The sequence below is a fragment of the Diceros bicornis genome, chromosome 21 (assembly GCF_020826845.1).
Source record: "Diceros bicornis minor isolate mBicDic1 chromosome 21, mDicBic1.mat.cur, whole genome shotgun sequence".
Taxonomy (NCBI): domain Eukaryota; kingdom Metazoa; phylum Chordata; class Mammalia; order Perissodactyla; family Rhinocerotidae; genus Diceros; species Diceros bicornis.
The window spans coordinates 29042014-29114102 of NC_080760.1; the positions used below are offsets into that span (position 1 = coordinate 29042014).

Here is a 72089-nt window from a genome sequence, read left to right on the forward strand (position 1 = left end):
GCTCTCCTTCAGAATTGAGAGATAAAATTTTCCAGACAAGCAAAAGCTGAAGGAGTTCATGACTAGACCAGTCTTACAAGAAATGTTAGAGACTCCTGTAAGCTGAAACAAACAAGCCCTAATTAGTAACAGGAAAACCTATGAAAGTATAAATCTCACTGGAAAAGGTAAATATATGGTTAAATTCAAAATAATCTAATGTTGAAATGGTGGTGGGTTAATCACTTATAAATCTAGTATGAAGGTTAAATGACAAAAGTAGTAAAAATAACGATAACTAGAATAATTTATTAGTGGATACACAATGTAAAAAGATGTAAATTATAACACCAAAAATATAAAACAGGTGGGGGGGAGAGGAAAATGTACAGCTTTAGAAAGTGTTCAAACTTAAGTCATTATCAACTTAAAATAGACTGTTATAAATATAAGATGTTTTATGTATGTACCATGGCAACCGCAGGGCCAAAACCTATAGTAGATACACAAAAGATAAACAGAAAGACATGTTAGGCAAGTTGGAGTTAAACATTTACAAAACATTGCATCTAAAAACAGAATATATAATCTTCTCAAGCACACATGGAACATTTTCCAAGATGGATCATATGTTAGGCCATAAAACAAGTCTTAACAAATTTAAGAACAGTGAAATCATATCAAGCATCTTTTATGACCACAATGGTATGAAACTAGAAATTAATTACAAGAAAATTGGAAAATTCACAAAATGTGGAGATGAAATAACATGCTCCTGAACAACCAATAGGTCAAAGAAAAAAAATCAAGAGAAATAAAAAATATCCTGAGACAAATGAAAATGAAATACAACATACTAAAACTTATGAAACACAGCAAAAGCAGGTCTAAGAGGGAAGTTCATAGTGATAAACACCTACCTTGTTAGGAAACAAAAAAGATCAAATAAACAACCTAATTTTACACCTTAAGGAACAAGGAAAAGAAGAACAAACTAAGTGCACAGTCAGTAGAAGGAAGGAAATAAAGATCAGAATGGAAATACATAAAAGAGAGAATAAAAAAACAATTTAAAAAAAAATCAATGAAATTAACAGCTTGTTTTTTAAAAGATAAAAAAATTGGTAAACTTTTAGTTAGACTTACAGAGAAAAAGAGAAAGGATTCAATTAAATATAATCAAAAATGAAAGAGGACACATTACAACTGGTACCACAGAAATACAAAGGATCATAAGAGACTACTATGAACAATTATATGCCAAAAATTGGACAACCTAGAAGAAATGGATAAATTCCTAGAAACATACAACTTACCAAGAGTGAATCGTGAAGAAACAGAAAACCTGACCAGACCAATTACCAGTAAAGAGATTGAATCAGTAATCAAAAACCTCCTAACAAACAAAGTCCAGGACCAGACAGCTTCACTAGTGAATTCTATCAAACATTCAAAGAATTAATAACAATACTCAACCTCTCCCAAAAAATGGAAGAGGAGGGAACACTTCTAAATTCATTTTAAAGGCCAGGACTACCCTGATACCAAAAGTGACAAAAACATCATAAGAAAAGAAAATACAAGCCAATGTCTCTGATGAACATAGATGCAAAAATTCTCAACAAAATATTAGCATACAGAATTCAACAATACATTAAAAGATTCACACACCATGATCAAGTAGAATGTATCCAGGGATACAAGGATGGTTCAATATTCATAAAACAATCAATGTGATGCACTACATTAACAAAAGGAAGGATACAAATCATATGATCATCTCAACAGATGCAGAAAAAGCATTTGACAAAGTTTAACATCTATTTATGATAAAACCTCTCAATAAAGTAGTGGGAACATACCTCAACATAATAAAGGCCATAGATGACAAACCCACAGCTAACGTCATACTCAACAGTAAAGTGCTAAAAGCTTTCCCTCTAAGATCAGGAACAAGACAAGGATGCCAACTCTCGCCATTTTTATTCAACATTGTACCGGAAGTCCTAGCCAGAGAAATTAGTCAAGAAAAAGAAATAAAAGGCATGCAAATTGCAAAGGAAGAATTAAAACTATCTCTATTTGCAGATGACATGATATTACACATATAAAACCCTAACAACTCCACCAAAACAGTGTTAGAATAAGTTAATTCAGTAAAGGTGTGGGATACAAAAGTCAATATACAAAAATCAGTTGTATTTTTATACACTAGTAACAGAGTATCAGAAAGAGAATTTTTTTTTAAAGATCCCATTTACAATTGCGTCAAAAAGATTAAATACCTACAAACAAATTTAACCAAGGACATAAAATACCTATACACTGAAAACTATGACATTGCTGAAAGAAGTTGAAAAAGACTCAAATAAATGGAAAGATATTCTGTGCTCATAGATTGAAATATTAATGTTAAAATGTGCATACTACCCAAAGCAATCTACAGGTTCAATGCAATTCTCATCAAAATTCCAATGGCATTCTTCACAGAAATAGAAAAAACAATCCTAAAATTTGTATGGAACTACAAAAGATTCTGATTAGAAAAGCAATCTTGAGATGGAAGAACAAAGCTGGAGGCATCAAGCTTCTTGATTTCAAACTATATTACAAAACTACAGTAATCAAAATAGTATGGTATTGGCATAAAAACATATACATAAATCAATGAAACAGAATAGAGAGCCCAGACAAACCCATGCATATACCGTCAATTAATTTACAACAAAGGAGCCAAGAATATATAAGGGGGAAAGGATAGTCTCTTCAATAAATGGTGTTGGGAAAACTGGACAGCCACATGCAAAAGAATGAAACTGGAGGGGCCTGCCCTATAGTGTAGTGGTTAAGTACTCGCACTTCTCCATTGGTGGCCCGAGTTCGGATCCCGGGCGCGCACCGGGGCACCACTTGTCAGGCCATGCTGTGGTGGTGTCCCATATAAAATGGAGGAAGATAGGCACAGACGTTAGGCCGGGGCCAGTCGTCCTCAGCAAAAAGAGGAGGATTGGCATGGATGTTAGCTCAGGGCTGATCTTCCTCACAAAAAAAAAAAAAAAAAAAGAATGAAACTGGAGCACTATCTTACACTATACAAAAAAATCAACTCAAGATGAACTAAAGACTAAACTGTAAGACTTAAATCTATAAAATTCCTAGGAAGTTTTAGGAAACCATCAACAAAATGAAAAGGCAATATATTGAATGTGAATATTGAATATTGAATATATTGAAATATTTGCAAAGCATGTGTCTGGTAAAGGGTTAGTATCCAAAATATAAAAAGAACTCATACAACTCAATAGAAAATAAAACAATTCAACTAAAAAATGGGCACAGAATCTGAATAGATATTTTTCCAAAGAATAAATACAAATGGCCAACAAGTACACGAAAAGATGCTCAACATCACTAATCATCAGGGAAATGTAAATCAAAACCACAAAGAGAATATCTCATAACTGTTAGAATGGCTATTATCAAAAAGACAAGAAATAAGAAGTGTTGGAAAGGATGTGGAGAAATGAGAACCCTTGTACAATGTTGGTGGAAATATAAAGTGATGCAGACACTGTAGAAAATAGTATAGAGGTTCCTCAAAAAATTAAAATTAGGGGCTGGCCCCATGGTGTAGTGGTTAAGTGCCCGCGCTCCACTGCTGGCGGCCTGGGTTGATGCCAGGTGCACAGCAACGCACCACTATCAGGCCATACTGTGGCGGCATCCCACATAAAGTGGAGGAAGATAGGCATGGATGTTAGCTCAGGGCTGATCTTCCTCATAAAAAAAAAAATTAAAAATAGAAATACTATACAATCCAGCAATTCCACTTCTGGGTATTTATCCAAAGAAAATGAAATAACTATCTTGAAAAGATATCTGTACATACATATTCAGTGTAGCATTAGTTATAATAGCCAAAACATGGAAACAACCTGAATGTCCATCAGTGGATGAATGGATAAAGAAAACATGGTCCATATAAACAATGGAATATCATTCAGCCATAAAAAAAGAAAAAAATCCTGCCATTTGTGACACCATAGATGGACCTTGAAGGCATTATGCTAAATGAAATAGTATATACAAATACTATATCATCTCACTTACGTGTGTAATCTAACAAAACAAACAACAAAAAAACTGAACTCATAGATACAGAGCACAGATTGGCAGTTGCCAGAGGCAGGAGTGGGGGGATGTTAGGAGAAATGGGTGAAGGGGGTCAAAAGGTACAAACTTCGCATTAAAAGATAAATAAGTCCCAGGGATGTAGTGACTATAGTTAACAATATTATGTTGTATATGTTAAAGTTACTAAGAATAGTCTTAAAAGTTCTCATCCCAAGGAAAAAAATTATCTGTCACTATGTGTGGTGACGGATGTTAACGAAACATTTTTGTGGTAATCATTTTGCAATATATACATATGTCAAATCATTACATTGTATACCTAGCTAATACAATATTTCATGCCAATTATATCTTAATAAAAAGACATATATATGCAAAACAATAACAACAAGATACCACTATACACCTATTAGAATGGGCAAAATCTGGAACACTGACACCAATGCTGGCAAGGACATAGAGCAACAGGTTAGAGGCTGGTCAGCTCTCATTCATTGCTGTTGGGAATGCAAAATGGTACAGCCACTTTGGAAGACAATTTAGCAGTTTCTTACAAAACTAAATATACTCTTACTATACAATCTAGTAATCATGCTCCTTGACATTTACCCAAAAGAGTTAAAACTTATGTCCACATCAAGACCTTCCACACGATTGTTTATACCAGTTTTATTTATAACTGACAAAACTTGGAATCAACCAAGATGTCTTTCAGTAAGTGAATGGATAAACAAACTGTGGTACCTCCAGTCAACAGAATATTATGCAGAGCTAAAAAGAAATGAGATATCAAGCCATGGAAAAACATGGAAGAAACTTAAATGCATATTACTAAGTGAAAGAAGCCAGTTTGAAAAGGTTACGCACCATATGATTCCATCTATATGACATTCTAGAAAAGACAAAACTATTGAGACAGAAAATAGATCAATGCTTGCCAGGGGTTGGTGGGGATGGGGGGGTTGGGAGGGATGAATAGGCAGAGCATAGAGGATTTTTAGGGAAGTGAAAATACTCTGGATGGTACCATCATAATAGATTCACTATTATATATTTGTCCAAACCCATAAAATGTACAGCTCCAACAGTGAACTATAAGGTAAAATATGGATTTGGGGTGATTATGATGTGTCAATGTAAATTCATCAATTGTAACAAATGTACCGCTCTGGTGGGTGATGTTGACAATGGGGGTCGGCTATGCATGTGTCGGGGCAGGGGCGATAGCCCCTCATATATCAGAAATCTCTGTCCCTTTGCCTCAAAATTGCTGTGAACCTAAAACTTCTCTCTAAAAAAAGTCTTAATAAAAACTTAATAAATAAATACATATATACAGACAGACTAGGTATATTTCTTGTGAAAACACTGTTTACGGAATAAAAGGTATGTTATAGAATTTAAAGATTATTTTGATGGTGGGACACAACACACTGACAATTGGATACCTGGAAAGCAGAACTCTTGGTTATCGATCCAGACAAGAACATGCTGCCATGCAGGGCCACACAGAGGTTTGCATCCTGGGACAGGGCAACGGCAAGCTGGAGCATAAGGAACAGCTTATGTATGCCAAGCAGCGTCGGATTAGCTTGGTTTTGCAGGCTTCCTGTGGATTGTTTAATTATCCTGTGGATATTAATTGTTTGATTGATATCACAGGCTCAGGGGTTGGGGGCTGTCCCTAGATGTCTGGTACCTGGTCTTCATGTGATTAGAGCAGGTGCATATTGCATCTCACAGCAGAGTTTTAGAGCCCTGTAAGGAAAGATCAAGAAAGCATTTTTTAAAATATCAAACTATATTAAAAAATGCAAGCCAGATGTTCATAAAACACATATCTGGTAAAGGACCCCAGAACAGAATACGTAATACTTTTCAATTCAACAAGGAGAAGACCAAAAACTCAATTAAAAAGAAAAATTTGCAAAAATTTGAATATACACCTCCACAAACAAAATCTAAGATTGAGAAATAAGCATATTAAAGGATGCTCATTAGTCATCAGGGAAAGGCAAAGTAAAACCACAGTGAGATGCCACTAAATATCAAGCAGAATGGCTAAAACCAACATCAAATGTTGATGATGATACAATACAAGTAGCCTTCTCACATTTTGCTAGGGAGAATGCAAAATGGTTTAGAAACTTTACAGAATACTGTAGCAGTTTCTTATAAGATCCAGAAAATCATTTTCTAAGCAGTACTCAAGGTAAACAAAAAGACACGTTCACACAAAAGCTTGTGTCTAGATATTCATAACGGCTTTATTCAGAATATCCAGATGCTAGAAACAAACCTTATGTCTATCAACTTATGAACTGATGAAGAAATTGTTGTATCCTTACAATGGAAATCTACACAGCAGTAAAAGCAATTAACTACTGGACCCATCAACATAAATGAAACTCAAGAGGAGCCTGCTAAGCGAAAGCAGCCGGACACAAGACTGTATACTCTATGATTCATTTATATGATATTCTGGAAAAGGTAAAATTATTGTGTCAGAAAGCAGAGCAATAGCTACCAGGAGCCAGTGGTTGGTTTTAGAATAGGTTGACGGCAAAAGGGCATGAGGGAACATTGTGCAGTGGTGGAAGTCTTTTCTATCATGCTTTTCAAACTCAGAATTGTCTCCTTAAACTGCTGAATTTTTTATATGCAAGTTATACATTGAAAATACTGATTAAAAATATAAGCCCACTACAACTTGGTTATTTTAAATAACAGCATCCAATTCCTCTACTGAAAAGCAGAATTTACTATTTAATTTCTAGTCCTAATTCATAACATAATTCAGAGTTTTCATCTATAATTAAACCATTTAATAACTGTCCAGCCAAAATCACTGATTCCTGTCTCGTAACTTCTACAGTTTCCTTATACTCTTAAGAAAGTCAGTTTTACACGTGTACTCTTATACTTCAAACCAGATTTTAGCCTTTTAAAATAAAATAATACGTGAAATAATATTTTGTAGTTTACAAACCATTACAGAAATGATAGTTACTTTTATTTATTATTTTTTATTGTAGGAATTGTTCCTAATTCATCTTTGTATGGAAACAGTGCATACAACATGATTTTTGCTCGATATGTGTTGAATGTGGTTGAATAGATGATTAGGATCCTTATTTTTACGTTTGGATTTTTCCAAGTTGCAACATTTAATTTAGGCACAACATGATAGCATTATCCTTGGGACAAAAGCTGAATAGTGACTGACTGTGACTATCTTGCTTTTCTGTCAGTTTTACTCATCATCACATTTCCTCCAAGTGAACTATTTATTGAGTTTCAGTAGCACTGAGTGCCAAAGGACAATTAAATTGATCCTCAACAAATTACTAAGAAACATTTCCTTGATTTTAGTGTTTCCCCTTAATTGTGAAACCATGGCAGCTCCACAAATAAATGTGTCGCTTAACAGACTCCACTGCTAAAAATGTGAAAAGCCCACATTACCTAATGTTGCTTACAGCATCTCTATTATCACTCTGGATGTAGCCAAAAATAGAGTGATGAAGACAAGAATAGTTGCTGTATTTTTCACCGTAAACTACACTCAATCCTTTACAAACACACACACTAAAATATTAAACCCATGCTTTTTAATGTTTTGCCCTTGTTCAATGGTTTTGACATGAAGAATTTGGTCCTTATAAGCAGTTTATAAAGTAGAGGAGAGTTTCACTTTATAGACACGAAAACTAAGGCTCAAAGAGTAAAATATGTTTTGGGGGGGAAGTGTCTACAATTCTGCTTTAATTTCAACACAAACTGTTTCATTACCTAGAACTAATTGACGGTTTTCAGAAATCTAAGTATGAGCTACATGGGAGTAGCTCCATGTATAAATTTTTCAGCATTTTATCAGCAATGCCTATCACATTGTTTAATTCATAACACCTGAAACGCGTAGAAAATAAATAATAACTACCAATTCGGAAAGCCTACGTTCCAGAAACTGTGTTAAGTGGTTTGTATATTCCATCTCATTAATTCTCACAACAGCTTTGTGAAATGGCCTACACTACTCTCATGTTGCCTCTACTTCACGCGCCCCTCCATTCCATGATAAATACATTCCCTTATGTATTAGTTTTCTATAGCTGTCGTGACGGAGTGCCACCAACTTAGCAGCTTAGAACAACACAAATTTGTTATCTTCCAGTTCTGAAGATTAGAAGTCCTAAAATCAAGCTATTGGCAAGGTCGTACTTCCTGGAAACGCCAAGGGTGAATCTGTTTCTTCATGTTTTCCAACTTTTAGAGGCCACCCACGTTCCTTGGCACACGGTTCCCCTTCTTCATTTTCTAAACCAGCAAAGTCAAATTTCTCTCTGACTCTTCTGTGGTCACATCTCCTGACCACGACCAGGAAAGGTTTTCTGCTTTTAATGACTCGTGACTAGACTAAGCCCACCTGCATAATCCAAGGTACTCTCCCCATCTCCAGGTCTTGAAGCTCAATCACATCTTCAAAGTCCCCTTTACTATGTAAGGCAACATATTCACAGGTTCTGAGATTTAAGTCCTGGACATCTTTCAGGGGCAGTTATTCTGCCTGTCACACCTATAGCGTCAACTTTTCAATGACCATTCTCTTATGCTTCTGGCTAAACTGAAACAGCTTCTTTCTGAAGGCGTTACTTTTCTTACTACTTTCACAAGAAAAAGTAAACGCTTCTTTCACTTCCCATGCTCCAAAAGGAACAGAAGCAGGACTTGTGTCATCTTGGTTCCACGCTGCTAATTCCAAACCATTATTTCCAAGTACCTATTCATATGAGTTTTTTACCATCCAGATATAAAATTTCTACCCCACCTTGTAATTTTCTGTTATTAGACTTAGTCATCCACAATAAACTTCCTTCTTGCCGCTTATTCACACGGCCTCATCCTCAACCTTGCCTGTCATTCTCTGTTGGACTACTAACATATTGACCACTTACTTTTCCTTCTTCCTGCTTATTTTTGCCTTTTTGCCTGTATTAAAGAGAGAGGAACGCGTTTCCTCTTTATGGGCACCAGTGAGCAGAAAGAATTAGGAGAACATTTTCCCCAATTGTTAATCTGTCTCTTCAGATTCCCCAAGACTACAGCCAGAAAATACTTCATTTAATTACCAATTGGCACATTTTAAAAGGCCAGTACAACAAAATAGAGAAAAGGATAAACTCTTGATAAAATGTTTCCACCAGAGTTCAAGGAAAAGATCTTTGAAGTCAGTCTTCTCTTCCAAGTATTTCCAGGGTGAGTGCCACCACTACCCCACCCAGGACCTAATGGATCTTTGCCCTGAGGCTGTGTTCCTATTTTCTAAATGAATCTTTCATTAAATCTTGATATAGAAATCTCCACCTACCTCTGAGGAAAATCCACTCACATACAAAGGATCTGATTGCCTGAATCCATTTCCTCCTCTCCAGTTCATTTGCCACAATTTGAGTGTGAATATCTTTGCCTTAGTTTCCCAAAGAGCCATGCCCTTTGTTACTAATGTCCCGTCAATTAGGGTCAGGTGGAGTGAGGAGTTTGGAGAAGTAGTGGAGGGGAACGTGGTGATGGTGGTCGAATGAATTCTGGGACGCTACCATTGGATTTGACCAGGAATCCATCTTTATTGTTATCCTCACCTGTAAGAGCTTAAAACATGATCATTTCTTTAATTAGTGAACCTGTTAGCTCAAGCACACATACATACCAAGGACAGAAACTCAGGTGAAGATATTGTCTAATCTAAACCCACATAGAAGAAGGAAAAATGTCCTAGTTTAGCAAGATATCTATTTCCTATGAAGAGAGTAATTCCCATTTCTGTGTAAAATATTGCTTGGTTTGTTTTCATTCGTATGAAGTGCCTTATCAGAGTAACAAATGTAATAAATTACCTCTTAGATTTCTCATTGGTTATCACAGGAAAGGGCCTAGTTTGTTCATTCTAGTAAAGACGAAAGGAAATTATTACACTCAGTTTTCCTTTGGATGTGGAGGAAAGGAAGGAGAAAGGATAGTCACATTTTCCATATATACTTTGGAACCTAATTTTTCTACCTGATATTTGCATTCCATAACATTGCCAGTTCTTAGAGATTTTCGATTGTTTAGTGCTTCTTTCACCTGTGACTTCAACATCTTCACTAATAAGTTTTCCACTAGTGTGTAATTTGCTTAATATCTTTTATGTAAAAATAATTTAAGAAAATAAATAAAAAGAATCATGGGGGCTGGCCTGGTGGGGTAGAGGTTAGGTTCGCGCACTCTGCTTTGGAGGCCCGGGGTTCGCAGGTTTGGATCCTAGGCCCGGACCTACTCACTACTTATCAAGCCATGCTGTGGTAGGCGTCCCACATATAAAGTAGGGGAATATGTGCATGGATGTTAGCCCAGGGCCAATCTTCCTTAGCAAAAAGAGGAGGATTGGCAACAGATGTTAGCTCAGGGCTAATCTTCCTCACACACACACAAAAAAGAATCACAGACAACCTTCCACTACTTCACCTCCTCCACCAGCTATGTTTTTGGTTTCTGACCTACATTTATAGCCAAAATCATTTACACAGTTTTCTAAACTTTCCACTCTGATTTGCTCACTGATCACTTACTCCTTATCACACTGAAACTGGGCTGCTGTGCCCATTATGCACCAAAATATTCTTTCCCTGGTCACAACTGGTCTCCATGATATAAAATCAGTAGACATCTCAGCAGCTTTTAACTTTCTTTTAAAAATTTATTTTCTTAGCCTCTCTTACCCCTTACTCTTCATTGAGTTATCCCCTAGTGATTTCCTCTCAGTATCCCTTAAGATCTACTCCTCCCCTATCAGTCCTTTAAATGTCAGTGTTGTTCAACTCCGGGCTCTCCTCAGTCTACAGCTCTTGCAGTTTGACCTTACCATGAAGGTGGGTCCAGTTGTCACCACTCTTTCTTGATTCCCAATTCAGTATCTGCTATTCAGACTTCTTTTCTGACTCCTTCTGGCTAACGTTTGCATAGGAACCTCTTAAAAATCTCAACTATAGCATGTCAAAAACAGAACTTTTTATTCCTGCTTCACACCTAAAGCCTACCATTAAAAAAACGGTGTATCCTATGCAAATGTGACCAAGCTAACAGCAGACATTAAGATTTTTTGGACATATTTAAAACTTTAAAAGTTGCTAATTATTTTATTCCTCATAAAAATATGTCCTTGAAATTATTATCAGTTTGTTAGGGAAAACTGCAACAAGATGTGTATTTATAATGTAAATATAATTCAAGAAAATTTACAATTCTTGGAGAAAACTGAAGAAGTTGAAAAATCCTGAATGCAGATATTTCCATTAAGACATTGAGTGTAACTTAGTTGTGTAAATTAGGTATATGCATTACCAAAACTATTACTTGGCAGAATTTGTGACTTCCTTTGGGAAATATTTATTTTTATGTACATAGATTAATTCCACAGTATGCATTTTATTGCAATCCATGAGAAAATATGGAGGAGTGTGGTAAAAATGTCACGGCCTTTGGAAACAGCCCTGAGTTCAAATCCTATCTCTATTACCTGCTAACCTATAATCATTGGAAATTTACTTAATCTTTCTCAGTCAGTTTCCTTGTCCATAAAATAAGGGCACTGATGTCTAACCTATAAGCTTGATACAACGATCATGTCACCTTACTAATCCTGCATGTATGCATGTAAGTGCATGTATCTGCCAATCGAAAAAATGAAAACTGTTATAAATATTATTATTAACAATATTGTTTTACTTGGTTTCTCATGCACATGTTGCTGTTAAGGAAAGAATGAATAAATAGGAAATATAAATGTCTGATTCCTAAGTTTTGTTATTTATAGTTTTGATTCTATGCAAATATATTTGCAATCATTTGTTCTTTTGCTTAGTATCTTTTGAGCTTGTACAGTTTTGTAAATGCTCCCAGACTGCTCAACACAGGAGATACTGAAAAAATCAAGTATAAGAACTTAAAGAAATGAGTCCCAGACCAAACCAGTATATTATCTTTGAAAAATAGAGTGACCCCATCAAGTTATTATCCTAACTGAACTTGACCAAGCAACATGAACTTTTCTTCTGGTGGTAGTACCTCTTCTCTTAAATTGTAACTACCCTTTGTGAAACTTGTATTGAATCTAATATGATCCTCACACAATGACTGCCTAGAACCACTTGTAGCATATATTTTAGGTCACTTTTATTTCTTTAATTTTTGTTTTGTTTTTACTTTACCCTAATTAAGAAAAAGTAAAAACATGTCTGATATTTTATCTAAAATAGCAATGGAGAAAGCTGTATAAACAGTAAGAATCATATTCTGAAAATAGCATTTTAAAGTTTTCTATTATAATAAATGTTTAATTTTCTTTAATTACTATAAATATTATTTTAGAGACCTATCTTTGAATATATTTATCAATGTAACACCATGCTATAGAGGTGATTTCTCAGAGGGAATTTTTTTATATAACTAAATTATACCAAATAGAATGTGTACTAAATATTTAGAATCATCTAAAAAATAATTCTTAGTTATTATTAATTTCATTAACCTTTCCAGCTGAATAATTTGGAATCTTTGATGCTTATAAAATGCAATTTTCATGCATCAATTCACTTTAAGTAATAATTAAGCTAATTATTTTAGTTAACAAGATTTGTTGACTATCTATTCAGTTTTATTGGAATTCATTTACAGATTATTTTATCTTCACATTATCCTGCCTGGAGATAAGATTCTATAATTGTTAGTAATAAAATATTTTAAAATATTACACACCATTCATTTCATACAACTTAAAATTGTGAGAACATATCCAATTATCTGGACAGTATCATCATAACAGTTACAATAATTAGCATTTTATGTTCAGCTTTGCCATACTCAAAGCTAATTTAAACCATACTCAATTTTCTCAGTTTCCTTACTTATCAAAAATGAAGCTGATTAAGGGGCCGGCCCGGTGGCACAGGCGGTTGGGTGCGCGCGCTCCGCTGCGGCGGCCTGGGGTTGGCTGGTTCGGATCCTGGGTGCGCACTGACGCACTGCTTTGGCAAGCCATGCTGTGGCGGCGTCCCATATAAAGTGGAGGAGGATGGGCACGGATGTTAGCCCAGGGCCATCTTCCTTGGCAAAAAAAGAGGAGGATTGGCGGATGTTAGCACAGGGCTGATCTCCTCACAAAAAAAAAAAATGAAGCTGATTAAGTCACATTAACATTTATAGGACTAGAAATTGTTTAACAATGTAATTTATCATTTTGCTCTTCTCTATTTTTTTCTTAAACCATTTGTCAGGACAATTTGTTAATACTTAGAAGTATAACATAGTAGCATTTTTCCATAAAATATGAGAAGTTACACTAAAAGAAAAAAATCAATATAATTTTTATTACAATGGAATAGAAATTGTATTCAAAACGTTTTCAATAATAAAAATAATCTTGCTAAATACTTAAAATGTAAAATTCTAAAGAAAGATAACAATTCTGAATGCAAAATAGTTCCAAAAATAATTACAAAATAGCCTTTCATGCTTTCACTAATGTATTCCACAAATATTTTAAATTCTATTTGTCAGGCATCATGCTAGACTCTGATATCCCAAGAGTGACTGGGAAAGCCAAGTCCCCTCCTCTCAAGGAGCTAACAACTCCTTTTATTACCAAAGATAGATTTTTCATCAGAGAGACTGATTAGATTTCATGTAAGTCAAATATTTTTTTCTATTTTGATGTTCATGCTATCCTTTATATTTACATAATTGTTATCTCAAATTGTAATATGATCCATGGTAAAATATATACAATAGTCAAAACAAATGTTTAGTTTATTAATATTTTCTATTAACTCAACCAAACATTCAGAATAAATCCAAAATAAGATTGTTAAATAAAGTGATACTGATTTTGAGCATACGTTGTAGTCAAACATCTTAGTTCAGCTGAATTTTTTCAGACCTACATATAACGATACTCACTGGAGGTTAAGCCAAAAAAAAAGTCTTGTCAGAGTTTCAGTCTCAAAAGCTGACCCATTGTTGCTCATGGCTTCAGGATTTGTGCCTAACCTCTCCACTTCCAGTTTGAGATTCCAGTCTGAAGAGAGAGAAGGGGATGTCTTTCTAAGTGAGGCATGCTAGAATTCCAAAGACTATTCCCTCACCTTAAAGGGATGTGCACTTATATACTTGTTTAAAAATCTTGAAAGCTCTTTTTCTTATATATTTCCCTGCTAAGAAAAGGGGCTCAGAAAGTTTGATAACCCTTTGAAATAGCATTCCTTAGATGATTCTTCATTTATTAATATGTGTTGTTTTATTTGAGCTGTAAGGTAAAATATCCTGACTGTTTTTTTCTATGTTGAAAGTGCTCTTTTATAACTCTATACTATCCCTACTTGGTAATGCGCCTTGTCAGGCCCAAGTCTCTCATCTTCTGACAGATCCTTATTCCAGTTGCTGTTTCTGATTTGCATAAGGACACACCACCCTGTCTATCATGATTTCAGTTTATCACTCCTAGTACTAAGCAGAAGCTGAAAACCAGAATTGGTGCAACAGGCTTCTCACTGTATTTGCAATGCTCTTGAGTGAGGATCATCCCATGTCTGCTTAGACTTCAACTAATAGAGACCCAACTACTCTATGAGGGGTAGTCCATTTCATCATTGGGCGGTTCTAAGATGAAGAACATCTTTCTTATACAGATCCAAAGCCTACTTCCTTATGATACCAATGATTCGCTCATTTATTCGTCCAGTTCATAGTGAGCACCTTATTATGTACTAGCCTCTATGAATAAAACAAAAACAAGACACAATATCTGCCTTGAAGGCAATTCATTGTCTAATGGGAAAAGACTACAATGGAATAAGGTTCTTGTTCTAATGAGGTAGTTGTGTAACCACACCTTCCTATCTCAGTGGATGGTTCTTTCCAACTAATCCTTCCAATCTCTCATTAAACATCATTACATGACCCTTGAACCTGAGAGGGGTCCTTTGTTATGTGCTGTGAGAAAAATCTTACTCTATTACTTTAGAGCCCATAGCTCAGTTTTTATAATTGTGACTATATAACTCATCTCTCTCCTCTGTTACATTCTAAGCCTCATGAGAGTAAGAACTAGACTGTGTACTTTCTTGCTCATCTCATTTCTAATACAATGCCTGGCACATAACAGATAGTAACTAACAAATGAGTGAATAAATGAATTAATGAATGAATCGGCAATTTTAGTATCGGTCCTAATTTTCACCACACTATAGCTGTATTAGTTATCTATTGCTGCATTACAAACTACCACAAAATTAGAAGCTCAAAATATCGTATACTTATCTCACAGTTTCCATGGATCAGGAGTCCAGGTATGGCTTACCTGCGTACAAGCACCTTGAAACTTGGCTGCAATCAAGGTATCAACCAGGTCTCAGATCTCATCTGAGGCTTGATGTCCTCTTCCAAGGTCACTGATTTTTTGATAGAATCCAGTTATTTGTAGTTTGTAGCTTCTAGAGCTGCCCACCATACTCTCTACTGTGTGGCAGTTTGCTTCTTCAAGGCCAACAGGAAAGTGTCACTGGTGCTTCTTTTGTCTCTGACCTCCAGATTCTCTTTTAAAAGGTTATCCAGAGTTTAGCTAAGCTACTCCATAGTATTGCTGCCTTGGCATCCATTTTGTTTGGCCAAGTAGCCTGCCGTGACCTCAAACTGACACTAGCCCCCTCATGCAAGCACATGCCCTAGATAGCAGTCTGCAGAGTCACAAGCAAATATAAGTTTCTGATATGACTTCCCAAACAGCTCTTGTGATCGACAGTCTTCTCTGCCTCCTACTGCCTTTCCCTTATGTGCCCCTTACATAAGACCCCCATGTGGCTTACCAAAATCCAACTCTTTTGGTTTGAATTAACCAATCCAGTCTTAGTCCAGAAACCCCAAAGCACTCCACCTATGGACCCTAAAAAGGCATGTGCCCCTGTTTCTCTCTCTGTCTGTACTCTGCCTTGACCTCCCCAGGTGGCCCCTCAAGGCACGCCAGATACTTCCTCCAGGACCGGTGAGTAATAAACTTCTCTATTTCAGTTGCTCTGGTGGTCTGTTTTTGAACCAAGGCCCACCATCTGGCATCCTGTGTTCCACTGAATAAGTGTTAATTTGACAAATTCATAACAAGAGTTCACCTCATTAAGTCAGGCCCCTCCAATCCCCCTTTTGATTAACTTAAAGTCAACAGATTAGGAATCCTAATTATATCTATAAAATCCTTTCACTTTTGTGGTCAATCCCATACCAAAATATGGAAACTGTATTTCTATGTATAAAGCCAAATTTTATATTATTTTTAGAAGTTATGCCATAACATAGGTTTAGAGTAAACTAAGTTCTTGAATCCCTTTCCCAGAAACTCCCTCAAGCTAAGTTTTTCACATTTGTATTTCAGTAATTGGTATTTGGAAACTACATACAAGAAACATTATTCTTTGCTAATAAAACTCTTTTTGCATGTGTGTTATTTCATATTTTAAAAAATTGCAAAATAATTGACATATAATGTTAGTTTCAGGTCTACAACATAATAATTATATGTATATACACACATTTTTTTTCTTGTGATGAGAACTTTTAAGATTTACTCTCTTAATTTTCAAATATGCAATACGCTATTTTTAACTATAGTACCACACTGTACATTATGTACCCAGGACTTATTTATTTTATAACTGAAGTTTATACTTTTTTCCCACCTTCCCTCATTTTACCCACCCTCCACGCCCTGCCTCTGGCCACCACCAATCTGTATCTATGAGTTTGTTTTCTTTAGATTCCACATGTAAGTGAGATCATACAACATTTGTCTTTCACCGTCTAACTTATTTCACTTAGCATAATGCCCTTAAGTTCCATCTATGTTGTTGCAAATGGCAAATGGCAGGATTTCCTTCTTTTTTATGGCTGAATAATATTCCATTGTATATATAAACCACATTTTCTTCATCCGTGCGCCCATCAATGGACACTTAGGTTGTTTCTGTCTTGGATATTGCAAATAATGCTGCAATGAACATGAGGAACAGATATCTTTTTGAGTTAGTGTTTTCATTTTCTTCATATAAATACCCAGAAGTGGAATTGCTGGATCATATAGTAGTTCTATTTCTAATTTTTTGAGGACCCACCATGATGTTTTTATAGTGGCTGCACCAGTTTACATTCCCATCAACAGTGCACAAAGTTTCCCTTTTCTCCACTTGCTCCTCCACAGCACTTGCTATTTCATGTTTTTTTGATAATAGCCATCCTAACCAGGGTGAGGTGATAGCTCACTGTGGTTTTGATTTACATTTTCTTCATTAGTGATGTTGGTACCTTTTTGAGTACCTGTTGGCCGTTTGTATGTCTTTTTTTGAGAAATGCCTATTCAGAAACTTTGTCCATTTTTTAATCAGGTTATTTGTTTTTTGCAATTGAATTGTATGAATTTCTTTCGTATTTTGTATATTAACCCCTTTTATCAGATATATGGTTTGCAAATATTTTCTCCCATTTTGTAGGTTACTTTTCTAACCAAGTTTTAGAGAAAGTATACAGAATGTACATATCTTCAAACAAAAAATTAAATATATGAGGTTATAGAACACATGAAACTCTAAGACATTGCTGGTGGGAATAAGGAAAAATAGCATAGACACTTTGGAAAACCAGTGTCTAATTTTTGAAACATAAGTTTAACATATGACCCAGCAATCCTACTCCTAGATAGTCATCCAAGAAAAATATTGAGATAAACCTCTGTACACGAATGTTTATGGCAGCATTATTCACAATTACCTGAAATTATAAATATCTCAAATGTCCATCAACTGCTGAATAAATAAGCAAACTGTGGTATATTCATACAATAAGATACTATGCAGCAACAAAAAGGAACAAACTCCTGATAATTACAAGAATATGTATGAATTTTAAAAGCATTGGCCTAAATAAAAGAATCCAGACAAATGCTACCCTCTCTATGATTTGATTTATATGACATTCTAGAAAAGGCAAATCAGAGGAACAGAAATCAGATCAGTGGCTGTCAAAAAGTAGAGACAGGGGAGGAGATTGCATCCAAAACAATACTAAGGAACTTTTGAACATGATGGAAATATTTTATATCTCGATTTTGTTGGTGGTTACATGACTATATATGTTTGCCAAATTCTTAGAACCATATACATAATATTGGTGAATTTAATAAGTATTTGCTTAAATTATGAGTCAATGTAATCTAAATAATCCAATCAGATTATTATGCACAAAAACTATTTCCTTATGCCTGCTACTAAAGCTATGTAGAGTGACCACAGGGTATAAAAATGACAATTCATTCTTTTATAATCTAGTTGCAAAGAAAAAATGGAGAATGATAATAGGGTACTCTTTTGTCTTGCTCAATATTATCAAAGTTGATTAACATAATTGTATTACCTTGAGTCATATAAAATTGAGATATAAGTGCAAAAACTTTTTTGTAGCATATGAAAAACAATTTAAAATTAGAATTTGTGCACCTGAAAGTTTTGATGAGATTTTTGAAAAAATATCGCTAGTAAATGTCCTCTTTTTGAGAGTAGATGAAAATACAAGGAAGGATTGAAGTTTATTTAAAATGTTGTCATGAACCATATAATTTTTTGAAGAGGCAGTCTTATATTAAAAAAATGGAGTACAGGGGCCAGCCTGATGGCGCAAGCTGTTAAATGTGTTCGCTCCACTGCGGTGGCCTGGGGTTCGCCGGTTCGGATCCTGGGCGTGCACCGACGCACTGCTTGGCAAGCCATGCTGTGGCGGCGTCCCATATAAAGTGGAGGAAGGTGGGCATGGATGTTAGCCCAGGGCCAGTCTTCCTCAGCAAAAAGAGAAGGATTGGCAGATGTTAGCTCAGGGACAATCTTCCTCACACACACACACACACACACAAAATGGAGCACATATTTTGTTTTAATTTCTTTTGCTTGCAATCCAAAAATTTAATTTTAATAATCTTGTAATTAAGGAATCTGATAAGGAATCCTGAAATAATGATTTTATTTCTTGAGCAATAAATCAACTTGTTAAAGAAAATATAAAACTTGTTTAGTCATATCATTATAATTTGAAGAAGCAACTGAAAATATTAACAGATGACTAAAGTAGTTCATTTTTCTATAGTATTTGGGCTATATGTAAAACCTCATAGTATATATGATCTATATGTGGAAGATACCAGCTTCATTTGTGGGAAGCAGAACAGTGAATAATATTGTAAAGAGGAAGTAATGAATGCTTGATATAAAGAGAAGAGGATTTGGAGAAGAAATGATAGATTCGTCAAGTAGTGAAACATCCCTGAGCGCAGAGTTTGGCTCAATGAACATAGGAATAGTTTTCTACCTGACTGAAAATACACGGATCATTCTATCAATTGAAAATTCCCATTAGGGAATGGAAGATAATCATATGCATATTATAATGAGATGTCCTGGATTGCTGAGAGGTTAAACTAAGAAGACACCTTCCAATTATGAGGTTTTTTTCAGTTCTAATACTGTATGCATATATGATGCAATGTAAACAATACACAGATATTTTTCTTTCTACTGCAGGAAAACAAAGTAGAGAAAATCCTATTAAAATGATAGCTATTTCAAAGACTTGGTTACACTGATACTGAAATCATATTCCCTAATTTCACAGGAGAGTAAAAACTAGTCAAGTCCTGCTCGTGTTTATTCAGTTAAATTAATAACTAAGGACTTATTATCTCCAGCTCGAAGCCAAGTTTTACTTTTATTATTTCAAAGAAAGTGCAAAGATTCTTACTATATTATGACTTTCCTGTTGAATTTCAATAATAGTGAATTATTTGATTAAAAAGTAATGGCCAGCTGCCAGAGCATTCTGTTGACAATTTATAAAGAAAGACCAAATTTATCTAGAAAAAAAGTGTTGCCTGGAGTCTTTTCCAAATGAATATAACACATGAATGTGGCAGAACTCCTGGTAAATAACACTAAACAAAGGAAGCTTACATCAGCTCTTACTTCCAAATTGAACTGGGATGTTAAGTCCACATGAAACAAAGTAAACAAATAACACATATTCAGCATATTAAGCAGTGAAGACATCCACTCCTCACAATAGAGATCCTGAAGTCCACATGCACCATCTGCAGAGAACAAAGAAAGAATCTCATTTTTAAAGATACAAAGAAAAAGGATATAGCAGAGCAAAGGATTACAATGACTACTGTTATATTTTGAAAAGTTATGATACTAAAATAATACTTCTGGGACCCAAGAGCCATGATTAAAGATCCCAAGTTATGATTCAAATATCACCTCCCACCCCCAACTGTCAAGAATCAACTTCTTTTAGTATTTATTTTGAAAAGATGGAGTTTGATGTACTTTTTCATTTTTCCATCTGCAGTTTTGTTTCCCAGTGTGTTTCTTCTTACATGCTTCATTCATTTCTATTAAAAATCTCTTCTCACTTTGCCAAGGGTGATTGAAAGGAACTCTAGGATTCAGTCAATACAATGTTGTCACCACTTCATGGGCCCCAACAGGGACATATTGTCCTTTACTGTCTGTCTCAATCACAGTCCTGGCAGGAAACAGAGCGTATTCTGGGTGACATGAGGAAAGTTTCCACTTCCTCCATGAAAGCCTTAGGTAAACTCCTTCACAAGAGTTCCCTTTTGTCACTATCCTCAAATTCTTATTTTTTTTTTAATAAAAACCATATCTATGGTTTTCACTCTTATACCCAAGAATATATCTTTTTCAAACCCCACTCCTCGGACTCACAGGATTTGTTATCATCATAAGATTCACTCCCTGTTCTCACAAGTATATTCCTCAAAGTCAGAATTAATATTCCTAAAATAAAACACAGAACATTGCAACAGAAATGTGCATGGGGCATTCAGGCACTCAAAGTAGAGATCTCTTGGAGGTTTCCCCACCATATGTACTTTCATATTCACCCAATTGTAGCGTACATCACACGTACATATGCACAAACGTGCATGCTCACCCACAGTCTCACACACACACACACACACACAAATGAGGAAAATCATTATTTCTCTATGTCAGTACAGCCTAAACCACAATGAGAAAAATAAGCATTTTCCCAACTGTGACATATTCAGACCCCATAATTCTCAAGGTCCTCTCTCCCACAATGGAATTATTACTTTACGTTACCATTTAGAGCCATGTTTTTCTTTTGTTTATCTCCAAATGCCCTCTATATTCAAATCTTGCCCACTTGGGCCTAGAGAGAATATGAAATATATCCATTATTGAGTCATATACAGCAGAAATTGTTCATCTAGGAGTCAGAACACCAGAATCATCCAAATAACATAATCCATGATGACTTTCTGTGATCATCCATTTCAAACAAACAAATAAAACAAAAAAGTGATGTCACGATAATTGAAGAATTCTCTTCTCCACAGTACAGTGTATGGTAATACCATCTTCTGCTCAGCTATGAATGACCACTTAGAAATATCACAATCTTTCCTATGTGAGCTAAGAAGACAGATCATACAGATGAACGAAAGTGGTTTTTTTTGGAGTCAAATTGAAAATAACTGACATAAATAAGAAAATTACTAATCAGGATATATCTTAGTTGTACAAATTATATGTTACCACATTCTATGTACAGATCAATTAGAATTTTCCAGAAGCAAAATTTACATATATTATTTTATGGAAGGTTATTATATATCATTTTAAAGATATATGTTTGTGTTAAAATTTGAAATACCTGAGCAAGAAATAAAAAGTAAAACAATTATGTCTAGGCCACTAAATATTTTATAGAATATGTGAGGTTTTTCTTTTAACATTTTTAGGAAATAATATTTTTTATTTCATGGGAAATATTGCCATATTTAATACTTTCTTCAGATGACTTCTAGAATATGCATATTTATATTTAAGATTATTTATTACATATATATTTTTCAAATACAATTGTTTCTCACGGCATCTCATATCCCACATTATGTACCATCCTTTATGTACTAAAACTCTCTTTCTTTTTTTCTATTACTGTATGTTTTGGAGTTAAAAAAGATAGGTTTCAGGAAAAAAAGATCTGTAAAATTTCAGAATATTTTTAATGTGCTTTTTAATGACTGCTTTTGAACAGTCAGGCCTGTCTAAAATTTTGAAATAATTGCTTTGTACTTAGATTAATACTTACACAAGGATAGGCTGGCCCCGTGGCTTAGCAATTAGGTGCGTGCACTCCACTGCTGGCGGCCTGGGTTTGGATCCGGACGCGCACCGACGCACCACTTCTCCGGCCACGTTGAGGCCGCTTCCCACATACAGCAACTCGAGAAGGATGTGCAGCTATGACATACAACTATCTACTGAGGCTTTGGGGGGAAAAAAATAAATAAAATAAAAAAAAATACACAAGGAGCTGAACTCTTTGCTGGTCTCTGTGACGAGGGAAAAGTATTCCATTTTTCTTAAATAAAAAAGAAATACAAAGAAAGTATGGAACCCAAGCCTTATATGGAAGTTTATTTATTTATTTGTTGGAAAGGCTTAATCTACCTACATTGAAGTCTGAACCTATTATTCACTGTGAACCAAAAAAACCCCACCTACTTTGTAGAGCTAGCAAATAAACAACATCAATTATTGCTTTTCCTTCCTTCAGGTAATCAAAAAGGAGTAATGAAATGGTTCAGAAGAAAAAACACACAAACATGAGTGTTGCATCCAGACTCTGTCATCTGCTACTCAATTTTTCTGGAAAATGATTAACTTCTCTCAGTCTCCGTTTCAATCATTCATTCTAAAATCATTTACTGAGAAGCTACTAGGCATAGGCGATATAGCAAGATTCTTGAGAATTCACTTTTGTTGGAGTAGGAGACATTTTGCAATTAAGTATACTCTTAGTAATTTCATCAAAATTGTATTAAATACTATGAAAAGCAGACATTAGGAGCTAAGAGGGTATTATCAGACAAGTATCACTTTTAGGGAAGTCAGAGAAGGTGTCCGTGAAGAGGTGACTTTTAAGCTATCTTTGAAGGTAGAGAAAGAATAAACTTCACAAAAAGTTTCTTGTTGGAGAACATCTAAAATCATCTAAAAGACAGGTGATTTTATATGCATAAGACCTGAAGTGGGAGGGAAGATGATCTGCTAAATACATGAAAAGAAATCTAGAGGCAAAAGTTCAATGAGGATTAAATAAAATATTGCAGTTCTGTCTTATTCTTCCCCTGAAATCAGTCAGAAATAAAAAAAAAAAAGTACAAATAAATAGTTTCCCAAAGGTCAATGATTATTTTGGGGGTTCATCAAATGTAAAGTTTCATGATGACATCCCTCTTCTTTTGAGTTTAAATGCATTATTTAAAAAAATAATTAAAATGGAAAGTTTTTGTCTCAATTCTAAAACAAAATACTTCAGTCCCACTCTGTCATTCACTTAATATTTCTTATTTTTTTCTTATTTTACCATATGGGTAAAATATTCTAATTTTCTTATTTTTTTCTTATTCTACCATACGGGTATAACTATGACCATAATGTCAACTGGTTGAGATGGCTTCATAATTATTCAAAATCAGAGTAGGAGATAAAATACTTAATTAATAGACTCTATTGGCGTTTTAGGACCCAGCTTGTGTTTTTCACAAAAAAGCATAGATCAGAATGTGTTACAGAACCTCCATTTTTTAGTGGTATTTTATTATTCTATTTGATATTGAAAGAATTTTAATATTAAAATCTCCACAAAGGAAATCTTATATTAGATTTTCTTTATCATAACCAATTGACAAATGCTGGTCTGATTTTAAAAGGTCTAGAACTGACTGGTGCCTTTTTGCCTTCTTTATATTTAATTTGTTTTACATTTATTCTATTAAACATGCTTCTTGTTTAGCTTACTCTCCTTTCAAACTATTCAGTCTTCTTATATGACCCATGTTTTTTTCTTTCTCTCCTCATATCAGCCAGAGAGCACCAACTTAGCAGTTTATAGAATAAGAATTTGGGATGTCTTAAATCATGAATTGTCAGTGAGAAAATAATGCAAAGTAGAGGAGGATCTTCTTTTCCATTAGGCCAATGGTGGATGGATTAGCAATCTGGAACCTCATTTATTAAAGAAGAAAGTAGGTGGTGTGGGCATAATTTTTGAAAAAGAAAAGAAAAAAATAAGTTACTGCCAATAAAGTATTCTGCAACCAATCTACAATGAAAATAAATAAACAAGATAATGGACAAAAAAATATTAAGTTGTCTGGGTTGGGACTGCTGTTCTTCATTTAGATTTCAGAAGATACAAATTTCACGGACTGTTCTGAGACAATTTTCCCTCATCACTTTTATAAACAACATAGAATTTCAATATTAGCATTTTCAATGTGCCCTGTATTCCACAGGCTGACTAAATTTACTAAACAAGTGCGATGGGCATGATACTCAGTTCACAAAGTCACCTGTAAACAAACGGAATTTTTCATTTGTATATAACTCAAAATGAGTACTTCTGAGCTCTCATTCTTCTGAACAAGCAAAATAGTAAAAAACAAATTACAGCAAATAACTTAAGTATTTTCTAGTCATTCCTATCTACTCCCTTTTTAGAGTTATGCCACAATTCTATGCATTGCTGGGAAATGGCAGAGGGGATGATGGAGTTCTAATAGAGTCCCCAGTCCATCTTTCACTTGCAAAATGACCCTGAAGCTTCATTATCCCCACATATGTCACCCCTTCAAGTCGTCTGGGTTTCTTCTATTTCCCTGCCACTTATTTGATGCAGGAATCTTTTGAGAAGTTATATATGGATCTTTCTTTCTAGAAAACAGACTACCAGTGCCTTGCGCCTTTTGAACCAATGGACTTCTTTCTCTCTCCGTCTCCTCTCAGTCTGGGGTAATCTCTTACTATTATTAAAACACATGTCCCTTCATATATTTTCACTTGAGGGAAGCAATAACAGTGACTTAAACCTTGCCACAATTCACGCCTGAAATCAACTCGCAGTTGAATGTACTTGAACGACTCAGTACAACTTGAATTGGGGAAAAGAGAGGAAGGAGTAAAATTTTGAGTTCTGGACACTCTAACCTATCCTATAATTTTTCCTATAATCTTTTCTTTTCTATAATAGGGGATTCTAAGAAAGGAGTCTGTATATTATTGGGCCATAACACTTCATCTTAGGAAGTAAAATATGAAGATGCAAAGGAATTATAAGCTCCAAATGCATAACTACAGAATTACTGGGACTTCTTAGAAGGACATTTCAAATAATAAGAATAAGAGGGTTTGAGTTAAGTGAGTTTTGGTTTAGTCTATAACTATACAGATAATAAATATCTAAGAAATAAAGAAACAAGGAATTAGGTACAGAGTTGACATTATAATTAACATGCCCTTCTTCTCTCCACAGTATTCCAAGTATGAGGAAGTATCTTTAACCTCTTAAAACTTCTTCTCCTCTGCTGACATCCTTTCGAAACTTTATGCCCACTGCTACTAAAAGAATCTGTTGCTTTATAAGTTCTTTTAAAATGTTTTTTCTTATCTCTGATGGTTTCCCTTGCCACGTGATTTACAAATTTTACAGACTAACACCAAACATTTGATTTAAAATAATCTCACAAAATGATTGGCACATTGATTGATTAATAAATGTTATAGAAGGATTTTTTTACACCAGGAAAGTTTATTCCCAATCCCTATGTAGTTAGAAATTGGGATCAGAAAGAGACATGCTTCTCCAAGGGTAGGCAGAGATAATCTAGGCAGGAGACTCATAAATCAAACAACTGATAGTAAAAGAGCCTTCTTTCCTTCCTTCATTATGCCTTTTCTTCCTCTTTTAATTTTATGCTTTATTCATACATCTATTCAGTGTTCATGTAGCAGAGAACCAGATGTTATTTTTATTGTCCTATCCAGAGACACAATATAAGATTGTCTTTTTTTGTATATCTTAAAAATTGTGAAGAATAGGCAACTTTGCCAGAGGAGAAAACAAAATATTTTTTTGTTTCTATTTTTCCAATTCTTTTTAAAGAGAAAATATAGTGATTAGAACTATAAGAGTAAAAATTTTCCATATTTTTAAACATTTTAAAGCTGGAGGCTGAAATGGAAATACTAGATCTCTCAGGAGGTAACGCATTCTCACGTTTTCTAGCCTTATTTCTCCATCAAAGAAAGTTCAGATGAGGAAAAGGAACTCAACCTCCCATAGCTTTGTGATTCACCTATAACTAATTTAAAAGAGAATTACTCATTCTGTTTCATGGGCTACACCAAGGAGATGTTTTACTGCATGTCTTTTAATCAGTGAATGTGAGTTGAGGCCCTCCCAAGAGGTTAGAAGTGAGTGCAGAGAAAAAGAATATATAATTTTTAGATTCATGATTCCTCATATTCGTTAGAGAGGCTTAACTACTCATTACAAGGGATTGTCCCAAATTTAACTTCCTATGTTTGTTATTGGTCAATGTAACTCTTTGCAAATCCTAGACATATGTTTTATTACTACTCCTAGAAGCAAGTTATTTTTCATGCATGTGATTCATTCAAGTTGTAATATTTTAAGATAGATTTTTTTTCTAAATATTCTTGGGGCTTAATTTAGTTCAAGAAAAGTTTTTCATTGTTTGGAAAAGCATGAAAAAATGAGGGAGCTCTCTTAGATGAAGACAGTCCAGGCTAAGTTGAGAATTAGTTCAAAGTGTTCGAGGAAAGAGTAGGAATAAAGCATAGATTTATGGAAGGAACTTCTTCCTAGTTCTGGCTTATGCCAGCTGCACTATATTAATTTGTAATCTAAGTAAATTAAATACAATGATGTGTGCAACACAAACCCATAAACTTTGTTTTTCATACCTATATATTTTAATTAATTTTTTAGTAGCTCATTATTAGGTTACCTTAGTCTTTCAATTGACTTTACTATCTTAAATTCTCTATAATCATGAGTCAAAAATCCTTACAGTGTATTTTCTTGATCACCAGTTAGTCTCTTACTCTGACCTACTCTTTATTCTCTTCCTTTAGTTCTCAAGAACAAACTTGTTTTAAATCTCTTCACCTATGCTTATTCTTCTAACTGTTCCTTCACTTCTGTGCATCTACAATGAGTATAGCTATTGTTCTATCCTATTTTACCTCTTCCAACTGCAGAGGAAAGCCCAAAGGCTCTAAAGTCACACTAAATTAAATTCAAATATAGAAGTGAACAAGATCTTCAAACTTGATAAAATTTAGCTTTCTTATCTCAAAAAGGGGGATATAAATATCCACCTCAAACATTGTTGGAAGGCTAAAAAGAGAAATAAACATTTCTTAATAGTGTGTGCCATATATATCTTTTACTTGGGCATGGATTTTTGTGACACATGTTATTTACAATGAGAGAACTCAAGTTCAGATAGACTGATCACAGTTGTGGAGCTGGGATAAAGCCTAGGTCTTTGATATCAAGTTTAATCTCCTTTCTATTATATCACCATGATGCTATATCTCAAGTGATAACTTTATTTATTTATTTATTTGAAAAATTGATTTATAATGTAGAAATATTTGAATGTACAGAAAACCCTACAAAAATCCCATTTGTGCTAAAACCACATGCCCAGAGACTACTACATATAAAACATTTTGATATATATCCTTGGATAATCCTTTATATACTTACTTTTTAAAAATAAAACTCTATGAAATCACATAGATTGCCTTTTAATATTTTCATCATATATATGTGGAACATTTGCTTTCCCATCATTTATTAGATATATTTCTGCAAAATCAATTTTATTACACACGTAGAAATTTGTAATATGGGTAACACATTTCCAAAATCCCATAGTACTTTCAAAATTTTCTTAAAAGAGTGCTATAAGGTAAACATCCTTGTAACTACCAATCACAAATTTCTTAAGATAAGTTCCAGAAAAGAGTTCACGGGTAAATACATAGGGCATAACTTTTTTTTTTTTTTTGGGGGGGGTGGGGAAGATTGTCCCTGAGCTAACATCAGTGCCAATCTTCCTCTACTTTGTATGTGGGAAGCCGCCACAGCATGGCTTGATGAGTGTTGTGTAGGTCTGCGCCCAGATCTGAACCTTCGAACTCTGGGCTGCCAAAGGAGGGCACGTGAACTTAACCACTATGCCACTGGGCCAGCCCCATGGGCACAACTGTTTTTTCAGGCTTATTTTTTAAATTACATTTGAGAAAGACCACCTTATAAAAATATCTTTTAAAATATTTTTACACAGTTTGATTAAAGTATTTGAACTTTAAAATTTCATTAATATATAAATTCTGGATTTTTTTTTTCCTAGAAAGCAATACACATAGTAGAATAAAAATGCTATTTTATTTCATTTTATTTTAATTTTCGCATAGTCACATGAAATTCTCTCTTACCTCACCCCCCTGCTCAAGAGACTTTCCTGAGAAATATATGTTTAGGCAACTTTTTTCTTAATGTAAGAGCAAATTGATGAGCTTTTGATCTCTTTTATTCTCTGCAGCTTTTAACCTATAAGGATTTTAGTGTTTTGCAAGTGAGAGGATGAGTTGCCTGTGTTTTTTGTTTTTCATAAAGACACGTTATATCATAATTTCAATCATCCCCAAGCATAATTTCCTTTCTTTCAATTCTATCATAAACTAAAAAATAAAGGTAATGGTAGAATTAGTGTCTTATAGGGAAAACAATTTTTGACCATCAATAACAAAGCGTTTTTTACATGTTTTGTTAACAAACAGATTCTGTTTTATAAGGAGCTTGTGTAACAGAATATTTAATATGTAAGAAAATGTTCAGCTTCCTCGGATATTTATGTGAATATAAATGTGTCCACAACTAATCTCCTGCATTTTTCTTCAAACTTTCTCATTATCAGTGTTCATCTTCTCGGCATCTCCATTTATCTAGCTGCTGAGGAAAAAAATCTTGTGACATCCTTAAATTATATTTCTTTTGCAACCCTTATCCAATCCATCAGCAAATTCTGTTAGAATTGCCTTGGAAATATATCCTGATTTTGACTGTTACCCACCCCCCATCCAAGCACTACCATCGCCTACCTTGACGGCAGTCATCATTCCCCATCCACTCTCCCTGTGATGTCTGTTCTCTCTAGGTCAGTTCTCCACCCAAGTGATACTTTTAGAATTTAAAACAGGTCACTACACTGATCAAACCTTCAATGGCTTTTCACCCGACTTAGAATAAAATCCAGAATCCTTATATGTCAACAAGTCTTCATGTCATCCTTGGTTTCATCATTCTTAAAATGTGGAAAATAATAGTATTTACTTTCTAAGTCTACTGTGAGGATTGACTAAGATAATGATAATATAAAGATAATTGCAATAAACTGAGATAATATAAATAAAACTGAGATAATATAAAGAACTCAGTGCATGGCGATTCCTTCATAATTATTAGCTAACACTTTTACCTGCTCTTTATAAAACACACATAATGAGTGGTGATTTTCTTATCAAGGAAAAAAACAGATTTCTTCAACTTAAATCTATATATTAAGGTTATGATTTAAAATGTAAATTTAGAGTTTTTTAATCAAAAAGCAACTAAGCATAGAAATTAAAAGACCGTGGACTTAAGAATCAAAAGACCAAGGTTCAAATTCTGACTCTGACGCTTACCAGCTAGGTAGTCTTGAGCAGTTTACTTAATCTTCTTGGGACCTTTAATACTTTTACTCAGCCTTATCGCTAAAATCCAATAATACTATCTGGATTTATTTTAAAGGTTAAATACAATTATATATGTAATTATTTAGCTATAGTTTTTTTACAATGTTTAGAAATGTGTTTAAACTACACAGAGAGATGTTTCTACTATGTATAGAGCATATGTGTTTTTATTTCCTATGCCTTAAGCATAGTGGTTTCAGTATTATCACACTAATTAATCTCTATATCTCAAGTAAAAATGTGATTTCTCTTGGTTTTTGTCATATTATCTTCTTCATGACTTGATGGAAATAATTCAGAATGGGGAACAACTCTTCAGACCATCTACACAGCCCTGAGAACAAAAGCCTGCATTCTGAAATACCTGATGTGAAGCTTTGACAGTATTTGTAGTGACCTTTATCTAAGTCAGAATTTTCATACGGTTCTGTATTGTATGTTGTTTGTCATATAAGGAGAATGTTCTTTGAAAATGAGATTACTGAAAAGTAAATAGTAGGTGAAAAAGCATAAAATGTTTATTGCTGTATCCACTTAAAAATATGAGGCAGAAGAAAAATACTGAGATAACTTTACATTATACCTAACATGATTTAGAAGCATTTGAAAATATAAAATCATATTATAGCAATGAAAAATGTATATTCTTTACATAAATTGAGCAGTTGACCAGTTACCTTTTTTAAATATGAAGAGGAAATGCTCTCTACTACACAGGACACAAGACATCTATTTTTACATTTTATTTCTTCATTCTAACTTCTATAAAATATATCAATGAAAACATAGTCTCTAAAACTGATATTGAGAATAAATTATCTAAACTAAAGAATGATTATGTAACAGTAATTTTTTAAAAAGATAGCATCATGATCTTAATGGTGAATAATAATTATTATTAAAAACTTAAATTTGTATACTACTTAAGATATCCAAGCATTTGGATGTATAACTACATTTTGATCTCTTGACAATCCTGTAATGTTAATAATTATTATTCTGTTAAGGACAATACTATATATTTTATAGTAATCTATTAATATATTTTCATATATTATTTTGTTAATACTCATAATATTTTATTAATACTTTATTAATTAATTTGACAAATGTATAAATTGGGGATCAAAATATTCTAAGTGACTTGATCAAGGATTCACAACTTTAATAAACAGGGATAGAGTGAAGCCAAGATCTTCTGACATCAACGGTAAGATTCATTTCAATATGTTCAGCTTCCTCTGTAGTTCCAAAGTTTCTTTGATGTTAAACAAGGTTAAATTCAAGCTCTCTCTCGGTTTTTGGTTATAGCCTCCAAGACCAACAGGAATAAAATAGGTACCATGTACTTCACATTTCAAAGATAGGTGCCAGATCATCTATGGAAGCCTTGCTAAAGGGGCTTCTAAAAACCAAGACTGTGAGTTTTAACCCAGCACCCATTCATCTTAAGGAGGTTGAAGAGTTAAGCAGGAGAATTTGTTTGAAAAATATTTTAGACGTGTTTGGGAATTTCTAAGTTTTAAAGTTTGATAACTACATTAGTCACTAAAATGTTTCTATTCCTGTGAGTTAAAGAAAACGAGTCATTTTCTGAACTAAGAGTAATTAGGAAAGTTCTGAGATTTACCTGAGATTTCACCCTAAGTCAGGAAATAAAATAAGACACAAAACAAATGTGAAGGGACAATGTTCTTCTGCAACCCAGTGACATCCCAATATTTATTGTAATAGTTGAAGTAGAAAGCTATCCAAGACATATTTCGAATCACAGATGTGTTTCCCTCAACTACATAAAATGTTTCTGAATTTAGTTTTCACGTTATACAGCATTTATTCAGACCATGAACACTAATATTTAATATCAAATTGAAAGAAAAAAGTAGGACATCAGCATAGTTGCATCAATTAATTGATTCCTTTCCTCTAAGAAATATAAGTAACTTTTGATTTGTGTATTATTTATTTTAATTTACTACTTAATTTTATTGGCATAAGGTTAATGGTAAAATGAGCTACATCTGTAGTTTTACCTTTACGTGTGATTCAACACTAAGAAAAGAGTCATGGGCACAGTACTAATTTAGGAGTAATTTGACATTGAAACAAGCCAGTGGTGATCAAGAGGGAATGCTTTAGGAAAGAGTATTGTACAAGACATTTTAAGTCTTTCTGAGCACTTATGTAAAAAGGAGCTCACTTAACAGGGACATTATTTCTGTGATGTACATTTCCTTAAGGTGGGGTGAGGAGTAGGAGAGGGGATGGAGAGCAAAATAGCAACGTAAATTTCTTCTCTATGTAGGGATTCTCAAAATTCCTTGGAAAGAAGTATTTGGTATTTATTTATTTTTATTGAGATATAATTGCCATGTAACATTGTGCGAGTTTATCGTGTAAACGTGTTGATTTGATACATTTACATATTGTAATGTGATTACCACCATAGCATTAGTTAACACCTCTATCATGTAACATAATTATCATTTCTTGTTTGTGGTGAGAACATTTAAGATCTAATTTCCTAGCAACATTGAAGTATACAATACAGTATTGTTAATTATAATCACTATGCTGTGCATTAGATCTCCAGAAGTTATTCATCTTCTAGTTGCAAGCTCGCACCCTTTAACAAACATCTCCCCAATTCCCCCACCCCTAGCCCCTAGTGATCACCATTCTACTCTGTCTATGTATGAGTCCAGCTTTTTTAGATTCCACATACAAGTGATATCACACAGTATTTGTATTCCTCTCTCTGACCTATCTCACTTAGCATAATGCCCTCAGGGTCCATCTATGTTATTGCAAATGGCAGGATTTCCTTTTTTCTCATGATTGAATAATATTACATTGTACATTCCACATCTTCTTTATCCATTCCTCTGTTGACAGACACTAAAGTTGTTTCCGTATTCTGGCTATTATAAATAATGTTGCAATAAACATGGGAGTCTTCCTGCAATTACTCTCCTGGTTTAGGAGCTAAATTCATCAATTTGAAAAATGTGAATTATACCGTAGGTTACTGTGATGCTGTTGATAAGACTAAGCAATTATCACTGACTAACAGGGCCCTAGTACCCCACCTTAAAAACAGGACTTGCCTTTGAGAAAGATTCCCATGGGTGATGGTCTAGACTGGCAATCTTTCTTTTTTCTCCTGAATCTTCAGAACAGTTCCCAATACATACTAGAAACTCAGTGAGCATTTGTCAAATTAATTGATGAATGCAAGAAGGAAGAAAGGAGAAGTGGTTAGTCTCTGAAAGTTATTCTCCTAAATTTTTTACTACAATTTAAAAAAATCAAAGCAAGATCTAATCCAGAGAAAAGTGGCATCTTTAATTCTGGCAGATTTCAAAACGGCTTATTATACTTCTCATTGCCTACTCCAAAACTTTTCAAATGCTTTTCAGTAACAAAACATACTCATTGTTGAGCATATTTCCCTAAAAGTTGTCCCATATGACATGTTTATAAAATCCAGGTGTGTCTGCCTCCTCTTAGTAGGTGAGTAGGAACTTTAAACCCACTCATTTATTCCTGGAGACATGATATGAACCAAATGAGGGAATAATCCCACTTCAAAAGATTTTAATAGTTTAAATTCCAGTGATAGATTTACACTAGATTAGGATCTGAATGTTAACTGCACCTGCTGTTCAAAGACCCTCTCTAATTATATGTTTATATGTATAGGCTTCTTAATATTATCTGGAGTATATACTTACAGATTCATACAGCCATAAACAAAACCTTAAAAGCTGATTGGTCCTGTATGCAAATAATGCCATGACTTTTTATACTTCTTTAGACTTTATAAACGCTTTGATGAACACTGTCTATAATTTACACTCACAGGGACCCTGTGTTCATAACGACCCTCAGAGATAATTAGGGAAAGCATTTTATTCCCCACTTCTTGGATGTTAAATTGAGATTCAAAGTGGTTAAGTTTTTATGTGAGGTCACATAGTCAGGAATGGAGCCATTGGCCTTTCAACCCCATTCCTGACCTCAAATGTTGTTTATAACAGAGCAGTTATTCTCAAATATTGATGTGCATAAAAATCGCCCAAGAAGCTTATTAAAATGGAGATTACCGTTGTCGCTCAGAAGTTCTAACTCATAGTCTGGACACGGGGACATAAATGTTAATTTTCAATAAGAATTGGGCTACATTTTGAGAAGTGCTATATTACACCATGTGATTATCAACAAGCATGACACGCCATTCATGTTTTTGTTGTATCTCTTAAAACTGAGCCAAATATAATAGAGCTTGAGACTGCAAATGTCATGAGGCTATAGGCTAAGAACAATTGGTCTCATTATTTTATCTTAAGTATCTAGGCATCGGGAAAACGGTGTGACCGTCACCATTTATACAGTGAATGAGTATATCTAGAGTTATATACAGTATGCATAAGTTTATATCTAGATGATTGGTTTTTGTTTCACATAAATTAATTCTGCATTTTCTCTCCATATTAAGCATATTAAATATAAATTACTTTCAAACAGTTCAGTAGGTAGCTTCAAAATTGTCAGTTTGCTCTCATGTGCCTGTATGCACACTTCAGCCATGGGGACTTTCACTTCTATTTCTTCTCTCGGAAGGCTTTTTTTTCTGCAAATAGCCACATGGCATCACTCTCTTCATTCACTCAGTCCTGTTTTTTTTTTCTTTTGCCAACACTTTATTCTGAAAATTTTCAAACCTACAGAATGGTTAATTAATGTCAAATTAACATTTTATTTTACTGGCTTTAGCAAATATCTTCCTTCTCTCCATGCATCTATGCATTTATCAATCCATCTTATTCTTGATGCATTTGAAATTAAGTCCTAAATATTTTAGAAGGCATAAAATTAACTAGAATTCCATATTATTTTATGTTTACTTTTTCTTTTGAGATAAACTTTTCATACAATGAAATGCACAAATGATAAGTAGATCATTACAAGGGTTTGACCATCGCCTATAACTCCTGTATAAGTGAAACGTTTGTCAAGGTACAGTACATTACCATCATCCTAGAAATTTCACACATAAAGCTTCTCAGTCAATACTGCCTATACAATCCCCTTTGAAATAAACAGCACACTGATTTTCTTTTTACACCGCAGATTAGTTTTGCTTGTTTAGAACTCCATATCATTTGAATCATAGTATATTTTCTCTGTGTTGTTATTTTTTTCACTCAGCAAAATATTTTTGAGACCTATCTATGTAGTTGCATGTATTAGTAGTTTATTTATTTTTTATTGTTGAGTAGTATTCCGTGGAATGAATACATCACAGTTTTGTTTCTCTATTCTCCTGTTGATGAATATTTCTAGTTTTAGCTATAGTGAAAGAAAGCTGCTATGAATTTTCTTTTTGTGAATAAATCTTTTTGTGTAAATTATCAATTCTCATCAGTTGTAGCATTTCAACTGTACAATTTTACATGAGGATCAACAATTCTGAGCTCTAGTTGCTTCATATTATCAAAATATTTGATATGGTCAATCTTGTTAATTTTAGCCATTCTGTGGGTATAAAGTCATAACTCATTGAGGTAATAATGATATTAATCTCTTTTTCATCTCCTTATCAGTCATTTGTATATCTTCATTTGTGAAGTAGCTGTTCAAATCTTATGGTAGGGGCCAGCCTTGTGGCATAGTGGTTAATTTTGGCACACTCTGCTTCGGCAGCCCAGGTTTGCGGGTTCAGATCCCAGGCGTGGACCTATACTGCTCATCAGCCATGCTGTGGCAGCAACCCACATATAAAGTAGAGGAAGGTTGGCAACACATGTTAGCTCAGGGTGAATCTTCCTCAGCAAAAAAAAAATCTTATGGTATTCCAAATACTTGTATATCGGAACTTTTGTTATTACACAGATAGCTGAGGCTCTTCATTTAAAAAAATCTATTCTTTCTTTTTTTCAAACTGGATAACTTTTGTTTGTTTATAATCACATTCTTTTCTTTCATCATTTGTCACTATTCTGCTCTTAAGCTCATTGAGTGAATTTTGTATGTCAATGATTGTTTTACAATTCTTGAATTTTTAATGGTTCATTTTATAATTTTTATTTCTTAGCTGTAAATTTTCTATTTGTTTGCTCATTACAAGTATATTTTTATTTATGTCTCAGAACATTGTTTTGATTACTTCTTTTAAATCCTGGTCTGCTAATCCCAACATCTGGGTCATTCATCTCAAGTTTCTCTCTGTTGATTTTATTTTCTCTTATGAATAATTTTCCTGTTTCTTCACATATGAGTAATTTTGAATTGTGTCCTGGACATTGTAAGTGACATGTCTTAGAGACTCTGAGTTTTGTTATATCCCTCTGAAGAATACAGATTCTTTTTTGTTGTTATTCATTTAGTGGGAACTTCACTGACTCAAAATACAAATTCTTCTCTGTAATGTGTGGCAGCTTAATTTCCATTTACTTATTTTTGTCTTAGCTGTTCCCCTTGGGTTCTGTTCCATGTGCAACTCCTTTGGAAAATAACTTAGTATTATTTAAAGATATTGAGCATGTGTATATCTCGCAACTAACATACAAATATGTATATTCTTTAGAGTTTTGCATACAAATGAATCAAGGAGCAGTGCTACAAGAATATTCACAGGTCTTGTTCATGATAGGAGGAAAAAACTCTAGAAACTGTCAGATTCATTAAGAATAAATTATTGAATATTCATGTAATGAAATACCATACAGTTATGAGAGTGAATGTACTACTGTTACATGCATTAACATGATTAGATCTCAAAATATGACATCAAACAAAATAAGATGTTCATAGAAACACACATGCAATACCGTTCCATTTATAGAAAATTAAAAAACAAAGTAATACATTTTTTCCTCTTTAGGAGAATTCAGGACTATGGTTTCCTCTTTAGGGGAAAAAGGAGGATGGCTATAGGAAGAGCTATGTTGGAGGATTCTGTTAAACTATGAGCTTTTGGCCTAGGTAATGGGTATATGGGCTGGTTTTATTATTGTCCTTTGTACTATACATATAAATTTCCAAAATTTTGTTTGAGGCATGCTATGATTCAAAATAAAAGAATGACAATAGTAAAAACCAAAAGCAAAGGTAAAATAACAACTTCTATTACTATTTGTCAACTTTATCCCTCATGGTTTCTTCCCATAACCCTTATTAATAACTCACATATTTCATATTTATATATTTGTTTCTTGGTGTGTTTTTCTCTTCTCCCATTAAAATATAAGCTCTGTGGAAATAACTTTATTTTGTGTTTTGAAAATTGCTGTAATCTCAACCTCAATGCCTAGAATGGTCCTTGATGTCTAGTATATAGTAAGTGTTCAATAAAGGTGGTAAATGAATATGAAAATATTAAATATATAATTAAGTATAATATCTTTAACAGTTGCAGCAAAGTGTTGGGTAAATAGAAGGACTTCTTTACAACTTGCCCAGATTTCTAGTTATTATATATTTTTATATTTCCTTATCACATCTATATTTATGAAACTGGCATTAATGTGTACATCTAAACAAAGTAAATTTACATAAAATTATAAGCTTTTATGGGATTATATTTTTAAAATAGCAATACTGATGAGGGCATAGTACAAATTCAATTTGAAGTGTTATCCTGTGCAAAAACAAGAGGCTCAATTAAAATTGTAAGACATATAGCTTTTTAAAAACTTATTGACAAATATTCTGCTTAAAGTAGCAGACTATGATCTGATCTATTTCGATTTAGAAAGTTTGCTAAGCACATCCTTGTGATATCTGCTTAATGTATTTCATCACACATATAGTCAATAACATTTGGGTTGGAGAACCCTAAAGAAAACAGACAAGAACGAGAATACTTGTTATAACCTTTCAGTGAATCTGCTCTTATTCTAAAAAAGGAATATTATACAGCCACCTTAATATCATAACCATTTCCTGCCATCTTCACTGTTGGAAAAATAACACAAAACACTTCAAATATTTTCATGTAATTGTTGCAAAATCTGAGCATATTTTGGGAAGCATAATGGGAAAGTCCTGTTCAAGTACATAGTCTAGGTAAAATTTAAGACTAGCATGTCAGGTATTTTCTTCTTCATATAAATAAAGATCTACCTTCTGAGAATAACTAAATTGGAGGCATAATTCTTTTCAGTTTACCAAACTAAATGAAAAGACAGTTAGAATATTGTATAAGAAAAAAGAAATTCATCAAGCTCCTCTTAGATTATAGGAACACTCCAAATAGAATTGTCACAGCTAATTCACAAATGACATACACTTAGCTTATAGAATCTCAAAAGAAAAATATACAAGAATGACCTTTATATATAGGATTAGAGCTGATATTTAATGCACGTTACAGGCGTAGTTGTTTGCAACATTTAGTCTGTATAACATCATTGGTTGCCTACCCAACAGCCATATCCCCATATTCTTCCTTGCCAAGAGAACCCTAATTTTGAGTGCATGGTAGTGTGCCCAGAGAGCAACTAAATCAAGACTAAGTCAATCATGAAAGTACCTTTCCTCTTTCAGGTAATACATGTGGCCATTTATTTCAATTCTAAGCAATGAAATATAAATGACAGCCTGCTGGGAGCTTCTGAGAAAAATTTTCCGCTTGATAACAGAGTGGTCCTTTGTCCCCACCACGTTTTCCTTCTTGGGACCCTTCCATGTAAAGACGTAGTACTTGGAGCTTCTGATGGCTAATATTATGTGTCAATTTCACTGGGCTAAGAGATACCCAAATAGCTGATAAGACATTATTTCTTGGCTGTGTCTATGTGGGTGTTTCTGGAAGAGATTAGCACTTGAATCAGTAGATTGAGTAAAACAGATGACCCTCACAAATCTGGGTGGGCATCATCCAATCTATTGAGGGCCTGGATAAAACAAAAGGGCAATGCAAGGGTGAATTCATTCTCTCTGCTGGAGCTGAGACATCCATCTTCTCTTGTCTTTGGACATCAGTGCTCAGGCAAATACTTACACCAATGGCCATCCCTCCTCCCCACCAAGTCTCAGGCCTTTGGACTCCGACTGAATCATATCACTGGCTTTCCTGTTTCTCCAGCTTGATCATGGGACTCCTCAGCCTCCACCACTGTCTGAGACAATTTCTCTAATAAATCTCCTCTTATATACAGGCATACCTCGGAGATATTGCAGATTCGGTTTCAGACCAACGCAATAAAGTGAATATCGCAATAAAGCAAACCACGTGAAATTTTTGTTTCCCAGTACATGTAAAAGTTATATTTACACTATACTGTAGTCTATTAAGTACAATAGCATTATATCTATAAAAACAATGTACATACCTTAATTAAAAAATACTTCATTGCTAAAAAATGTTAACCATCTTCTGAGCTTTCAGCAAGTTATAATCTTTTGGCTGATGGAGGGTCTTGCCTCCATGTTGATAGCTGCTGCCCAATCAGGGTGGTGGTTGCTGAAGTCTGGGGTGGCTGTGGCAATTTCTTAAAATAAGACAACAATTGGGGCCGGCCCCGTGGCTTAGCAGTTAAGTGCGTGCACTCCGCTACTGGTGGCCCGGGGTTTGGGTCCCGGGCACACACCGATGCACTGCCTGTCCAGCCATGCTGAGGCCGCGTCCCACATACAGCAACTAGAGAGGGATGTGCAACTATGACGTATGACTATCTACTGGGGCTTTGGGGAGAAAAGTGGGGGAAAATAAAAAGAGGAGGATTGGCAATAGATGTTAGCTCAGGGCCAGTCTTCCTCAGCAAAAAGAGGAGGATTGTCATGGACGTTAGCTCAGGGCTGATCGTCCTCAAAAAAAAAAAAAAATAAGTTACGATAGCATTAAAAAAAAAAAGACAACAATTAAATTTGCCTCATGAATTGACTCTTCTTTTCGTGAATGATTTCTCTGTAGCATGCAATGCTGTTTGACAGCATTTTACCCATAGTAGAACTTCTTTCAAAATTGGAGTCAATCTTCTCAAGCCCTGCCACTACTTTACCAACCGAGTTTATGTAATATTCTATATCCTTTGCTGTCATTTCAACAACCTTCACAGCATCTCCACCAGGAATAGACTCCATCTCAAGAAACTACTTTCTTTTCTTGTCCATAGGAAGCAACTCCTCATTCATTAAAGTTTTATCATGAGACTGTAGCAATTCAGTCACATCTTCAGGTTCCACTTCTAATTCTAATTCTCTTGTTATTTCCACCACGGTCTGCGGTTTCTTCCTTCACTGAAGTCTTGAACCCCTCAAAGTCATCCATGAGATTTGGAATCAACTTCCTCCAAACTCCTGTTAACGTTGACATTTTGACCTCTTCTCATGAATCATGAATGTTCTTAATGTCATCTAGAATGGTGAATCCCTTCCAGAAGGTTTTCAATTTACTTTGCCCAGATTCATCAGAGGAATCACAATCTATGGCAGCTATAATAGCCTTACAAAATAGATTTCTTAAATAATAAGACTTGAAAGTTGAAATTACTCCTTGACCCTTGGCCTGCGGAATGGATGTTATGTGAGCAGGCATGAAAACAACATTAATCTCATTGTACCTCTCCATCAGAGCTCTTGGGTGACCAGGTACATTGTCAGTGAGCAGTACTATTTTGAAAGAAACCTTTTCTCTGAGCAGTAGGTCTCAACAGTGGGCTTAAAATATGCAGTAAACCATGCTGTAAACAGATGTGCTGTCATCCAGGCTTTGTTGTTCCATTTATAGAGCACAGGCAGAGTAGATTTAGCATAATTCTTAAGGGCCGTAGGATTTTTGGAATGCTAAAGGAGCACTGACTTCAACTGAAAGTCACCTGCTGCATTAGCCCCTAACAAGAGAGTCCGTCTGTCTTTTGAAGCTTTGAAACCAGGCATTCACTTCTCTCTAGCTATGGAAATCCTAGAGGGCATCTTCTTCCAATATAAGGCTATTTCGTCTACATGAAAACCCGTTGTTTATTGTAGCCACTTTCCTTAATTCTCTTAGCTAGATCTTCTGGATAACTTGCTGTATCTTCTACATTAATACTTGCATAAGCAGTACTTGCTGTTTCATCTTCCACTTTTATGTTGCAGAGATGGCTTCTTTCCTTAAACCTCATGAACCAACCTCTGCCCGCTTCAGGCTCTTCTTCTGCAGCTTCCTCGCCTGTCTCAGCCGTCATAGAATTGAAGAGTTAGGGCCTTATTCTGGATTGGTTTTGGCCTAATGGAATATTGTGACTGGTTTGATTTTCTATCCAGACCGCTAAAACTTGCTCCATGTCAGAGATAAGGCTGTTTTGCTTTCTTACTATTCATGTGTTCACTGGAGTAGCACTTTTTTTTGTGTGTGTGTGAGGAAGATCAGCCCTGAGCTAACATCCGATGCCAATCCTCCTCTTTATACTGAGGAAGACTGGCCCTGGGCTAACATCCGTGCCCATCTTCCTCTACTTTATATGGCGCACGGCCACAGCATGGCTTAATAAGCGGTGCGGCGGTGCGCGCCTGGGATCCGAGTCTGCCAACCCCAGGCCGCTGAAGCGCAGCGCGCGCACTTAACTGCTGCGCCACCGAGCTGGCCCCTGGAGTAGCACTTTTAATTTCCTTTAAGAACTTTTCCTTTACATTCACAACTTGGCCAACTGTTTGGCTCAAGAGGTCCAGCTTTTGGCCTATATTGGCTTTTGACATGCCCTCCTCACTAGGCGTGTTTATCTCTAGCTTTTGATTTAAAGTGAGAGATGTGCAACTCTTCCTTTCACTTGAACACTTAGAGGCCATTGTAGGGTTATTAACTGGCCTAATTTTAATATTGTTGTGTCTGAGGGAATAGGAAGGCCTGAGGAGAGGAAGTGAGATGGAGAACAGCCGGTCAGTGGAGCAATCAGAGCACACATGACATTTATCTATTAAGTCCGCCATCTTACATGAGTGCAGTTTGTGACACCTCAAAACAGTTACAATAGTAAAATCAAAGATCTCTGATCACAGATCACCGTAACAACTACAATAATAATGAAAAAGTTTGAAAGATTGTGAGAATTACCAAAATGTGACACAGAGACATGAAGTGAGCAAATGTTTTTGAAAAAATGGCACAGATAGATTGCTTGACACAGGGTTACCACAAACCTTCAACTTGTAAAAAATGTGGTATTTGCAACTCCCAATAGTGGCACTTGCTAGATGAAATAAGTTAATATCTTTATTGGTAAAACCATGTTTATAGGTAATTCTGATAACTCTCAACTGAATAAATTAATCCTGGTTCATCTTTAAGACAATTAGTGTTCATTTTGGACTCTTTCCCTGTCTGTAAAAGTAACTTAGAAAAGATAGCTGATTCCATTGACAGCTTTAATTCTTTATTTTTTCAATTCAATTGAATTCAGTTCTTCTATTCCTAAGTTGAAGAATTCTTTAATTCTTTTCCACTCTGCCCTGTATCATGCCTTTTGCCATATCACTTGCAATTTCTTGCAACTAAAAAGGCAGTTGAATATAGACTCAGTGATGTCACTTGCTCTGGTGAGTAGAAGGAGAGCAGAAGTGACCGTCTGTCACTTCGGAGCCTAGGTCTCAAGGGACTTTGTATGTTTCTGCTTGCTTGGCCTCTGCCATTGCAGTGAAAAGGATATGTCTACACTGGTCCACTGATCTCAGGAGGAAGATAAAGATAGCAGAAACAGTGGATAGACGATTGAACCCAACCGAAATGAACAAAACCCTCTCTAAATCAGCTGATTGCTGCAGACACATGAGGAGTACATGTTTATTATTGTATGCCACTGACTTTTGGGATGGTCACAACAAAAGCTAATTGATATGCTGGCTCTAAATACAATTGATTTGTTGCTCCTAATAAATAAGGCATGGTCTAAAGCAAGTTAAATGAAATTGATATAATTATAAATATATGTACACAAATTTTCTCTTAATGATTAAAAAGTAAATCATTTCTACATTTCAGTACTTAATTATTAATGAAGAATTAAATATGACGTAACTCAAAATTAAATCACTATATTAATATCGATAATTGGAAAAAGCACTCAGACTCACAAATTTATTTTTTTTTCTCTTGGAAATATTATTTGCCTATTTTCTAAAATGTAACTAAGTTTATGTTTTGCTTTTCATTTTAATGTCCATAGAGTTTATACTTAAGTTTATAATTTCTAGGAATATCTTTTAATCCATCTTCCTCCAACTCTACATCTGCTATACAATTTCATGTAAAATAAAAAGCAAGGCATAAAATGTTGGAAGAGACTGGATCTTATTTATCAAGAGCTACAATAATTACATTAAAATAACTAATATTGTCATGCTGTTAATGGGAACTTAAAATCATCTCTTGGGTATTCTAATGTTCTATGTCTTATGTCAATCTCTCTTACACTGAAACACTATAGGGAAGTTTGGATAATTTTTTTCTTTTTCACCTAAGTGGCAAGAGTCATGTCTCATTTCAGAATTTAATATGGCGCTGGGAACCTCTAAGATCTCCTTATCTATACTCCTACACACCTTGCACACTATTGCTTAGTTGAAATGGGATTTCAGAGCTTACAATGCAATTCTTTAACAACTACTTTAGTAACCAATATAGTTAAGTAAACGCATTCCTTTGGATCGCAAGACACTAAATAATAAGATCAGTGATAAATGGAGCAATCTGCGTTTATTGCAGGACTGGGAACTGAAATGTTAAATTGATACACACTCCTAGAAGATGTTTTTCTCTGTTAATGATATTTCAATTTCCTTTGATCTAAGAGACTTTCAATTCAAGTTACTGTGCAGCATATGTGTATCCCTGGAGACCTCTTTCAAATTTACGATTTTGTCACTCTCAATATGTGAGAAATAGAGGCAAGTTTTGAAATTACTGATTCATTACTTTTGGACCTGCCCTACCATGCCACTATTCCACCTGAAAATATATGTACTTATTTCTTTCTGAAAGAAGTTAATATAAAATTTTATAAAAGCATCATGTCATGTTGTAGAACATGCAGAGATTTTACATAACTGGTAATACAGGATAGCTCTCCTATAATAAGCACAATTTAACTCATATTAAGAATATTGAGATCTTTTCAGGTATTAATGGTTTAGAATACTTCACTATTTAATATAATACCTTAATATTTGCATTAAGTATATACTACTTTTTTTGACATACATTTAATTTTGTATTTTGGAAACAAATATATTCTTTACTCCCAAATGGAAGGATGGATCATATTCCAGATTTTTTTAAGAATTCTCTCCCACAAACACATAAATATATATAAATTTTATAAATTTCTGTTGATCATTGTTTTACCTATCAAAACTTGTCTTAAAATTCAAGAATCTTAAATTTACAAATGATATAATATGTCACACTTTAACTCTCTAGCTCAAAACTAGCTGATAGCTTTTAACCAGAGCCCACACACACACAGTCACACACACACACACACACACACACAAATAATGATGCCTTGCCCAATTTCAAGATACACATTTCCTATTGTAGTTATCATAGATTTGTGTAGTTAGCATGACAATTATCCTGCAGATGACAGTAATATGTTTTGAGGAAAGGGTGTTTTATCCAAATATGCACAAAGATTTTTGGGGGCTAGTGGAGTGATGTTTCTAATCTGTGATTTATGATGCTAATAATAATAATAATAATTTACATATAAACTGATTTATATTTATATGATAATTTATAATTTTATTTATCAATTCTTACTTTCATTCATTCATTCAATAAAAATGTACCATTCCAGATCCTGTACAAAGTGCTGGGGATACAATGCTGAATAAACCAGAAAAGACCTTGCCCTTGGGATTCAGAATTTTCATTATCAAAGGGAGAGAAAAGTGGACAATTAAAAAAACAATATATCATACACCTAATAGTAATAAGTGCTATGGAGAAAAATAAATCAAGGCAAATACGACAAATTGTGCTGAGTGTGGGGAGGGGTGCAGAGTATCATTAAAGGAGACCTCCCCGATAACATGACATATGGGCAGTGACCAATGAAGTGAGGAAACCAGGCATGAGGATCTGGAGAAGGAACACTGGGAGCAGAGACAACTACAAAGGAAACTGCAAATGCAGATTCCCTGGGATAGAAGTGAGCATGATGGGTCCAAGACCTTCAAGAAGGCCAGGGATAGAAATGAAGTTAGTGAGAGTAAGAGGGTTAGGAAGTGAAGTCAGAAAGATAGCAGGAGTTAGATCTTAGTGGGCTTGAAAGCCATTGTAGAGACTGTCTTTTATAAACAAATGTGATGAAGACAAGGAATGGGTATGGTTTCAGAGACTGACCTTTCAGAAAGAATGTTCTCTGAGGTCACAGAGCAAAGGTAACAAGTTGGGTTGATAAACTTCATCCAAAATCTTTTAGACTGGTTTCCAGCAAGGGGCCACTCTGTCTATCCAGCCCCAAAATTTCTCTTCCTCAAAAACTCCATTCTTCTTGAATATTAATCAGAATTAATTAGTTAAAATTAACCAGAAAGTAAAGTTCTTGAGTGAAACACAGAACTGAGAAAAGAGAAAGTGAGCAGCATATGGAATATAGGAAATGAATTGGAGCTGAAACCGTTATTAATCTCCCTTCATTATTTTATCATGAACTCTATGGTATAAAGCAAACTTAGACAAGTCAAAAGTTTATATAAATATCTGTTCAGCAGACACCCAGAGACACTTATTCTACTAAGAGCAAACATAAATGGTCACCTCAAGTAAGGCCCATGCTATAAACTAAGATGGAGAAGAGACATCCATTTCACCGAGTTCTTTCAATGACAATATAGAGGCTCTAAGATTAACTTTTCAGCTCTTATATAAATTTTACATGGTAAGTTCTACCATCTCTCCTACAATTGAAAGTGTTCAAGAAGGTAAGAAAGGAAGGCAACGTGGTGGAATGTTACTGTTTATCTTCCTTAGATTCTTCTACCAATTGAGGGCCTCAGTTACAGGCAAGTGAACTTGAGCACTTTGTCTGCTCTCTGGCACTTCAGCATGCCCCATCTATTGCTATACTGCAGGGGGGTAAATGCCATTGTGTGGATAGGAACTACTTGTTACCGTCCATTCACAATGGTGAAATCACAAGAGGCAATCCACAGAAACAATCCTTTCCCTATTTCATCTCACCTATAAACTTACAGACCCTTCTCTGCATCTTTTTTGGTTAATTCTGGAGAACTATCCATTTTTAATAGAAGGCCAAGTTCTTCTCTCTCTTCTCTTCATTTTATCCATCTTGTCTTCACTGAAAATTAACTCTGTCAATGATTCTGCATTTTTCTTTATCTTTTTCTGTCCCTTTTATATCATCTTCTGTGTAGCCTATAAATATGCTCAAACTCCCTACACACACATGATCAAAAAAATTAAAATATATATATATATTACAAACCAATGTTACTGCAATAAAAAATAAATTAATTTAAAAAATTAAAAAAAAAAAAGTCTGCCCTGTTGGTACAGTATCACTCTTTCACAACTACTGTATATTGTTCTTTACTTTTTAGTCTTAAAGACTTGACATTCTCTGTTTCTACTTCCCCTTCAGCCCTAGTTATCAGGTAAAATTTCTCTGGCAATGAACTTTATGATGCTAAATTCAATAGGCAGTTTTTGTTCTTATCTTTCTTGCTCTCTTAAAACATTTCAAACAGCATATAATTTTCTGCTACATATAGGGTTTTTATGAATCTAACTATTGTGTTAAAAATTAGTCACTTCTACCTGAAATTCCTCACATCTTTGGATCTCGTAAGAACTTTTTCTTGAGTTGCCTACTATCTATCTGAACATCCTGAAACCCGTTAGTGGAAATTTCTTTCTTCTCGCATCCCTTAAAAATTAGCATTCCTCATGCTCTGTAAAATGTCACTGCTCTTCTGACTTTCCAGATATGCTCTCCAGGTAATCTCATCCACTTTCAAAATTTTAACAATCACTTTATGATGATGTCTCCCTGATTTATCTCTAAAGCTGAATTAACTGTGTGTGGGTTTTAGACACAAAAACCCAGCAGACATCTTTATTTCATTAAAGAAAAAGATGAGGAGAAGGTTGAATAGAAGGAAGACTGAAGAACAATAGCTGAACTTTATTAACATATAGAGCTTTATTTAATGTTTAGTCTAATATGCATGACCATATTAAATCCTTACAAAACCCTTGATTCAAGTACAAATATAATTATATTAAATCTCACAAATGAGGACACTAAGGCTTAGAGAGGTTAAATAATATTCCCATGCTCCTAGAGCCAACAAAGGACGGGGAAAATAATTAGAACTCATGTATGTATAAAACCTAAGCCAGTGTTCTAGCCGCTATGCAATGGGTGCTTCTACGAGTATGTCATATTCAATATGTCCAAACCATTTCTACCTTCTATTCCTGTATTGTCTCTTCCTGTGTGTGTTAATTATATTGATGACATTTGCATCTACTCAAGCCATAAAACTTGTCCTTCTTCCAGAACTGTGATGACCAGGCTCTGTCAATCTCCTCCATTTTAGCTCCCACTGCTCCCTAGCATGTGTTTCAAGCTGTAATAATATGGAACAGCTTTTGTTTCCTCAGTGTCACCATGGTATTTTATTTCTCTGTAACCTTGCTCATTCTGTGGCCTCTGCTACAAAGCACTCCACTCCTTTTTTTAATCTAATTGCCACCTATCCCTCTTGATGCAGTTCAAGCATTCTACTCTCCATATATGGTTTCCTGAAATCAAAGCCACCACAAGTCCAAGACGTAATGTTCACTTGTCGTTAGAGTAGATTTGTTTAGTTATTACAACAAACTGCTAGCAGATGGTGGTAAAGTATAATTAAGTATAATTGAGAAAGATGATTTTTTTCCTAACTTGTACAAAGTCTTACAAATTGGCCTGCCTAAACTTTAAAATTTGAGTATCCTGTCTTGTTAATTATAGCCATTCTGACGGGCGTGAGGTGATATCTCATGGTAGTTTTGACTTGCATTTCCCTGATAGTTAGTGATTTTGAAAATCTTTTCATGTGTCTGTTGGCCATCTGTATATCTTCTTTGGAGAAATGTCTGTTCAGGTCTTTTGCCCATTTTTTAATCGGGTTGATAGTTTTTTTGTTGTTGAGATGCATGTGTTCTTTATATATTTTGGAGATTAAGCCCTTATCAGAAGTATGGTTTGCAAATATCTTCTCCCAATTGTTAGGTTGTCTTTTCGCTTTGTTGATGGTTTCCTTTGCTGTGCAGAGCTTTTTAGTTTGATGTAGTCCCATTTGTTTATTTTTTCTACTGTTTCTCTTGCCCAGTCAGACATGGTGTTTGAAAATATGTTGCTAAGACTGATGTCGAAGAGCGTACTGCCTATGTTTTCTTCTAGAAGTTTCACAGTTTCAGGTCTTACATTCAAGTCTTTAATCCATTTGGAGTTAATTTTTGTGTATGGTGTAAGGTAAGGGTCTACTTTCATTTTTTTGCATATGGCTATCCAGTTTTCCCAACACCATTTGTTGAAGAGACTTTCTTTTCCCCATTGTATATTCTTGGATCCTTCGTCAAAGATTAGCTGTCCGTAGATGTGTGGGTTTATTTCTGGGCTTTCGATTCTATTCCATTGATCTGTGTGTCTGTTTTTGTGCCAATACCATGCTGTTTTGGTTACTATAGCTTTGTAGTATATTTTGAAATCAGGGAGTGTGATACCTCCAGCTTTGTTCTTTTTTCTCAGGATTCCTTTAGCTATTCGGGGTCTTTTGTTGTTCCATATAAATTTTAGGATTCTTTGTTCTATTTCTGTGAAAAATGTTGTTGGAACTTTGATAGGGATTGCATTGAATCTATAGATGGCTTTAGGAAGTATGGATATCTTAACTATGTTAATTCTTCCAATCCAAGAGCATGGAATATCTTTCCATTTCTTTGTGTCTTCTTCAATTTCTTTCAGAAAAGTTTTATAGTTTTCAGTGTACAGATCTTTCACCTCTTTGGTTAAGTTTATTCCTAGGTATTTTATTCTTTTTGTTGCAATTGTAAATGAGATGGTATTCTTAATTTCTCTTTCTGCTACTTCGTTGTTAGTATACAGAAATGCAACTGATTTTTGTATGTTGATTTTGTATCCTGCAACTTGACCGTATTCGTTTATTACTTCTAAAAGTTTTCTGGTGGATTCTTTAGGGTTTTCTATATATATAATCATGTCATCTGCAAATAGTGACAGTTTCACTTCTTCCTTTCCAATTTGGATCCCTTTTATTTCTTTCTCTTGCCTGATTGCTCTGGTTAGGCCTTCCAGTACTATGTTAAATAGGAGTAGTGACAGTGGGCATCCTTGTCTGGTTCCTGTTCTTAGAGGGATGGCTTTCAGTTTTTCACCATTGAGGATGATGTTAGCTGTGGGTTTCTCACATATGGTCTTTATTATGTTGAGATACTTTCCTTCTATGCCCATTTTATTCAGAGTTTTTATCATAAATGGATGCTGTATCTTGTCAAATGCTTTCTCTGCATCTATTGAGATGATCATGTGATTTTTATTCTTCATTTTATTAATGTGGTGTATTACGTTGATTGATTTGCGAATGTTAAACCATCCCTGCATACCTGGAATAAATCCCACTTGATCATGGTGTATAATCTTTTTAACGTATTGTTGTATGCGATTTGCTAGTATTTTGTTGAGGATTTTTGCATCCATGTTCATCAGTGATATTGGCCTGTAATTTTCTTTTTTTGTGTTGTCCTTGTCCGGTTTTGGTATCAAGGTAATGTTGGCTTTGTAGAATGAGTTAGGGAGCTTCCCTCCCCCTCAATTTTTTGGAAGAGTTTGAGAAGGATAGGTATTAAGTCTTCTTTGAATGTTTGGTAGAATTCACCAGGGAAGCCGTCTGGTCCTGGACTTTTATTTTTGGGGAGGTTTGTGATTACTGTTTCGATCTCCTTACTGGTGATTGGTCTATTCAAATTCTCTACTTCTTCTTGATCCAGTTTTGGAAGGTTATATGATTCTATGAATTTATCCATTTCTTCCAGATTGTCGAATTGGTTGGCATATAGCTTTTCATAGTATTCTCTTATAATCTTTTGTATTTCTGAGGTGTCTGTTGTAACCTCTCCTCTTTCATTTCTGATTTTACTTATTTGTGCCTTCTCTCTTTTTTTCTTGATGAGTCTAGCTAAAGATTTGTCAATTTTGTTGATCTTTTCAAAGAACCAGCTCTTGGCTTTATTAATTTTTTCTATTGTTTTTTTGGTCTCTATTTCATTTATTTCTGCTCTGATTTTTATTATTTCCCTTCTTCTACTGATTTTGGGCTTGGTTTGTTCTTCTTTTTCCAGTTCCTTTAGGTGCATTGTTAGATTGTTTATTTGAGATTTTTCTTGTTTGTTGAGATAGGCCTCTATTGCTATAAACTTCCCTCTTAGAACCGCTTTTGCTGTATCCCATAAATTCTGGCATGTCGTATTTTCATTTTCATTTGTCTCCAGGTATTTTTTGATTTCTTCTTTGATTTCTTCGTTGACCCAGTTGTTGTTCAGTAGCATTTTGTTTAATCTCCACATATTTGTGGCTTTTCTTTTTTTCTTCCTATAGTTGATTTCTAGTTTCATACCGTTGTGGTCAGAAAAGATGCTTGGTATTATTTCAATCTTCTTAAATTTATGGAGACTTGTTTTGTGGCCTAATATGTGATCAATCCTGGAGAATGTTCCATGTGCATTTGAAAAGAACATGTATTCTTCGTTTTTTGGATGGAATGCTCTGTATATATCTACTAGGTCCATCTGTTCTAGTGTGTATAATTAACAAGACAGGAAACAACATGTGTTGGAGAGGATGTGGAGAGAAGAGAACTCTCATACACTGCTGGTGGGAGTGCAAACTGGTGCAGCCACTATGGAAAACAGTATGGAGATTCCTCAAAAAATCAAGGATAGAACTACCATATGATCCAGCTATTCCACTGTTGGGTATTTATCCAAAGAGCTTGAAAACACCAATTTGTAAAGGTACATGCACCCCTGTGTTCATTGCAGCGTTATTCACAATAGCCAAGACTTGGAAGCAACCTAAGTGCCCATCAAGGGATGAATGGATAAAGAAGCTGTGGTATATATACACAATGGAATACTACTCAGCCATAAGAAATGATGAAATCCAGGCATTTGTGACAACATGGATGGACATTGAGGGTATAATGCAAAGTGAAATAAGTCAGAGGAAGAAGGTCAAATACCGTATGATTTCCTTCATTAAGTAGTAGAAAATAACAACAATAAACAAACAGGGACAGAGATTGGATTGGTGGTTACCAGAGGGGAAGGGGGGAGGGAGGAGGGTGAAAGGGATAATTCAGTACATGTATGTGGTGATGGGTTGTAATTAGTATTTTGGTGGTGAACATGATGTAATCTATGCAGAAATAGAAGTACAATGATGTACACCTGAAATTTTTACAATGTCATAAACCAATGTTACTGCAATAAACAAAAAATTAAAAAAAAAAATTTATTAAAAAAAAAATTTGAGTAAATGTCCCTCTTGTACTCCTTGAGTCCTCGAACTTATATAAATGGTTAATTGCCTACCCAATTGTAATTTCTAGTCTTTTTCTTCTTTTCTGCCAAAAAACCCCACATCACTTGCTATGTGCTCAAATTCCAAACATTTACATATGCAGCCTTTTCTGCTACAGCTAGGCAATGGCCGTTTGACCCAGTCTTAGCTAGCCATCAGGACCTAAGAAAAAGTCTACTGAGAGTAACTGAGAAAGATTTTACTCCTCAACAGAAAGAGAGAGAAGCATGAGGAAGCCCACTCTCTCCAAACACTTCCTATATTAATTTGCTAGTACTGCCAGAACAAAATACCACAGCCTGCGTGGTTTAAACAACAGAAATTTATTTTCTCACAGTTCTGAGCTTTGAAGTCCAAGATCAAGGCACTGGGAGGCTTGGTTTCCTCTGAGGCCTCTCTCCTTGGTTTACAGATGGCCACCCTCCTGCTACCTCATCACATGATAGTCCCTCTGGGCATATGTGATTTGGTGTCTCTCTGTGTGTCCAAATTTCATCTTCTTATAAGAAGGCAAGTCAGAATGGATTAGGACCCACTCTAATGACCTTATTTTGACATAATCATTTCTTTAAAGGCCCTATCTCAAATACAGTCACATTTGACTTCAACGTATGAATTTGAGGGGAGGAAAATACAATTCAGCCCATAATACTTCTCAACCATTTATTATCTTGGACATTGCCATGTAATGTGATATTTTATACAGTAACAGACACCTGAAGGGAAAGACAAAAGAATCCCAGAGAATGGAATCCAGAGCCCTAACATCGCTGATCCACCTTATTCGCCAGTCTTAAAACCCCTTGGCCTCCAAACTTTTTCAGTTTAATAAATGCACTTAGATTTAAAAATAATTTTAGTTTGATACATTGCCACTTGTATTCTAAAACACTTAATTGATACACTAATATAGCCCTTATATAATATTGCGATAATCAATGAAATTGATTCTAATTCAAGAGTAATATTGTATTTGTCATTATCTCTCTGCTACCCATTACAGTGCCTAACACTCAATAAACATTTATTGAACTGAATGACTTCTAAGCTTCTACTCCCATATTTACCCCCAAGCACACATGCCCACAACCACATACTAAATTCCCTCTCCTGAACCTTGAATCTCTCTGGAAAAGTCTTCACTGAGTCACTTTTCCTCATAACCACTAGAAAAATTCCTCTTTTATATTTCTTCTCCAAATCCACCTGTATCTGTCTTTCCACATTTTGACTTTCCTTTGCTCTCTAATTGTTTGCATCTCCCAGCAGTCACGAATCAATGGCGATTTTATACTTTAAGAAATACTGTGTATTAGTTGTGACTTTATTACATAAAATAGATGATCCAGTTGATAGTTTCATAGTTGTTATACTTTTTTGTTCATTCAAAAGTTCAAAGTTGAAAAAATAATAATTTCCCAGATTCAGTAAGCACCTCTAGTGCATTCATCTGCATTCCCATACAGGCTCAGTTCCTCTTCATTTAACTAAGTTTGACTCGTTCAATAATTTTTTTCAGATGAAATGCTATGTTCACTTTAATATTAAGTTTTATGACTTTCAAATCAGAGTTAGAACCGCACTGACTTTTGCAAATATGTAATGCACCATAACTTATGATAATAATCTATAATTTGAGCCTTCAATTTTTAAATATTCTCAGTTTTTTAAGAAGACATAGAGAAACATAGGTAGCTTCATGCAGTGAATACTAACACTGCTTGCTCCTTTATCTAGCTTCAGCGGAAAAAAAATCTTTGAGTTTGACGTAGGCTTCAAGCTTCTCTGATTCATTACTATGGGACCTCAAACTCCCTGAGTATCCATAGAAGCTCTAAATTGATGTATATTTCTGGTGAAACTATGTCTTTTGCTACTTCATCTTGACAGGTGCAGTAATGACTAGTCTCAGTTACCCACAGCAAAGAGAAGCAGAACTAAATCCATTCCTTGAAACTTTAAAAAAAAAGAACTGCTTACTCTCAGTCTTGCTTTGCCCTATTATTCAAAAACTCCAACTTTCCCAACTTATTGGGAGAGCTTAAGGATTGGATTAAATGGAAGTAAAAACATCCGTCAAGATGGCTCCATGTAAAATACAAGAGCCTTATCTATATTTGATGTTACAGTGAAATAAAACTATCACCATTAAAATCCTTCATGGATGGCCAATTTACACTTGGTGCTTCATTAGTCAGTTAAGCACAGGTTCATTATGATCCCTATCTTCTAGAAGGATAAGAATCCAAAATAACAATAAGAAAGATATTAAGACTTCACAAATAATCATACAAATAAGGAGCTATGGTAGTTGTTCTTGGAAAGGAATGAACATCTTTCTTCTAACTAGTCATTATGTTAACCAGGAAATGTGAAAATCAGTGCATTAAAATCATACTCTCAGAACACTTTCAGTGATTTTTTTAAAGATAGTCCTTAAAATGCTCTTCTGATGATAGGTAATCTTTCTCTAGTGTGATGACAGCTGTTTCCAAAAAGTCATAGTATGTTTTTTCAGATTCTCCATAGGAGCATGTTTTTGAATTCCGTATTACATCTTTGTGCAAATGGGCCTGTTCTTTCATGCATTTATTTACATTCATATAGCTTATTGCATATGACAGAGCATTAGGATCAATTTTTCTTATAAATCAAGGCAAGTAAAATATCCTTAGAGTTTTTTCAGCTTATTTTACTGAATTAAACTCACAAAGATAATATAAATGATATTCTCCATGAAAGATTTTATATACTTTTAGTTAGATTCTAAGACTATACTTTGTTGGCAGACATGCTAAGTAGAAGGAAAAACACTCAGCTTAAAGGTGAGAACTCTCACACAATTCATCTTTACACATCAACTGTTTCAAAGGAAAAAAAAAGGTTTTGGCTCTCAATGCGGGGACGTGAACAATCGTTCCAATACCTTCCCAAGGAGCTGAGTCCATTTACTTTAAGAAGTCAAGAATAAATAAATGCTGGAGATTACTGCCAGGGGAATCCAGAGATGAAATATGGTATTGTTAAAAATAAAAGCCAGTATAAAAGAGTTTTTCTGGAGTGACATCGTAATTTTATAAAGCCACTAGGCAATTGTGAAATATCTCACATAGACCTTAAGATGGTAAAAAATATATAATTTGAAATAAAAATCCAGAAAGGATATCATGTTTTAAAAATGTTCCTTATGTGTGAAAATAGTAGTCAATGTTTGATCCCGGAGGCCATTCAGTGCTTAGTTCCTAGAATCTAGGGGATTGTAAAAATAGCTACTGATTCTACTTGTTTACTTTGACAAAACAATCTACAGTATAGAAACTAATAGCAGCTTCATGGCATTTTATAAGTACGCTAAAGGAATAACAGATATGGAGAATGTGTCATTTAAAAGAAGAGGGATAATTCAGCACAAGGAAGATGACTGGCACAATAACATAGTAGTTACATTTTCCACGTTGAGCATTTGTGAAGCTGAGCAAAGTGAAGGGGAGAAGGAGAGGAAGAAAGTGAATTCTGAACTTCTGTCATTTATTGTAGATAGTACTAAATACAGACAATCAAGCAGACATGTGGCTATAAGGTGGAAATGAATAGGTCCTGTTTGGAAGGTTTACTAAGCCAAACAATTTATTTTCCTCACACGCATCATTTCCCTTCAATGTTATATCTACCCAGACCCCCAAACATATCTTCAGAGAAAGCCACCCAGATCTCATGAAATTTTAAAACTACTGAGATTGTTCTATTTTTTAAAAAAAGAGAAGAAAATCTGCTCAATTTTGTTCTCAAGAGAGTTTTGAAATAGTATAGACAATACTTAAATGACTAACAGTTAAACGACATCCCTAAATAAAAATTTGGGGTGCAGTTTTTGATCAGACATGCATCTAATAATAAAATATACAGACTATGTATATGTACAATGTAAGGAGACTCACTGATTCTTTCAGGCAGGTAAACATGACGCCTTCGTCAATGAAGTGGTGGCTTCCGGTGATACACCATGAGGATATGATGAAGGAGGAGGGTACTTAGAAATCTATCTGAGATTAACAGAATCTACCCTTTAAATTAGTGACCCCACAGATACCACATTCAGACCATGGTCAGACCCAAGATGTTGTTACACTGTTTCTTATTATTTTATGATGTAAATCATCCTTGAGCAATTTTCTTCTCTCTTAAATAATCAATTTCTCTCTCTGGGAGTATTGAATCCATAAAAATACATACATGCAATTGTATTTTCCATTTTTGAAGTTATTCATCTTCCACATCCTCTTCTAGCTACCATCTCATTTCTCTCTCTTTTTTGTTTTTTGCTGAGGAAGATTCTCCCTGAGCTAACATCTGTTGCCAATCTTCCTCCTTTTGCTTGGGGAAGATTTGCCCTGAACTAACATCTGTGCCAACTTTCCTTTATTTTGCATGTGGGTCGCCGCCACAACCTGGCCACTGCCAAGTGGGTGTAGGTCCATGCCCAGGAATCAAACCCGAGCCACTGAAGTGGAGCATGCCAAACTTAACCACTAGGCCACAGGGCCAGCTCCCTCATTTCTCTTTTTACATCAAAGTTTTGGAAAAGATATCTGCATGCCCTGCCTCCATTTCCTCTCCTTCCATTTTCTCTCTTTCCTTATCTAATCAGTCTTTTTCTCTCCATAATTCAACTCAGGCTGCTCCTATTAAGGTCAGCAATTACCTTCTCTGTCTAAAACTTGATGTCAGTTCTCAGTCCTTACCTTGTTTGAACTGTCAGCGACATTTAACACCATTGCTTATTCCTGCCTCACTAACATAGTGTCTTCTCCTGGCTTGTAAGATATCACATACTTCTGATTCTCTTACTAACTCTGGTTATTTCAACAAATAAATGTTGACATTCCCCAGGGCCCAGTCCTTTGATCTATTCTGTTCTTTCTCTACATTCACTCCCTTGCACTCATACAGTTCCTTGGCCTCAAATAATATCTATTTATTGACTACTCCTCAAATTTTATCGGCATCCTAAGCTTCTTATTTCAACTCCAGTCTCATATATCCAAATGTCCATCCACTATCTCCACTTGTATAGCAAATGCATTTCAAACTCAACATGTCAAAAGTCAAATACCTACCCTTCTTCCCAAAATCCATTTGTTTTTGTCTTTTTTTCTCAATCTTCCTCAGTGTAGTCAATGGCAGCCACATCCTCCCAGGCGCTCAAGCTCAACTCAGTCATTCCTGACTGCTCTCTTCCTCACACTCTTTGTCAAATCCATCAGAAAAAACTCCATGAGTATACATTTAAAATGCATCTGTCTATGCAGAAATAGAAGTATAATGATGTACACCCGAAATTTATACAATGTTATAAACCAATGTTACTGCAATAAACAAAAAATTAAAAAAGAAAAATAAAATACATCTGATAACTCATCATTTTTCACCATCCTTACTGCTACTACTCTGTACTAAAGTATCATCAGATAACCTGCATTATTACAATAATTTCCCTGCTTCTGCTATTACATCTCTAAAATCTTTTCTCATCACAGCAGCCAGAGCGATCCTTTTACGATGTTATTCAAATCTTGGCACTCTTCAGATTGAAATGCTCCAGTGGCTTTCTTTCTCACTTTGTAAATGCCAAATTTGTAGTAACGAATGGAAGGCTATAATATCTGAACCTGTTACCTCTCTAACTTCTTTTACTACTCTCCTCATCTCTCTCTACAGTCTAGCCACACTGGCTAGCTTTTTCTTAAATACATAAGTCATGATCCATTCCGGCACTTCTCATATTTCTTTTTAATGCCTAATTTTTCTCCATTATACTTCCCACCATTTGTTATAATCTGTAGGCCCTTTCCCCCTCAACTATTTGTCTCCACCACTAGAATGAGCATAGGGATTTGAAACGGTTTTGTTCATCGTTTATCCTCAGCACATGGAACAATACCTGACACATAGTACATACTTAATAAAAATGAATGAATGAAGTGACGTTGCATGAATTTGAAATATCTTTGTTCAGAGGGAACATTTTATTAATAAATGTGAAGTTGGAGAAAAGAAGAAAGAGATATGTGTGAAAATCCTGAGAAATCAAATAGGATGTTTTCAATTGATAGACATTTGTTGTCCGAGCTCTGTTTTACCTGTATAGTGCTATGTTCAAATTCTTAGAATATTTTATCTCACACATTGGTAATATCACACTCTGACTAGTTTACTGTATTATTCCAATGTTTGGTAGTTAATTGATAATAATATGCTTATATTTATACTTATGGCCCATAGCATATCTACCACGTGTCTGGAATATAATTGGACATTTCTTTTGTACCACTTCAAATCTTCTCATCCCAAACTCTTACTCCAGCCGTGGCTGCAGCAGCTGGTTCCAGGCAGGAACTGGTTTTGCGTGGGATGCCTTCAGGAAATATGTGCATTTATGCATGTCCAGCCTTGCCATGTGAGGAAGTGAACACTGGAGGGACAGCCCATGATTAATGGGGAATTAGAACTGATGGATACGGGTTTCATCCTTTTGTCCTCTGGGTAATCAGTTTTGAAATGTGTTTAATAAGGTTTTTCATAAGGCGCTGGTATGATCAAACACCAATGACCCATAGCAGTGGTGAACTCAGAAATGCACTCTTGTATTGGCAGTCTTGCTTGTTTCACAGCCCTGTCTTGCATTTCCACTTCATGCATGCAAGAATTCGTTTCAGTTTCTGCCTTAGAGGGAGCCCAAATTTTAAACATTTTTAAATATTGTATTAAACATTTTTAAATATTGTTAGTCTATTCCTTTGGAAACATTATTAAGTATTATTACAATCTCCCTTTTTTCAAAAGATGAAAATGAGGCTCATCTAATTAACATATCTTGCAAAGATAAAAGAGTCAGAATTGAAGTCATTTTTGTCTGACTCCAATTTCATGTTCTCTCTATGGGGTAGAAAGACCTAAACTAGTGAGCTAATAGGATTCCTGAATTCATGATGCTTTTTGACTTAAAAAGTAAAATGTGATAGGGTACAGAGTTGATAATGCACAAAAATTAAAATTACAGGACAACTCATCAGAAAAACCTTCAAAAGAAAATACACTAGAGGTCTGTAAATCATTATAATGTGCCATAACAAAAATGTGAGGTCTTTTCTGTGTTAATTTGTACATGTGTGATATTTTCTGTTTGCTTCATCCTTCTCTGCCTTGTAATGTATTTCTGGGAGGTTCATCTTTAGGAACTAGATAAGCAAGCTCCTTTGCCTTCTCGTCACAGTTGGTTTCAGCTGGTGGAAGACATTGGCAGAACACAGAGTGGGCTGGAGTATGGCAAGGGTCTCTACTGCCTAGATTCCTTCACTGCCTCTGGAGAACATCACAACCCCTATACATAGTTCTCTTTGACTTGTAAGAAACTCTCCTATTTCTTGCTCATTCAGGTTCACTAGCCCTGGGCTACTGCACCTCTCTTTAATGATTCTCTTAACTTCACCCATAACTTTATAATTAGCTGCTTTATTAAACTCTTCTTAATTATTCCATTTTTGAGTATGCCATCTGTTTCCTCCTGAGATTCTGGATCATACAAGAGACAACAAAAAAAATAATAAAAAACGTAATATTCTTCAGCAAGAAGTAGTTGAAAGTAATTAGGGACAGTTGGTCCATTTGGAAGGTCGAGAGGGATACAACAATTATTAAGGGGACTTGGTAGTTATATATTAAAGAGGAAGAAAGAAAATAAATGCATTATTTATGGGCCAGAGGGGACTCTTGCAGTATAATGTGAGAAATGGAAAAATTTATTAACTAATCAACTAACTAACTAGCATAAGCCTTTGTTATGTATATTTTGTGGAAAAAAAAAATGAACCAACTTTCAATGGTGTTGGTCATCAATCGACAGAATGTTCTCTATGTGGCTACCATACTTAACAAAATGTCAACCATGACCTGTAGATATTAGTGATTATATCCTTGGTGTAAACCGGCATAGGCATTGACCTCAGACATATTTACTGTAAGTTGTATGGTGTGGAATTTGAAATCATTTTTATAGAGAAAACATTCTTCTCACTACATATAGGTTTGCACTAAATGGATTTTATTCTATATAGATTGTCCCATAAAATTGGAATCTTAAGTTAAATTTTATGGATATGAAACCATGAAATCTAATCTTAATAAAGAAAATTTCAGAAACTACTTCAGGACTGGAGATTTATATAGCTGTAGAATAGAAGATTAATGGAGTAGAAAGTCTGAAGCATAGCTTACTGCATTTCCTTCTCTTTTTAGACTTGGTGTTCAGCCTCCTATTACCTGGCAATGTTGTAAAATCTCTCTTCACATTTCTCTTCTTCTCAAATCACTTTTTACTTTAAAAATGGGAACTGTTTCAGCCTTTATTTTTTTTTGGTATTAAATAACTCTCTCAATAACTTTTCAAGCTGGTGCAAGTTAAAATATGAGACTCTTCCTGATTATGTCCTCTCTCAATTCCTATTAGAAAGAGCCCTTGCTCACAGAAAGACAGGGAAGTTTCAACTTTGGCATTTTTAGATAAGCATTTTTCATATTACTTTACTTCAACATGGGTCCAGCACATATTCTGCTAAACATAACCAGAGCAACACAATAGATTGAACAGTGCACCTGCTGCTCATGTTATCTGAATCTCCTTAAAATGTTGTCTTGATAAGCTCTCCTTTTTTGTACTATGCTTCTGTATTTTTATACTTCCTAAAGAAAATTTAAATACAGAATTTTTCTCTAGATAATATAGCTTTAAAATATTTCTTTATTAAAAATTATAACACACCTAAAGAAAAATACACAGAATGATTTATCTCAAAGTAAATACCCATATTACTTGCGGGTAGAAATATTGCCAATATCCCCCCAAACCCTTTATTCCTGCTTTCACTTATTTCCTCTTTCCTCTATTAAAACGTTACAGCTATTCTGATTTTTGCACCAATCACTCCTCTGTTTTCTTTTAAATTTTACTCCCTTAACTTGCCTCACAAATCACATAGTTGTTTCATCTGTTTTTATTTTGGGGGGAACATATATAGATGGAATCATACAGGATGTATTCTCAGTACATGGCTTTTTTACTTACTATTTTTTTGTTGGACTCATGCATGGCATTGAACATAGATACAATGTGTTCATTTCCACAGCTATACGACATTTCAAATTTGAGTTTGATGAACTGAAGAAAGGATGGTTTGTTACCAGTGATGCTGGGTCATCGGGCCTAAGTCACCGAGAATATGACACTGTCATAATCATCTAGAGAATTCAGGAGGGAGCGCCTGCTGTGGAGGATGACATGTTTAGATTGAACATTTTGTAGAATGTTAAAGGACAACAGGAGGCCAAGAAGAAGTAAACAGAGACATTGAAAATATGGAACTGGGTAGAGATCAGATACAAAGAAACGAATTTGGGGATCACTTTGAAGGCAGTAATGCTTCTCACAGCAATCACTATTTTATGGTTAAAAAGAAATAGTGAAAAATAACCTTTTATATTCAGAATATGCACACGTATTTGCATAAGGCAACATCAAATGTTGTAGCTGTTATTATTTTTTGGAATCCTTATAGTCAGGTAATTTTATAAGTGATTTGTTGTGCTCTGTTACATTAATATGTATCATGTAGTTGCGCTGTCTCAAATCTTAGATTGCCAATTTCCTGAATGTAGCCGTGATACATTATACATCATTGGCTTCCTAACAGTATCTAGCACATAGTTAATATTTATCAAATATTTGTTTAATTAAAGCAGGAAACAATAAATGAATAAGTGAAATAGGGATAAATAAATGTGGTGGCATCATTCATTATTCTGTGTGTACCTGAATAAATAAATCTTTCAATTTATATAGAAAAAAATGTGAATGAGGCATCAAGAAAGATTGCCTTGCCTTTTAGAGCTTAAGATCCAATGAAAATTACCATTTAGGAATCTGGTCAACTAAAATGTCTTGGGGATCTGGAGATGAAAGTCATCAGGGACTGCTGGTGTAAAATGGAGCAAAAGACTCTTACACAAAACGAGACCACATTGTACAATCCTTTCTTAACCAGAGTCTTGTGATACTGCCAAGTCAAGAACTTTATTCCTCTGTCTTCTCCTTAACTTTTTGCTATCACCTGCCTCAATCTGTATCCAATCAAACAGTGCTAAGCACCTTTTTTCTTAATTTATAATCAGTCCTGCCAGAGACCATTTGGATTCTCAAAGCATTGTCGTATTCTAGGGTCAACCAACATTATCATCAAAATAGTTAAAACTTTCCTTTTTATACTACATTGTAATTCAAAAATATTCTTATCAGTGTTATTCTTTAATTTTAAAAATAATTCTATGACATAGGTATTACTATCTGCCTTTGACATATAGGAATTTGAAGAAGACAGAAATGGTAGCTAATAAATTATAGAATGGGGACTCAACTGCAGGGCTTGAGTTCCAGACACACTACTCTTTTCACCAGGAAGTGACGATGGGCAGGGATGCAGCTGGGTGTCAGAAACAGAAATAAACAGAGACAGGGTCTGCAGGAGGGCAGGCTGATCAGTTTTTCTCCCTCATATTTGTTGTTCTTTGAATATATGCCTCCTTTTTCCTTTCAGAAGAGTTTCTTCTGTTCTTCAGTTCATTGTCAGAACAGAACCACCACCACCCTCTAAACCTTACTTTTATGAGAGAGATTCCTACTTCCTGACCAATACCATTTTTTCCAACTTCATTCATAATATAACAATGATTTCTAAATGATTATTCCACCTCACAGAATAAAGACCACATTTCCTAGCCTTCTTTCTTATACTGGTGGCCAAGAGATGTTAGCAAAATTTGTTAGGAAAGAAACCATAAGTAAGAATTGAAGGTTTTCCTTCATCAGTTCTTTCTATTGGCTGAAATGTAAATGTGACAGCTAGAGTGCTAGCAGGCATCTTGGGTGATGACATCAACAGGAAGATGGAAATTATTGTTAAGGATGACAGAATAGAAATACGGAAGAAATGCAGTTCCCTAGTGATTATGAAGTCACTGAACCAACAGAGGTAGACCCACCTCCAGACTTCTTTAATATGAGAGAGAAATAAGCTTCTACTCATTTGAGTCACCATAGTCATTATTTTATTAACAATTAAACTTAACACTAACTGATACTATAGCATATTATATTCACATGACTAAAGACTGATCAATACTGCAAGTTCTAAAATCCCGAGAGACTGATTTACAGAAGATAGTTCAGATTCCTGCCATTTTACCAGTCAACTTTATTTATGAGGGGAGAATCATATTTTATAAAAATTATTCTTTTTATGGTAATCATATGGATGGAGATGGCAATAATTCTCTGAAAATCTAGGGACCATGAAGGCAACACAAATGATGACCAAGAAAACTTTTTCAAAATATCGCCTTTCTGTGAGTGACCTTTGAAATTTTTTATCTTAAACTCTATTTTCCTGTATTATTTTTATAAGTGAGTCATAGTTAATATAAATTTAAAAAATGTGTAAGAAATATTGTATGCTTTTAAGCAATAAAATTTATTATTATTGGCTCAGATCAAAACACTAAGAATTAAATTGTGTTGTCTAATCTTTTTTATGTTCAGTGTGAGATAAAGGATGGTAGATTGTTTTAATTTCACTAATAAATATGCCACATTGGATTTAAAAACTGTGTGAAATGAATGACAATTTTGTTATTGAGAAATAATTGGAACTTGATATTATAGTCTGGGTAGAACCATGTGACTCATTAACTTTTCTTTATAAATTCATGCAATTGTCTTGACAAGATGTCTATTTCTGAAAGCAACATACGTTTGTCAATAAAACATTTACAACCATCATTTTGCCCTAAAATCAGAGAGAAAAGATATTTACTTGGCAGATGGTACAATCATAACATTTCATTGGTTTATATAACACCAAAGTTTGTTTAATTTACATTGTTAACTTTTTATCACTTTGTGAATAACTTAAAAATTATTTAAGTGTGAAATTAAGAATATTCACCCAAAATTGTAGATTATGCTAATCTAAAATATTCAAGATACTTTTTTAGCTTCTACATTTAGTAACTCTCTTCAAAGACTGAATATTAAGATAGGTAGAGCAAGATTAAAATTATTTTTTATACAGTTATTTTTTTCTCATGAGATCTATTTCTATGAGTAAAAGTTGTTAGAAAATCTATGCATAAACTTTCCATTTAATACTAAGGAAATAGAAACATCCATATTAACATCTTGGGAAACAAGATACCAGGCAGTATGATACAGAGAGAAATTCTCAGGGTGAATGTAGAAAAATAAATTCTAGCCACATTTCTGTATTTAGTAGCTATGACCTTGGGCAAGTCACTCAGTCTTAGTATATGTCAGTTTTCTCATGCATAAAAGGAAGTTAATTTTATCTAACTTTACATGAATAGTGTGAAGACAAAAATGTGCTAATGGGCAATGCATTAAAGAAATTTAAAAAACTTCCAAAGATGGAGATAATACAATATATAGAAAGTAACCACTATTTGTCAGACTTAACCCTGTAGTATTTCAAATATTTTCAATGGAAGTCAGAGGATTTGACAAAAGAGAAAGAAAATGAATTAATGTTACTGAAATGTGAGAGAGATATATATTTTTAAATTTTTATATGCTATTCTACTCAGTCAACACAGTGTATGGCTAGCATGAAGTTTTTGTTTTGTTTTGTTTTTTGGTTTGGAAATCCTGAGTAGAATATGCTTTATAATACTCAAAAATCATGAGAAATCTATCTTTACCTGTGAATGAAAACAAATAGATTCTTATTTCACAATTACATTTTCAGTTTTCTTCCACATTTTCATAAATATTGAAAGAATTCATAAAACATTAGGTCAAAAATTCATAAGACTAGAAGTAATATTAACATATCATTCCAATATATTATAGTGTTATAGAAAACATGCGATACAATTGTAATCTACAGCATATAATTTAAGAATAGATTAAATTAGATACCTATTTCAAAATGGCAATTGAAAAATATGGTTTTTTTTTAAGTAACTGACCTTTCCTTGCAACCTAACACAGGGATTATATCTATGATTGCATATAAGTATATATGCAAAACATATCAATCTTATAGTCCTTATAGTTCTAGGTTGACCAATTTATCCCAATTTGTCTTAGATTTACCTAGTTTAGCACTGAATTCCCATGTCCAGGTACTTTGTCAGTCCCAGCCTAACTCTATGGTTTGCTTGGGACTCTCATCGTGTTAAAACTGATAGTCCCGCCTCTTGGGAACACGTTCAGTCCTAGGCAAACCAGGACATTGGTCATATTACTCAGTTCACTGGTGAAAACTCAGTGCAGCTGAAGTAAGGGAAGAGGAAAACCTATGGAGTAGGGGCATAAATAAGTACTAAGCCCAGACTTTCAGCTGGGTGTGGGACAAAATAACTGAGCTGGCCCCAACTATGAGTCTTAAGGACATTGTACATCCTAAAGATTGATGCTTATTCACGAGGGAGACAACATCCCACACTCATTCACTCACTACCACATTAACACGTGTTAAGTAAAAAGTAACAACTTTGTTTTTCATTGCCGAGAGGGGCAAGATCAGAGTGAGAAAAATACAGAGGTGTAGCACAAAGGGTGGAACAAATATTCACAAAAACCCTCTACCAAATCATCCCTCAATCTAAACACAAGGTAATGTTAGAGGAATTTGTGGCTTATAATACACTAAGAGAACATAGAAAAGTTAAATTCCTAATGCAGCTCAAATCCTAAATAGATTGACTCAATTCCCCAAAATAGAGTCCTGAATGAAGGAAAGGCATGTCTATTTCCAGGCATATAAATTGTTTTCCTATACAACATGTCTGAGTTTCAACCAAATATTATAAGGCATACAAACAGTAAGATAAAAACAACCCATTGTCAAGAGACACAGTAATCAACAAAAGCAGATACAGATATGACACATGTGTTGGCACGATCATACAAAGAATTTAAAATAACTAAGATGAAGATGCAGAAAAAGCATTTAACAAAATTCAACATCATTTCATGATAAAAGCTCTCAAAAAATAGGTATAGAAGGAACATACCTCAACATAGTAAAGACAGACATAAGTTCACAGCTAACATCATACTTAAAAATGAAAAGCTGGAAATTTTTCTCTAAGATCAGGAACATGACAAGATGCCCACTCTTGCCACTTCTATTCAACACAGTACTGGAAGTCCTAGCCAGAGCAATGAGGCAAGTAAAAAAAGAAGAAGTCATCCAAATCAGAAAGGAAGAAGTAAAATTGTCTTTGTTTGCAGATGACATGATCTTAAATATAGAAAACTCTAAAGATTCCACAAAAACCCTGTTAAAACTAGCAAACAAATTCAGTAAAGTTGTGAGATAAAAAAGTCAAAATACAAAAATCAGTTGTGTTTCTATACAATAACAATGAAATATCTGAAAGATAAATTAAGAGAGCAATCTCATTTATAACGGCATCTAAAAGAATAAAATACTTAGGTACGTATAAATTTAATCAAGGAAGTGAAAGATCTGTACACTGAAAACTATAAAACATTGATGAAATAAATTCAGAAGACACGAATAAGTGGAAATATATCACATGCGCATGAACTGGAAGAATTAATACTGATAAAATGTCCATACTACCCAAAGTGATCTACAGAGTCAATGCAATTCCTAGTAAAATTCCAATGGCATTTTTGACAGAAATAGAAAAAACAGTCCTAAAATTTGTATGGAACCACACCACAAAAGATGCCAAATAGCTAAAGCAATCTTAAGCAAGAATAACAAAGCCAGAAACGTCATAATTCCTGACTTAAAATTATAATACAAAGCTATCGTATTCAAAAAATCATGGTACTGGTATAAAAACAGACACGCAGACCAATGGAACACAATGGAAAGATCAGAAAAATACCTATGCATACACAGCCAACTAATCTTTGACAAAGATACCAAAAATATACAATGGAGAAAGGATAGTCTCTTCAATAAACGGTGTTGGAAAAATTGGATATCCGTATGCAAAAGAATGAAATTGGATCCTTATCTCACACCATACACAAAAATCGATTCAAAATGGATTAAAGACTTGAACATAAGACTTTAAACCATAAAACTTTTAGAAGAAAACATAGAGGAACAGTTTGACATTGATCTTGGCAATGATTTTTTGGATTTGACACCAAAAGTAATGGCAACAAAAGTAAGAGTGAAGAATTGGAACTATATCATACTAAAAAGCATCTGAAAAGCAAAGGAAACAATTAACAAAATGAAGAAGCAACCTACGGAATGGATGAAAATATTTGCAAACCATATATCTGATAAGGGATTAATATCCAAAATATATAAGGTACTCATACAATTCAATAGCAATAAAATAACCCAATTAATTGGTCAACAGATCCAAAAAGGTGCTCAACATCACTAATAACCAGGTAAATGCAAATAAAAACCAGAATAGGATATCACCTCATACCAGTTAGAACAGCTGTTACCAAAAAGTCAAAGGATAATAAGCGTTAGCAAGAGTGTGGAGAAGAGGGAACCCTGTACACGCATGGTGGGAATGTAAATTGGTGCAGTCATTATGAAAAACAATATGGTGATCATCAGAAAATTAAAAATAGAACTACCATATGACCCAACAATTTCATTTGTGGATATATATCCAAAGGAAATGAAAACAGGATATCAAAGAGATATCTGCATTCCATGTTCCTTGCACCATTCACAATAGACAAGCTATGGAAGCAACCTGAGAGTCCATTAACAGACAACTGGATAATGAAAACATGGTATACATATACAATGGAATATCATTCAGCTATAAAAAGAAGAAAATTCTGCCTTTTACTATAACATGGATGAACCTGGAGGACCTTATGCTATGTGAAATAAGCCAGACACAGAAAGAAAAATACTGCATGATCTCACTTATATGTGGAATCTAAAAAAAAAAAGTCAAATTCATAGTAACAAAGAGTAGAACGATGGTTACCAGGGGCTGGTGGGTGAAGGAAAAGGGAAAATGTTGATCAAAAACTTTAAACTTCAGTTATATGATGAATAAGATCTTGAAATCTAACGTACAGTGTAGTGACTATAGTTAATAATAATGTATTGTATACTTGAAATCTGCTAAAAGAATAGATCTCAAATCTTCTCACCACACACACCCGCACACACACACACACACACACACACACACACACACGTCCAAATGGTAACTATGTGAGGTGACGGATATGTCAATTAGCTTGAATGTGGTAATCGTTTCTCTCTCTATATATATATCAAGACATCACTTTGTATACCTCAAACATACACAATTGTTATTTGTCAATCATATCTCAACAAAGCTAGAGAAAAAATTTTTACAAATAAAATAATTACCATCAATAATTAAATGTTCCAGTAGAAAAACAGGACAGTGTGCATTATCAGATGGGTAATTTCAGCAAAGAGATGGAAATAATGGCTGACAATTTTTTAAAAGTAATTACAGATACCAAATCACAGAGCTAGGAAGCATACTAAATAGCAACACACAACAATTCTAAGCATATCATATTCAATCTGCTGAAAACCAACCATAAAGATAATATCTTAAAGGCAGCCAGAGACAAAGGATATTACAGTCAGAGAAACAACGTAAGTGTAGAGTAGATTTTTCTTCAAAAACTATGAAAGCCCGAAGACAACTGGAATCTAAAAGTGCTAAAAGAAGTTCAGTCAACCAATATTTTACAACCGGTATAAATATTCCTCATATATGAAGGCAAAATGAAGACTTTCTTGGATGAAATAAAAGAGTAAGCGAAAATTCACTGCCAGCAGATCTGCACTGAAAGACTTTTAACTTTTTTTTTTTTTTAATGCAGAAGGAATAAGATATCAGACTGACACTTGGACCTACTCAAAAAATTGAAGATTACTCAAATCAAATAAATAAAGGTAAATATAAATGTTATTTTTTGATTTTAATTACTCTAAATAATTTACTTCTAAAGCAAAAATAGTAGCAATGTATTGTGTGTTTATAGCATGTGTAAAAGTAAAATACATAACAATAATAGTGTAAAGAGTAAGAGGAAGGATGTGAGAATATACTCTTGTAAAAATTTCTTTTACTATCCTGCAGTAGTATAACATTATTTAAAGGAAGACTCCAATTATTTGTAAACACAGGGCACCACTAAAAATTTTAAAAAAGAGGCATGAATAATATGAAAAGAACAGATATAATATGGAATCATTAAAAAATCCTCGAGAGAAATAAGAATTACTGGAGAAAGCAGCTCTGTGATGAATAAGTTCTAGAGATCTGCTATACAACGTGTGTCAACATTGTGTGTTAATTGTGTACAGTTAACAATACTGTATTGTGCACTTAAAAATTTGCTAATACAGTAGATCTTATGTTAATTGTTCTTACAACAATAAAAATAATGAAAGAGAATACAGGAGAAAGCAGAAAAGAAACAGAAAACTGTGATCAAGATAGTAGATTTTAATCCAGCCATATTAATAATCACTTTAAATGTGACAATCTAATATACTAGTTAAAAGATAGATATTATCAAATTTATAAAAAGCAAGACCCAACTACATGCTATCTCCAAGAAAACAACTTTAATTTTACAATTAAAGGTGTGGAAAAAATATATCATACAAACATTAACCAAAAGAAAGCTGGAGTAAATATATTAATATCAGACAATGTAAATTTCAGAATAATAAACATTATCAGGGGTAAAGATGGATATTACATAATGATACATTTGTCACATCTCCAGAAAGATGAAATAATTCTAAATTTGCATGAACTTAGAGACAGAGCTTCAAAATGCATGAGACTAAACTCACAGAACGTAAAGCAAAAATAGCAAAATCCACAATATATTTTTGAGATGTTAACACTCCTGGTAACTGATAGAACAACTTGTTAGTAAATCAGTAAGAGTATGGATGACTAAAACAACACTATCAACAAACTTGACCTAATTAATATCTATAAAACACTCCATCAATCAATAGCACTTCTCAAGTGCACATGGAACATTCACCAAGATGGGCCATATTCTATCTCTTAAAACAAGTCTTAGCATATTCATAAGAATAGAAGTCAGGAGCCGGCCTGTAGCTGAGTGGTTAAAGTTAGGCATGCTCCGCTTCAGCAGCCTGGGTTCATGGGTTTGGATCCCTGGTGCAACCCTCCTCAGTAGCAGAAATACTCCACTCATCAGCCATGCTGTGGAGGCATCCCACAATACAAAATAGAGGAAGACTGGCACAGATGTTAGCTCAGGGCGAATCTTCCTCACCAAAAAAAAAATGGAAGTCACACAAAGTATGATCTCAAATCATAAAGCAATTAAACTAGAAATCAATAATAGATATCTGGTAAATCCCCAAATATATGAAAATTAAACAATACACTTCTAAATAACCCAAGGGTGAAGGAGGAAGTTTTATGAGAAATTTAAAAGTATTTTGAAATGAATGAAAATAAAAATACAACATATCAAAATTTGTGGGATGCTGCTAAAGCAGTGATTAAATGAAAATTTATGCCATTAAATGCTTATATTAAAAAATAGGAAGGGTTTCATACCAATAAACTAAGCTCCCACCTTAAAACACTCAAAAAAACTCAAACCCCCAAATTCAGGGAAACATAATAAAAGTAAGAACAGAATTCAATAAAATTAAGAAGAAAAAATTAACAGAGGAAATCAATGAAAAAAAAAGATGCCTCTTTGAAAAATCAATAAAATTAATAATCCTCTAGCAATTTTGACCAAGAAATAGAGAAGTCACAGATTATAAATATTAGGAATAAAAGAAGGGACATCACTACTTATCTCATTGGCATTGAAAGTATAATAAAGAAATTCAAAGAATTGCTCTATGCCCCCAAATTTGATAACTTAGATGAAATATACAAATTGGGAATCACAATGCAATGGATCACTTAGGAAAAAATAGATAAACTTGTACTTATACCTTCTAAAGAAATTTAATTTTTAATTAATAACCTTCTCACAAAGAAAATTCAAGACCCAAATAGTTTCACTGGCTAATTTTACCAAACATTTAAGGAAAAAAATAATACTAATCCTCCACAAATTCTTTCAGAACGTAGAAGAGGGGACACTTCCCAACAGATTTTATGAATCTAGTATTATACTGACTTTAAAACAAGACAAAGACATAACAAGCAAAAGGAACTATAATCTAATATATCTCATGATCATAACTGCAAAAATCCTGAAAAATGCAAACAAATTAAATACAACACCATACAAAACAGATAATACAACAAGACCAAGTGCTGTAAATTCTAAGAATGCAAGACTGGCTCAATATTTGAAAACCAATCAAAGTAATTTATCATATCAATAGACTAAAGGAAAAAATATTAAAATACTAATAGATACAGGGGAAAAAAAACTTTGAAAAATTCAACATTGATTCACAATCAAACACTCAGCAAACAAGGAAAAGAAGGAAAGTTCTTCAACCTGATAAAGTGTTTCTACAAAACATTTGCAGCTACATGATACTTAGTAATAAAATATTAAATGCTTTCTGTCTAAGGTCAGTAAAAAGGCAAGCATGTCCATTCTCACCACTCCTAATACTCATTGCCATAAAGTCCTAGACAGCATAATAGAGCAATAAAAACAAAGGCATCAGCATTAGAAACAAGGAAATAAAAATATCTTTATTCTCAGACAACATAATTTTTTATGTAAAAATCCCAAGGAATCTACCAGAACATAGCAGAAATAATAAATGAGTTTATCATTGTCACACAATACAGTATCAATTTTGATATTAATAGTTTTTACATACTCAAGCAATGAAAAATTGAAAATTGATATAATATGAAAAAACTATTTATAATAGCATCAAAAAAACATGAAAGACTTAGATATGTCTTTCAAAACATGCAAGTTCTATATGCTGAAAAAGACATAATGCTAATTAAATAAATTTCTAAAAATACATAGATAAATGAAGAAATATTTGATATTTCATGATATTCCATGTTCATGGATCAGAACTCTAAATATTGTTAATATTCCAATTCTCTCCAAAGTGATCTATATATTCAAAACAATTACAAGCAAAATCCTAGCAGCACTTTTTTTTAATAGTAATAAACAAACCAGTTCAATAATTAATAAGTAAAAACTAATAAAATAGAATATCCAAAACAATTTTGAAAAATAAAAACATTAGAAGACACTTACTTGATTTCCAGACAACATAAAGCTGCAATAGTCAAGACAGTACGGTATCGGAGAAAGGATATACATATACATCAATGGAACAGAATTAAGAGTGCAAAAGTAGACTTACTCATATGTGGCCAATTAATGTAAGAGAGGAGAACAGAGGAAATTCAAAAGAGAAAGTTTGTTCTTTTCAAAAAATTGTGATGGAACAATTTGATATCCATATGTAGGAAAATGAATTTCAATCTTTACCTCACAATC

General features: G+C 34.3%; 1 pseudogene; it reads right to left on the reverse strand.

The window, feature by feature from the left end:
- Positions 1-39280: 39280 nt before the first annotated feature.
- LOC131419415 (tigger transposable element-derived protein 1-like) lies at positions 39281-41684 on the reverse strand (annotated as a pseudogene).
- Between the last annotated feature and the right edge of the window lie 30405 nt (positions 41685-72089).